General features: G+C 41.8%; 1 protein-coding gene and 1 pseudogene across 1 annotated transcript; one reads left to right on the top strand and one right to left on the bottom strand.

Annotated features, from left to right (window-relative positions):
• Positions 1 to 798: 798 nt before the first annotated feature.
• Positions 799 to 31419, top strand: C13H18orf63 (chromosome 13 C18orf63 homolog). The gene is made up of 13 exons (XM_087895891.1): positions 799 to 965; positions 2472 to 2550; positions 3911 to 3967; positions 7493 to 7604; positions 8110 to 8151; positions 9531 to 9607; positions 13155 to 13264; positions 21359 to 21455; positions 21563 to 21648; positions 23150 to 23333; positions 27295 to 28314; positions 29229 to 29302; positions 30528 to 31419. The coding sequence occupies exons 1-13, from the start codon at positions 832 to 834 to the stop codon at positions 30550 to 30552; spliced, it is 2097 nt and encodes a 698-aa protein (XP_087752017.1). The 5' UTR covers positions 799 to 831; the 3' UTR covers positions 30553 to 31419.
• Positions 26770 to 26866, bottom strand: LOC125390672 (U6 spliceosomal RNA; annotated as a pseudogene).
• Positions 31420 to 52612: the final 21193 nt, after the last annotated feature.

Below are 52612 nucleotides of genomic sequence, written 5' to 3' on the forward strand. Positions count from 1 at the left end.
TGGTGGCTTCTCTTTAAAGAGAAAAGGTATGTTTGTGTAAAGTCTGCCATTCTAGAGTCCAAGTCACCTCCCACTAGTGTACTTGACTTTTCCTAGCCGACTCTGCACTGAGATTCCAGTTTTCTGTAATGCATGACACACACTTCCAAGGTTACCAGTTACTAGTAATTTTAAAATGTGCCCCCAAGTACAAGTTTTGAATCCAAGTCATTTCTTGGAAATGAGATCTACTTAATGGTTATACAGTTACATGTTTTGGCTAACCTTTTCCATTTTTTTTAAAATTATGTGAGAGAAAAGATTTCATTTTTCTGAAAACAAAACCTTAAGGATAGCCAGGATCTGTAGAATGAAATTATTAAACACAATGTGGCAGGTATATAGCAAGAAAATGCTTAGGTATTTAATAAATTAGAGCTATTAGTACAGAAATTAGCCATTCAATTTGTGTTGTAGAACTGAAGATTTAGAATATTGGGAGAGGCAATGAAAGTTTTACAATCTATTCCATTAACAGGTATGTAACTCCATGAATATAGTAAACTAAAGTATTGAACTTATTATAACTGGATAATCATAGGTGAACATATTTTAATAAAACCTGTCTAAAGACAAGTGATTTAGAAGACCATGAAGCTGAAATGGTGATTTTTTTTTTTTGGCTAAAGTTTACGAATTTATTTTTATTTTCTTATTCTAACATGATGGCAAATAAAATCTGCTGAGTTAGCATTGAAACTTTACAGTTAAAACTGTTGATGTGTGTTTTTTTTTTTTACAGCTGTATGTTTGTGACGAAACTGCTTGCTGAAATACAGTCAACACGAAAATATGAATGAGTCCAGGCAGCCATCCCTGTTCTTTATCATACTTCCAGATTTACACAAAGTCTGTGCTGTCCAGATAAAATTGAGTAGCAGGATGGCAGAAGCAGAGATTAGGAGTACACAGATCAAGATGTGCAGGTAAAAGCATGTGCCTTCTCTCTGAGCTTTTAGACTTTACAAATCCCATTATAGCTATTTTAGGGGGATTTCCTTCAAAACATCTACTAAATATGTATCTCTATTTTGAAAGCAAAGAATCCAGGTATATTAGATTACATTTTAAAAGGGAGTTAAAATGCTTGAGGTAAATATCTCACTGTTAAGTTTTTATATTTGTGACCTCTTGTGAGCTTTAAAATTTTTGAATTTTCAGGGCTACAGAGATGGTTCAGTGGTTGAAAGCACTGGGTGCTCTTCCAGAGGACCAGGGTTCAATTCCCAGCACCCACAGGGAAGCTCACAACTTTCTGTGACTCCAGTTCCAGGGACTGACACTCTCACACAGACATGTGTGCAGGCAAAACACCAATGCACATAAAATAAAAAAATAAATTTTAATTCTTGATAAGACTTAGTTTTTGAAATAAATCAGACTCCCCCCAAATATACTAAGTAATGCATATTTGCTATATACTCTTTGCAAGGCACTTAAAGATACAAGAAGATTAACGTAATTTCTAAATTTCTTTGTCAAAATATGACAATGGAGAATATTTCTGCTGTGGGATAATGCTTTTGTACACTGTAAAAATTTGTCACTCATTTGGTTTAAAAAACGCTGATTGGCCAGTAGCTAGGCATGCAATATAGGCGGGGCAACCAAGCTAAGAGAATTCGGGGAAGAAGAAAGGTGGAGAGTGACTCACCAGCCAAATGCAGCAGAAGCAATGAGAATGCCTCAGTGAGAAAAGATTCCAAGCCACATGGCTAAACATAGATAAGAATTATGGGTTAATTTAAGTTGTAGCTAGTTAAAAATAAGCCTGAGCTAATAGGCCAAAGAGTTTATAATTAATATAAGTTTCTGTGTGTTTCTTTGGGGCTTAGCAGCTGTGGGGCCAGGGGCAGGAACTTCGTCTATATATTTCTCTAAGAATTATCTTGCAATTCCTGACCCAAGATAATCTTTAAGGAACAGCTCAACTGAAATCTGATTGTTAAGGACTCACTTGTATTTAGTGCCTTTAATTGTTTGAGGTACCCAAAGGACTCAAGACAAACTTTAAATAACTATCTCAGAGAAGAATAAGTCCTGTAAGATTGCTAGGAGAAAGCTGACTGTGATACTGAATTTACATAATCCCAGCAGTCTGGATGCTGAGGAGCAAGAATCTCAAATTAGAGGCATCCTGAACTAAATAGTAAGATGGTTGCAAAACAAAACGAAATCATAAGGACAGAAATGGGGAGGACAGTCTTGGAGTTTTACCCATCTTAAATCCCCAACTGCTTCAGGAAATCCATAGCCTTCATGTTTGGGTATAATTTAGTCATACTTAATACAAATTGTCTCTGACCTCTTTGAAAAATAACAAAATAGATAGAAAAGTGAAAGGCTAGACTAAGTTCCTAAATATTTCAGTATCATACAAGTGTAGACAGTAGATGAGTTCAGTTTGAAAATAATGTGTTCCTTCTCCACAGGCAGCTGCTACTGCTTCATGAAGATGTTCTTACAGCACCTGTGCCTGGAATATTAAACCAAATCTGGGTAGTGATGTCGGTTAGTATCGCTGATTCCTAGAAGCAATATTAATAAGCAATAATAATAAGCATTGTAGCAGAAATGAAAGATTGTTTATGGGGACTAACCACCCCATAGTTCAGTTTGAGTGAATGTCCCATTAACTTGATATGCCTGACATTTAAATCTATCTTGTGATTCTAAATTAATACTTAGCTTTATCTTAGATAAATGCTGAAATAAAGACCACTAATGAACAGAACATGTTATGGTACAATAGATAAGACAGCATGGGCTTCAATGCTTTTTATCAATATTTTAGTTATACTTAAATTTCTCATCTCCGTAAATCAACATTTTTATTTTCCTTTGACAATATCATATATTTATACCCTCTATTTCCATAACACCTTTTCCCCTCCAAATCTTTCCATATACAATCTCTTCCTCCTCCCAACTTCATATACTCTTTCTTAAAAAATAATCCGCGGACACTAGTTAGAGCAGGTATGCATGGCGGTAGAGCCATCCACTGCAGTGGTCACCCTGACAGGGATCACACCCTTTCCCCAACAGCCATCAGCTCTCGATAACTTTTCAGCTTGCTGTGGGAATTGGATGCCCCTCCCTCGTCCATGCGAGAATGTTGTTTGTCTTGATTTTGTGCAGGCCACCACAGCTGCTGGGAACTTGAGTGCCAGCTCTGGAAGAGACTATTTCACACCAGCCCTCCCTGGCCTCTGGCTCTCATGGTTGTTCTGTCCGCCCCTTCCTCCACGATGTCCCACTAGCCTGGGGAGCAGGGAGTATGATGCAGCTGTCCCGTTTCTGGCTGAGCAGCTCCTAACCGTTCATTCCCTGCACACAGACTAGCTGTGAGTCTCTGTAGTAATCACCATCTATACAGACGCTTCTCTGGAGGCTACTGAGAGCTGCATAACCTATTGGCATAGATGTATGTATTTAGATGTCAATTTGATACCATGCCCATTTAGCAAATAATGTCTGCTATTCTTTTAATACTTACGTTTCTTTCATTAGTAGGTTGAAGCCTTTTAAATTTATTTAGGTTCATTTTCCACATCCACATCTAAGTATGTCTTATATATGTGAAAGTTGTTAAAGACTTATATAAAATGTATCTGCCTTTTCTTTTATATGGCTTGGAGAGCATGTCAATACCAGGCAACTTCACCTTGGCAGTGAACCTGTCACAGATCCTATGTCAAGGAAAAAGTGGTTCTCATTGTGTCTTTCTTCAAATGGATATAGGATAGAAATATAAAATGATAGCCAAAACTTGTGCCCTTTGTTGTATTTTACTTAAAATATTTATGTATAACGGTGTTTTGTTAAAGATCTATGTTTAGTCCTTTTTACAAAGGACTTTCTGTTCCAGATACCGTTTTTCAAATCTGGGAGACTTCATGCCTATATTGAAAAATATGGAGCTAAGGTATGTGTTTAAAATAATAATATAGGTGTTCTATATTATTATAGAATAGTATATAGTCTGCTTCTTTCAGCAGTGTCCTGGTGTGTTTTCTGTTGCTGTGATAGACACCATAACTAAAGAGCAACTTAGGGAGAAAAGTATCCATTAGGCTTCTCCTTCCACATCACAGTACATCTCCACAGGCAGCCAGGGCAGGCATTCCAGACAGGAACGGAGTGGCAGGAACTGAAGAACAGACCATGACCATAGAGGAGCTCACCGGTCTGTGACATGGCTCACTTATCTGCGTTTTTATGTAACCAGGACCACCTGCCGAGAGGTGGCAGCACCCACACTGGGCTGCTCTCATCCCAACATCAATCATTAATTTACAAATGACCTGCAGATTTGCCTGGGGGCCAATCTGATGAAGGCATTTTCTCAGTTGGGGTTCCCTCTTTCCAGATGACCCCAGTTTGTGTAGAGTTGCCATGCCAACAATAAATAGATAGCCAAAACTTAGCCAGCAAACAAAATTTGGAGTATCTTTCTCATAAGTTGTTGTTAAACATGGGAAAAGACCTCAAGATTTTTTTCCCAAAAATTTATCTAAGGACACAAAAAGAGGGATTTACTCCATTTTGACATAGAAAAACAACAAAATTCCAAGAGATGGAATCATTGCCACAAGTATATAGCTAATATGTAAGAGAAACAAAATTGTAGACTGTATTCCGCTAAAGGTGAGCTTCTTTGAAGGCAGAAAGTGGGCGTGGGTGTTGGGGCAGTGCATCCTGGTTTCAGAGGGTTAAGCACATTGTGGTGGGAAGGCTTAGCTGAGGAAAGCAGTTCACCAACGTCACCTAGGCAGGGAGGGAGGGAGGGAGGGGGGGGGGAGAGAGAGAGAGAGAGAGAGAGAGAGAGGGGGGGGGGGTAGTCAGTCTGCACTCTTAGACTTTCTTCTCTTTCTCTTTTATTTCAACCTAGCCCCAGCTTCAGCCTGTGGGTTGGCACTGCACTGCCACGTTCAGAGTGGATTCTACCCCCAGTCCTCTCTGTAAACCCCCGACATATCCAGAAGTATGTTTTACTCTTCCCTTTGTCACTTCTCAAACAATCAATTTGACAATTAAGATTAACCATCATATTTATGGATCAGTTAAGATCTCTACCATCAGGAATTCTAAGAAATAAATATCACCTCCCTTAAAAAAAAAAAAAAAACTTTTCTGGAAGAAGTCGTGTCTGATTTTGTTATTTTTCCCTAGATGTTTCATGTTTAAACTCTCAAATTTGTTTTAATAAGTTTGCTTTGGTGTTCTCTTATTTTTCTTTGCTGTAAAATATGAAGTGATTTCTCCTTTTTGATTTTGTCTCTTTTTTTGGCTGGGGGGGGGGTGTTGAGACAAGCTTTGGTGCCTGTCCTGGAACTAGCTCTTGTAGACCAGGCTGGCCTCAAACTCACAGAGATCTGCCTGCGTCCGCCTCCTGAGTGCTGGGATTAAAGGCATGCGCCGCCACCGCCCAGCTTCCTTTCTGATTCCTAGCATTGGTTATATGTGTGATCTTTTTCCCATTTTTTTTTTCTTTTTCTTAATTCTCTGACCAGCTAGAGAGTTGACAATCACTGATAGGGTTAAGGAGGGTGTTAGGTGTCATTGATTTTCTCTGTTGTTTCGCTACTTTGTATTTCATCGATCCTACACACACACACCTTTGGTCTATAATTTCCTTCTACTTAATTTGGCTTTGTTTTGCCCTCCTTTTTCTAGCTTCCTAACATGATGACTGATGTCACTGAGTTAAGAACGTCATTCCTGTCAAATACAGATATTTGTGTATTATTTAAGATATTTATGCTTAGAGAGCATGTAGTGTTTTACATGCTCTCTAAGTAGTTCTGCCCTTTAACTTTTCAGTTACAAGTGCTTCCTAATGTCTGCTACAAATAGGCTGCATGGTTTCCAAATGGGGGTTCCCAGGGGTCTTTCTGCTATGCTTTCTTATTCAATTATTATTTGGAAAGATGTTTCGTAGAGCTTTAATTTTTTAAAAAGATTGAATTTTTTAGGGTCCAGAATATAAACTACTATAGATTTAATAAATGTTTCTTGTCCTCTTGACAACAATATGTATTCTGGTCTTATTATAGTATTCAGCATCTTATAGATGTTAACTGCATCTCATTGCTTGATAATGATAAATCTACCACATTCTTGCTTTTTGTTTGCTTGTGTCAATGATTAGGATCAGGGTATCAAAATCTCTACCTGTAATTGTGGATATCCCAGCAATTAATACTGCAAAATAATTTTTGGCTGTCTCATTTCTCTACTTGCGTTCTTGCAGAATACAGGGCAGATCTTTCTGGATTGTATTCAATGTTCATGTAGCAAACACACTTGGTTTTCCTTCTGACTTCAGCGGTTTCCTCCCGTGTGTGTGCTGGACCATACTCAGCAGAAAACCCGGGGACTCTGCTGTCCTGCCTGCAGTCTGTTCTCCGCGGTGTCCTCTCAAGGGCTTTCTAGCTTCTTTGTCTTCTGTGGACCCTCAGCTCCGTCTCTCCAGCTCACAGAGACTAACAGAGTCTCTCTAGATTGCCTCTTTTATGACCACAGTCTGGAAACCCCTCTTTATACAATAAACCGGGGACATGTTATCCTCTATAGAGGAAAAGCCCACAGATGGGCTCTATGATTTCCCAGGGTTCATCTTGTTGACTTTTCATCTATAGAGACTACCTCTTCCTTGTTCCATAATGTCCAGTATTTTTGAACCATTGTTTCAAATAACTTGACCAGTTTTTTTTTTTGAGACTTCAAATGGGAGAAATAAATCCAATTCCAGTTACTTGGGAGTCAACAATGAAAGCATTAATATTAAAGATTGACTCTGTATATATAGATAAATGCTTGGTTGCATGAGTTGTCATGAATTAGGTCAGTATGATAAGTAACCAGACTAGTTCAAGAGTAACAGGAATACTTTAATGGTTAAAGAGGGGAAACTTATACTATAACAGTGGGAGTTTTGAAATCTCATAGGTCCAGTGGGCACCGCGAAGAAGAAGAGAGCGTGCACCTGTGTCTCCCCGTTTTTCTACGTTTTCCACCTGGGCTCCAGGTGGCCACACCCTAACTAAATGTGATTGGTTGATAGAGTTTTCCCATCAATGAGTAATTTTGTACTTAGTCATTTCTAATGTTAAATAAACTACAGTGGAAAAAATAAACAAACCATAATATCATTCTTGCTTGAGTTCCTCTGTGTAGAGCAGGCGGCATGGTTGAAGATTGGGTACAGTTTAGACTTAAGCAGGAAATTTTGGCACATAACAAAGCTGCATTGGTGGCTTCGAAATAAGTATCTCTTAAATTCTTTAGCCTTATAACTAAGTAGTACTAACTACAGGAACAACTGTCTTTTTTTTTAAATCTAGAATTGCTTAGTTCATTGGAGGCTGATCTGAGACTGCAGACAGTATCTGAATTTATAGATACATAGCATTGCTCTTAATTTGCCCATATTCTCTCTTTGTCTCAGATGGAGACTCCACGAAGAGTAATTCCTGTAATTCTTCAGAGCTGCCTTTCATATTCACTCAGCGCGAGACTTGCTCCAGCCTGGAATAGAACAGGTCATCTCTTGGTACAAGGTGACTTCGCTTGCCAGTCACTGGACTGCTTCTATATGTACTTCTGGTTTTGATTTCAAGGTGGCTTCCTTTTATTGAAAAGTTCTTAGACAAGCCCGCAATAATACTTCTGTCATCTCCCTATGGCGATGACATGCAGAGCCCTGCTGGTGCTACTTTGAAGTGCTTTGATTAGTAGAATTCTTGATACTTAGGAATGAACTCGTTATGAAGATTTGATAAATAAACAGATTGTCATTTTTGTTGGGCCTAAAGGGCCATCTTGAATTTACTTCTAAAGTTTGATGGTTTCCTACTTTATAGCAAGAGATAAATTGTTGAAGAAAGTATTGGGTATCTTGATCCTTTTCAGGGAACAGGTATTTTTAGAGTGATTATATATTTTTCTAAAAGCTGTCGTTAGAAATTTGTTTTCTGATTTTCATAGCACTTCAGATGGTTATATTAGTCAGTAATGATTATTTCTGGATTATAATAATATGGTATTTTCTTTGAATTTTTTAAGGAAGAGATTTTCTTTCTCATGTGGGAAAGCAAAGTGCTGTTGGTAAGTAAAAATGCTCAAAACAATAGACAAAGCATTAAAATGACAAACAGTTGTTTAAAAACCAATGTTGAGTTGTTACAGTCTTGATGATTACCATATGCAAGGAGACAATAAGACATAATTATAATCAGAATTCACGTAGGAAGTTACTTCTCATTAAAAAACATATATTTACTTACTTGAGAAAAAATTCACTTAGTTGGGAGGAAAGTTATATTTTAATTCCTCTATTTAAGAAAATGATTGTGAAGATGTTTAATTCTGAAAGTATTTTAATATATTTTCCAAAATTATAGTATTAAAAATTGAATTAATTATGTCAAAACTTTTTATTAGAATCTTATTTTTCTCCTGAAAATAATCTAAAGGAACATCAATAATCTCAAAGACAGACTTTATTATAACATCCAATCTAATTGATTGCTCTGCATATTGCCTTGAAGGTAGGTAGGTTCGTAAATAGTCCTACTGAGGTAGCAGATGGATCAGCAGCTTCCAGTAGGCATTAGTAACCAGGCGTGGCAGGTTCTCCATCGTTTGGACCCAGTCTTCCAGTCCTCATCTATAGCCCCCAGCTACTGGAGCTGAGCAGACTGTCCTGCAGAACCGTGTTTCCTGCCTGGCACTACTTCTGTGATTTGGTTGACAGCGACAGTCGCTCTGACCTCACTCTGGATGAGTGAGTTGGTTCCCTAAATTTAGCTTTGCTAGCATGAGACCTTAGCTAGAGAGTTGAGACAACAACTTAGAAGAGCAAATTTCTTGGGCTTCTGTCAAAAGATTGTTTTTACTGTTGTGTAAATATAACATACTTAGGTAAAACTCAGACATTTTAAGTGCATACTTGCTAAAGTTTTACAAAGTCAGAGCAGCCTTGTAACTGGTCCTCTGCTCAAGAAATGGCGTCTTCAGCATCCCTGAAGCTCCCAGAGCCTCGTGGAGCTGTCTCCTCCCAAGGTCCCCACGACTGCCTCGTCAGCACAGCTTTATTTAGAGGAGAGAAAGGAGGGTCTCTAGGAAGAGGCTTCGGGGACGACTCTGAGGCCCGGAGCCTGGTATGAGACATCACTGGAATTAGTAATAGATGTCAGGTTTGCGGAAAGTACGTATTGAGTGTACTATAAGCTGTAGGAAGTCTTATCTCTCCTGCTGTCATCCTGTCGTAGGCCTCCTTCCCACATATATCCTGTTGTTTATCATCTTTGTCTTAGAAGTGTAATCTGTGGGCTGCCAAATCTATGGTTCATTATTTAAACTTTATTATATGTGTAAAAAATTCTTAATGTATAAGCTGGATAAAGTTATATATGCTACTAAAATGCTTCATTTGTTATGATAGAATACTAATTCTAGAAAATTCATAGTTAATTCTTTTTCAGTATTAGACATCAACGTAACAGAAACACAAGTTTGTTTAAGTATAGACGTCTATACTATCAGATTGCCACCGCCTGAGGTACAAAATATTTGATTTCTATAAGTTCCTATATCTAAATACACTTAGTGTGTGTATGTTATTATTACTGTTTGATTTTAATTTCTAACATGGAAGCTGATGGAAGGGTTTGTTACCAAAACAATTGCAATGTTTTCTCACGTATGCAGGATATACATATATGTACACAGACATACATACATGAAAGCAGAAGGTGAGTATTTGGAGAGAGAGGAGAGAAGTAGCAGGAGCGCAGGGTAGACAAGAGAGACCAGGGGCTGCTGTGAAGAGAGCACAGACACACACTTCAGTTAGAGTCTTAGAGAAGCCCGTTGTTTGGGGCTAGCATTTTAAAGGGCTCAGCCGCTTTTGTTGCTGTCATTTCTTTGTTCAGTTTTGGAATTCTGAAACAAGGTCTATTTTATAGCTCAGGCCGGCTAGCAGTTGGTATCTGCCCTGCTGGCCTTGAACTTGTAGCTATCTTTCTACCTCTGTCTCCTGAGTACTAGGACTGTAGGCTTCTAATTTGAATTAGACAACTTACCATCTAAAATCTATTCTTCTAAGGTAGAAATTCCAGTAGTTTTCTAAACTCTATCTTATTTGGATAACTTTTTAAGATAGTTTATCATTATTGTAAGAAATGGCATTTCAGCTCTTATTTTTTATTATAAAAAAATCCATACATATTTTTAAATAATATTTATTTCTTCAAATTTAGACTGTGTTAAATTATACTATTTTCCTAAAACTCATTGTCTTGGAGTTCCTATCGCTATGAAGAGTCACCATGACCACAGCAACTCTTATAATGAGAACATTTAATTGGGGTGGCTTGCTTATAGTATCAGAGGTTCAGTCCACTGTCATCATGATAGCGAGCATGGTGGTATTCAAGCAAACGTGCTGGAGTAGTAGTTGAGAGTCCTAAATCTTGCAGGAAACAGGAAATGATCTGAGAAAGTAGTTAGTATCCTGAGCATCAGAAACCTCAAAGCCCACCCCCACAGTGACACACTTTCTCCAAGGCCACACCCACTTCCACAAAAACACACCTCCTAATAGTGCTGCTACCTATGAGATTACAGAGCCAATGACATCCATGCTAAATTTATGTGTGTAAACTGACTCAAGGTGATACATTCAGATTATAACTACCTGAGGGATATGTTAAACTGTTGCCCTGAAATTTTAATTGTATGGAAAATAAGCAACTGAAAGCCAATTTGTGTTTATTTTACAGACAGCTATTTATTGGGTATTATTATGTACATGTGCAAAGTGTTTCCTTCGAAAGATTTTGTTGAGTCCAGAAGAAAAGCCAGCATAAAGATGAGAACACTTACAAAATACTCATTGTTTGCACACCTAAAACATTCAGAGTTGGCTTAGAGTCACATTAAAATTCTCAAATCTTCATTCAATAACAATGCCACTTTGAACATTCTACTTAGTTTCCCTTAATCTCAGATTTTTGTATAAATTTTATTGTTAGAACTAAGAATTGAGACTCAAGTATCAAAGGTAGTCAGACGGTCACAATTCAGAGTTTTTCTTTCCACACTGTTCGGTTTCATTGATTTGCAACTAATTGGAGTCACGAACTCTAGACCAACAGCTGTGGAGCCTGCATGGGACCAAACTAGGCCCTCTGCATGTGGGAGACAGTTGTGCAGCTTGGTCTATCTGAGGGGCCCCGTCAGTGGGACCAGGATCTGTTCCTGGTGCATGAGCTAGCTTTTTGGAGCCCATTCCCTATAGTGGGTTGCTATGCTCAGCCTTGAAGCACGGAGGAGGGGCTTGGTCCTGCCTCAACTTAATGCATCAGGCTTTGTTGGTTCCCCAGGGGAGGCCTTACCCTTTGGGAGGAGCAGATGGGGGAGAAGGGGGAAAGGAAAGGTGGGAGGGAGAACTGTGGCTGGAATGTAAAATGAATAAAAAAATTTTTAAAGTTACCTCTTGTCCTGCACAGGACATTTTACATCCTTATCAGTTCTGAGTTTTGTTGCTCTTACTATTTTTTTCTTCCTTCTTCTGGTGCTCAGGATAGAACCCGGGATCTTTCATAAGCCACACAAGTACTACAACACTACTGTACTTCCCTAACATTTTATCATCTCTTTCCATATTGACATTTTCTTATTTCATCTGTTCCCTGGTTTCCATTGCTCCCTTTCAAAAGTTCTTTGAGAGCTTCATATTTTGTATCACATGTTTAGATTAGATTCACCTCCCCCAAGTCTTCCTGTATCCACCTTCCCTCTTCACCCAACTTTTTGTCCTTCTTTAAAACCCTTTAAGACCAATGGGGGCTTTCCAGATATTCCTGGATGTGTGGTTTTCCACGAGAGTGTGGTCAACTGCAAGGAGATACACTCTTAACGAACACTGACCCTTACTTTCCCAGTAGTTAACAATTGCCAATGACTCCATGGGAAGGTGTGGAACTTTTAGTCGTCTTAAGGAATGGGATAAGAATTCAGAAAAGTGATATTAGATTAAATGGGTGTAGACTTAGAAAGACTTTGATTAGTAGGAGTTGAAATATCAAAATGTAAGTCGTGCTGTAAGCAACATCACTAGCGTACTAATGGCTTCTACAGAAATGCAGTGTTAGCTATGTTAGGGTCTGGAAAGAAGTAGGCAGTGAATGAAATGAGAGCATTGTTCCTCAGAGTTGCTTTGCTCTTTGTGGGGAGTGAGGCGTCGTGACACACATCTCTCTATCCTCAGTGCTCCTTACCGCTAATATTTTATTTTTACTTGAGGCCTCCCTGTGTCTTTCTAAATTTGAGAAATATCTTACAGGACTTCCCAGGGCAGCTGAACTATAAGATGTGAACATTTACTGTCTGTATAGAAGCTGGAATCCTCTCTGGGTAGGATATTTGAGCAAGAGGAAGAAAGCAGTCTAGGAAGTGGAGTAGGAATATCAAAGGAGAGTGTGACACTGGCTCTATCAGAAGGTGGTCTTTTAAAAGTGTGATACAGGGCTGGGAAGGTCCCCTAATCTGGTGACATGTAACACAGGGCTGAGAAGGTCCCCTAATCTGGGGAAGTGTAACACAGGGCTGGGAAGGTTCCCTAATCTTGTCTAGTGTTTGCTGGGTTGATCCACCAGATCCCACATTAACAATAGAAGGGCATTGTGGAACCTATTTGTAATGCCAGCATTGGAGTGACAGCAATAAGCAGACCCCAGACCTTGCTGGTCGGCCTAGTTGAGAGTTCCAGACCAGTGAGACTCTGTCTCAGAAAGCAAACAAAAAGGGTTATCTTCCCAGGGAATGACTACCAGAGTTGCCCCCACTCACACATGACCACATAAGCATAAAACAAAAGCTTGGACTTGGAAGATGAAAGGGAAAGGAAAGCCTAGCCTGCCTGAGAGGTGTCCTGTGCAGTGGAGAGACGGGTGTGTCACAGCACTGATCAGGGTGTGGTTCAAGAAGACGTGAGGCCCTGAAACCTCACATAACCACAGTCAGTGTGTATTGTTGTGATGCCTCCTTATATGGGGCAAAGTCCTGGAGGACTTACGTGCTGAAATCTTCTTTCATTTTAAAAGCTACAGGAGTTTGATATTTCTCAGCATGTTGTAGAGGATTTTCATACCAACCAGAATGCTGTCATTGAGAGACATTCCATTTTAAGCAACTGGTGCTACATTTTGCCAAGGTAAGATTTGAGTTTGTAATGTACAGCTGATGTAACAACTGTTTCTGCACCACCGTGACCACAGTATCTGGTAGAAGAAACTTAGGGAGGGGAGGTTTTTCTGGGCTGACAGCTTTAGAGAGTTCATAGCATCCCACTGTGGAAGTCACAGTGGGGCAGCAAAGTTTGTCATCAAAGGCCAAGGAGCAGCAGTTGGAGGATTCCAGTATGGCAGGCTTTATCTTTTCCCCTCTTCTATTCTGAGCCCCCTGGTTATGAGAAGGCTCCACCCACAGCTAGGAAAAACCTTCGCTTCCCCTCAGTTAATCCTTCCTGGAGTTTCTCCTCACAGAGACATCTAGAAGAGTTCCTTAGTTATCACCTCATCGCCTAGGTAATTCTAAATCCAGTAAGGTTGCTAATAAAGATTAACAATCACTAGTGGATTCAGAATATTATAATGCTCGATAAATTTGTTTCTTAACACTTTGTTCAAAACTATAAACTACTTTGAACTTTTAAAAAACATAATTATATTGCTAGAAAGTACTGGAGCGGGATAGGAGAGATGGCTTTGGTGGTAAAGGACACTTGCTGCTCTCGCAGAGGCCCTCGGTCAGTTCTCCACACCTGCATGGCAGCTTGCAACTGTTTGTAACTACTTTCAGAGGATCTGGCGTCTTCTGGCCTCTTGCCCAGGCACACATGTGGTGCACATACATTCATGTAGGCAAATTATATTCAAACAAAACAAAGCTGGAAAGCACTAGAACAGTTTGCCACAATAGCAGAAGCTGTAACTCTCCCTGCTTGAAGCACTACAATAATTTATTCCTCATTCACATTTTTGCTGGTTCTGCTTTTAATAAACAGTAAAATTACCTAATTTCCCAGTACCACAACAATTCTAATACCAAAATGTATGAATGTTTACCTAATACTGATTTATTATAATTTAATGTGAACTGGTTTTGTTTGTATTATCAGAAAAAAATGATTAATTTCTGTTACCAAAATGTTTTAACTGACTCAGGAAAATTAAGGAAGGGTTTACAGATGGTAAAGCATCCAAGGGAAGGGTGTGATTGTGGCTCAGTTCTTACCTGACTTTTCCTCCATCTAACAAGCACCAGGCACACTGCAGATGGTAACGTTTTTACTTCTATTTTGTGTGTATTTGTGGTTGGTGCATTGTTTGTAGCAGGTCGACTCAGTTTTTCCTAATCCGTTCAGTTATTAATATTTAATACAAGTAAATGCCATACATAATAAACTCACAGTAAGGTCATTTTTAATGGTGGAAGGTTGAAAGCTTTTCATTAAGATCAGAAACAAGACAAGAATTTCACTTTTACAATTTCTATTCAACACAATACTGGTCCTAGAAAGAGAAGAAAATGAAAAGCCTCGTAACTGGGAAGGAAGAAGGTTAACTCTACTGTTCATCAACAATTTAATGCTACAAACAGAAAACCTTAAGAATTCCATTGAAATAGAACTTTGAAGTGAATTCAAAGAGTTGCATGCTATAGAACCAACTTATAAAACCCATAGTATCTGGTACACACCTATAATTCCAGAACATAGGAGGTTGAGGTAGAAGGACCATGATCTCAAGACTAACCTTGATTACTTAGCAAGCCTGTGCCTCAAACCACCACTGTCAACAACAGGAAAATTCAGCAGCATTTCCATACTTCATTAGGGAATATATAAAGAAGAAATTAATAAAACAATCTCATTCAAAGTAGCTAACAAAAAGAAATTCTAGAATAAATCTAACAAAAAGGTGAAAGTTAAAATTTAAAAATACTTCTAAAAGACATTGAAGAAGACATAAATAATTGTAAAGAGAGTTCAGTCATAGATTAGAGGAATTAGAACCATTAAAATATACACAATCTAGTCTACAGATTTTATGTAATCTCTACCAAATTATGCTATTCTTCAAAAGTAGAAAAAAGTTTTAATTTCATATGGAAATAAAGACCCCAAGGAACTAGAGCAATTTTGGGGGCATCACACTCTGATTTCAAACTATCGTACAAAACTATAATAATTGAAACAATAGGCAGACATACAGACTGACAGAACAGAACAGCTTTCTGTAAATTAAGTATTTATCATTTAGTGCTATGAAAACTTCATTAAAAACTTCAGGAAAGCATCGTGGCTTTGATCTGGGGGTGAGTTTTTTGTATGGCCCAAAACATTGTACAACAAAAGTAGAAATGGATCAACAGAACTTTCAAACCAAAACTCTTCTGCATACCAAAGAAAATAGTCAAAAGACTGAGGATCACCAGGAAGTATGAGAAAATACTTCTAAACCATTTTTCTCTTAGAATATTTTGTGCTTCTATAATAGAATGTTTGGTCCTGGATAATTTATATGCAATACGAACTTATTTCTCTTATCGGTCTGAAAGCTAGGAAGTCTGAGACTAAAGCACCAGCACATTAACTTTCTGCTGAGTTCTTTGCTCTGTCATTCCAGAGTAAACAGGCAAAGAGAGGTCCAGAAAGACACACAAAAAGGCCAAGATTGCTATTTTATAAGGAACTAAAACCTGAGATAATTACATCATTGTACTCATTGTGAGCAGAACCTTACCAGCATAATTACCTCTTAAATGGCTACAATGTCAATTAAATTTAGGAGGGAGCAAACACTCCATTCACATCAGGGTAGACATACAAAAACTCGATTCAGCAGCAAGAAAATAACCTGATTTTCAAATTAACAAAGAAAGAGCCGTTTCTTCTTTCTCTTCTTCTTCTTGCAGACAGGGTCTCACTGTGCAGCCCAGGTTGTCCTAGAATTCATGATTAGACTTTGAACTCGCCGAGTTACCCTTTCCCTCTGCCTCTCGAGTGCTGGGTTTAAAAGCAGATGCCACTAAACCCAACTTACATGGACAAAAGAAGATATCCAGATAGCTAATAAACACATGGAAAATCATTCAATAACAATAGGGAAATCTAAATTGAAATCATAATGAGATATAACCTCATATCTGTTAGAATGGTATCATCAAAAAGAAAAATATCAATAGATGTAGAAAGGGCCTATATAATGTCACACCCACTAGCCAACATTCTAAATAGAGAAAAATTTGAAGCAACCTCATTAAAATCAGGAATGAGAGAGGAATGTTCTCTAGCTCCATTCCTTTTCAATAAATTGAAAGTTTATAAAGTTCTAACTAGAGTTTTAAGATGAGAGAAGGAAACTAAAAGGATACAAATATCCCTATTTGCAGATAGCTTGATATTATATATACGATAACTCAAATATTGCACCAGAAAATTAGAAATCATCACTTCAGCAAGTGGCCGAATATAAAATTAACTTGCAAAGCTCAACATCCTTTCCACCCATCAATAACAAACATACTGAGAACGTAATCCATGGAAACATGCCCATTTACTATATCTTCAGGAGAGAGAGAGAAAAAAAAAAGATGGAAAAATTCCCAGGAATAAACCTAACCAAGGAGGTGAAAGGTCTGTACAATGAAAAATTTAATTTCTTAAGAAATGAATGGAGGAAGTCTCTAGAAAATGGGAAGACCTCCCATGCTCATGGATTGCTAGAAATACTACTGTGAAACCGATCATCCTGCAAAAAAGCAGTTTATAGATTCAATGCATTCTCAGTTAAACTCTGTATGAGCGATAGAAAAAACCTCTAAACTTCATATGAAAGCACAAAAGGCATGAATAATGTCAGCAATCCTGTATCTAAAAAATAATAATGACCCATTATCACCATACAATATTTAAGTCACATTACACAGAAATAGTAATAAAACCAGCATGATACAAAAGTAGACTTGTAGATCAATGGAACAAGATAGAAGACACAGTCTCAAATGCACATTAGTACAGCTGCTTGATATTCGATCAAGATGTCAAAAATACACCCTGGAGGAAAGAGAGGATCTTCCACAAACAGTCCTGAGAAATTTTGATGCACACATGTAGAAGATTTATATTTATTATCATGCACAAAATTAACTCCAAATAGATCAGAAACTTCAGAGAGAAACCTGAAAGTCTGAAATTGCTAGAAGAAAACAGACTATCCCTACAGGATATAGGTATAGAAAAGACTTTCTAATAGAACTTCAATGGCCCAGGAATCAGCCCCAACAATGAGCAAATGGGCTCTTATAAAACTAAAAGCTTATGTGTAATAAAGGAAATAATAAGTGAAGAGGAGAGAATCTTTACCAGCTATACATCCAACAGAGAATTAACGCTTAGAATATTGCAAAAACCTTAAAACAATAAAAGAATAAAGAAAAACAATCCAATGGAAGAGGGCTATAAATCTGTAGTGGTTTGAATGAACATGTCTCTTATAGGCTCAGGCATTTGAATTCTTGGCCTCCAGTTGATAATGCTACTTGGGGATACTTGGGGAGATAGCACAGTGTTGCTGAAGAAAATATATTACTTTATACTTTCTTTTACATTATAATTTAAAATTTTTTTATCTTATATCACTAGAGGTGGACTTTGAGAGTCTAAACCTCACTGCATTTCAAGTTCACTATCTCTCCTTTGTGTTTGTGGTTGAAAATAGGATCTCTCAGCTTTCTGCTCCTGCTACTATGTCAGCCACAATGGTCCTGATATTTTATCACAGCAATGGAAAAGTGGCTAATACAAGATAATTAGCAGAAAGTTCTGCAAGAAAAACAAAAGTGGTTAAGACCACCATTAGCAAACAGGGAAGTGGAAATTTAATAACTTTAAGGTTTCATCTTGCCCCAGCCAGAATGGCTAAGAACAAATAAACAACTTGCAGTAAATGCTATCAAGGATATAAAGAGAGGAGAACCTTTACCCACTGTTGGTAGGATAATAGGATTGTGCAGCCACTATGGAAATCAGTGTAGAGAATGCACACACAGACTCACATTCACACAGACACACACACAGAGAGATCTACCATACAATCAAGCTACACCACTCTTTGGTATACACCCACAGGACTTGATACCCTACTACAGAGACTTGCTCAGCTGTGTCCAGGACTCTATTCACAAGAGCCAGAGAGTGGAAACAGCCTAGATGTCCATCAAGTCATTACTAGATAATGGAAATGTACACATCCACAGTGGAATTCTACTCAGTTATAAAGATGAAGCCATGAACTTTTCAGGTGAAGGAATGGAACTGAAAAATATACTGAGTGAGATAACCCAGACCCAGAAAGACAAATGCTCTCTCTTCTTTGTGGGCTCTCAGTCTAAATCTATAGGTTTGAGTGTATAACTTAGAGTAATCACGAAAGCCAGTGAGGGATGAAAAGTAGGGCTAGAGCAATGTCAGAACATAGGTGCTATGAAGGGGGAAGGGGAAACGGGATGGGGCATTAACTGGGTAGCAGTGAGGAAGCATAATCTATGTATGATATATATATGGAGAGTGAAAACATGTTTTGAAGCACTTGCCCCACAGAGCAGAATAAATCACCTCCCGGAAGACTTGGACTATTTTACAAAAACCCAAGTGTCAGGCAGGGGCTACTTTCTTGTTAGTCAAGAAGTCCGTTGTTCTTAGTTACCTAACAAACGTGAAGGTAAGACCCTCTTGCTGAAGACACTACAAACTTTGCTCCCAGGACCTGTAGAAACCAAGCTGAAACTTATCTGGGAGTCTCTTCCCTGAAGATAATTGTCATGTGTTAGAAGGTGCTGTGCCAGATGCCTCAGGAGAAAGATATCAATAGTCTTACCCAACTCTAAAGCCCGAGAGCCACAATAATAGCGGGACTCGCAAGATAGTGTAATAGTGACCCTTGTGTCCTGATGATAGTGCAATAGTGGCCCTTGTATCCTGATGATAGTGCAATAGTGGCCCTTGTATCCTGACGGCAGCCAAGCTGTGTCTAATAAGAACCGCTCACTTGGAAGTAACTCCTGCCTGCTAATGTAAATTTCCCCAAGAGTCTATAGCTGGGAAGGGCCCATACTGTTAAAGTAATACAGCTGCCAGTAAGTTTTCTTCTGCATGCTCATCCATCTGCTCCTCGATAAGCGCCATTCGCACATCTTACAAGAGAAGCTTCTTTTTGCAGCAGACAGTTAGAGCCACAGCCCATCAAAATGCAGAGAATAAATGACTGTGGCTTCCCCATCCCGCAGGGGAAATCTGAAATCCAACACCTACACCCATGGCTCAGGGAACATCTTGGAAGTTGGGGTGGAAAGATTGTTAGAGCCAGACAACTGAGATACCTGCTCTCTGACGGTTTCTTCTGGACAGGGGTGTTGCACCCATGAACTCTCAACAATGTAGTTGCCTGCATAAAACCTGTAAAGACCAAACCCATCAACACACCGATGTGGATTGGAAGAAAATGTCATAAGGTTCCACCCCCAGATGAAAAGCTGTAGGCAATGTCTGTTGAGGGACAAAGAACCAATTTTTGGTGTTTTGTTTTGTTTTTAAGGACAAGACCTCAGGCCTTAAAGGTCAGCTTATTTAATTTACATTTATGCAAATAAGTACAAAGTAATTAGACTCAGTAGGTCATATATTCATACATACATATGTAGTTGATTTTTTAAAAAATCTTTTACTCTTTGGGGACCTGTCACCCAGCTCCCAAAGAAATACACTGAGACCATTTTTGCTTTTGAATACCTGGTATTAGCTTGGCAGGCCTCTTTCTCTTTATTCTCTCTGCCCACCAGTCCCTTGCACCATTTCTTTCTCTTGCCTAGGTATCTGTCATTTAGCTATTTATTAGACCAATCAGGTGTTTTAGGCAGGCACAGTAACACAGCTTCACAGAGTTAAACAAGTGCAACATAAAAGAATGCAACACATCTTTGCATCATTAAACAAATGTTCCACAGCATAAATGAATGTAACACATCTTTAACTAATATTCTACAACACACACACATACATACATATACATATATATTTAACAAACAAATATAGAAGGTTCATGAATTAAAAGGAAGTGGTTGGGAGGATAGGGAAGTTGAGGGAAGGGCAAAGGCAGGGTGGAAAGGATAGAAATACAGTATAGTCATGTACAAAATCCTTAAATTAAAAGAAATGTAAGCATCCCATGTAATAGGGATATCAACATGCTGCTCACGAGAATGTAAATTAATACAAATACTATAGACAACAATATGGAAATTTCTTAAAATGCTAAATATGGAATTACCACATGATCATTAATCCTATATGTCCAAAGGAAATAAGTCATCAAATAAATAAAATCAGCATGTCAGAGGTATTTCTGCACTCACATCCATTGCAGCACCCTTCACTGTAGGTGAAACATGGATACAGCATAAGCATCTATCTGATAGAACAGATAAAGATGTGGTGTGTATACACATGGAACAACATTCAGCCTTAAAGGAGGGCAATCCTGTCATGTGCGACAATATGGATGATGAACCTGAAACATGTTATACTAAGCAAAATAAGATAGACAAATTCTATGTGATCTTATATGTTGCATCTAACAAGTTGAACTCATGAAAACAGTAAAATTGCAGTTACCAGGGGTAGGATGGCGCTTTGGACTACAGCAGAGAGATGTTGATAATCACAGTTACCAGGGGTAGGATGGGGCTTTGGACTACAGCAGAGAGAAGTTGATAATCACAGTTACCAGAGGTAGGATGGGGCTTTGGACTACAGCAGAGAGATGCTGGTCACTGATAAAGAATCTCAGACAGAAGAAATACATTACAAACAATCTGTGTATAACACACTTTAGTGAATATCAACAAATTGTTGTTCTTGAAAATTACTACAAATAGATGTATTTGCACCACAAAAATATGTACATATGTGAAGTAATGTATATATGAAGCTGATTAAGGCATTCCACAACCTATTTATAATTCAAAGCATATCAAATATATTTAAAATTTACGTGTCAAAACAAAAGACTTAAGGTAATGGGGTTTTCTCCTCAATGCAAGAGATTAGTTTGTCATTTATATGTGAATAGTGATATCACTCGCTAAGTCTTTTGGAATACTTTCTAAAGCACAGTTAACTTCTCAAACAACGTTTACCTATATTTAAGCAGTGACGTAACGTTGTATCAAATCTCCTTGTTCACAGTATGAAAATGGGGCAGATAATAAACGTTCTTCATACTCCACCACCTGACTGTCCCTTCCGTTCCTTCGACGATTTCCGGAGGCACTGGGATGACCTGGTAAGAAACACATGTGCATCTCATTAAGTGTTATTTGATCTCTGCTTGCCATGTAACACAAGGACAGACTCCTCCAGCAAGATTTATATCGTGTGCTTAATTTATAGTACGGCTATAAACTTCCGGAAGACCATGGAGACCTGAAAACATACTGTAGCATCTACTTCAGAATGGCCAAAGAAAGGACCTTCACGTATCCTTTGCATACTGATGATAGCAGATACTTTCTGTCTGCCTTGTGAACCAGGCTTGCTCATGCCCCATGCTGTCTTTATTTAAGGGACCCACGTTTCCTGCACAGCTGTTTTTAATTTAGCTTAGAAGATGATATTAATAAGAATTTTTGTGGATGTTTATTTTGGGTATTTTTATTTTGTTTTTGAGACAGGTTTCATATCACCCAGACTGGCTGGGAACTCACTGTGTATCCCAAGCTACTCTGGAATTTCTGATACTCCCATCTGTACTTTTCAAGTGCAACTATTACAGGCATACGCCACCACATCCAGGTTTTGCTGAGGATAGGATTAGGTCCAGTACTCACTGCAAGACTCTATATTACATCACTCTGCCAGCTGAGCTACATCTCCAACCTCTCATCTCCTAATCTTTAATAGATCTTAATTGCTTCTAATAGGAAACTACTTTAGTGACAGGAAGGAGATAAAGTCTTGTTATGTAACCCAGGCTATTCTTGAACGAGCCATCCTCCTGCCTCAGTTTTTTCAGTGCTGGATTTACCACCATTCCAGGCTTTAAAGACTAAATAATTTAAATTTAAATTTAGAGAAGAAAAGAAAATTCAGACTAGCAAAAAGTATGTACATGTATTTGCTAGTAGAACATTAAGAAACCAACCATAGGATTCTCCTTAGCCAAGAGCTCCCCCCAGTGTTGCTCAGGCAGTATTGAACGGGTTAAGTTAAAGGTCACTAAGACCTTCCTCTTTGGAAGATTTGTTTTTAGATTTGACTTGCACTTAACACACTGCATTGATTTAGGAAAATAGCTTTCTTAATATTACTTTAAAAATATACACAGAAACAGAACACAAGACCGTGGGTGGAGCTCTTAAATCTTAATTAGCGCGGCTTTTGCCATTCTGACAGTGGGGTTTAGGACTAGAAGAGCCAGTGTTCTGTGCTCTTTCCTAACCCAGGCAAAGCGCAATCGACACCAGCAGCAATTCCCTTCCTTTAAGTGCCAGCACTATCCCACGTGTATACAGGATTTCTCACTAGGAAAAGTGACTGTTTCCCTTGAAGGACTGGTTTTGAAGTCTGAATATAATTGGTAATGGGTTTCTTCTCCGTGCCAAGCTTTCCATTGCTTTGAAGATAAGAGCAGCTTAGTATCTACTAATTTTGCCCTTAGACTCTGTGCGGGTGATAGATGGCACTGTGATCTACTCTACTTCCAGTTCTACTTACAAAACAAGGACACGGTGATTCATCTTGTTGTCTCATATCACACACACACACACACACACACACACACACACACACAATTTTTAATAAAAATAAACTAAAATAGAAGAAAAGAAGGAATGCTTTTTAGCTTTGAAAACAGTAGAATATAACATAAAAATAGAATCTGTTTGTATCTTGTCAACATTGCCGCCTTTTTGAAGAAGGAAAGTGCTGTCTTGCAGACAGAAACCTTCGTGTTGCTCTTTAACCTTCCCCCTCGCTCAGGTACCCTCTCAGCTGCATCAGGAGTCAGCCCATCCAGTTCTTCCCGAGGGTGGATTTGGAAGGCGTGCTGAAAAGCTTTCTTTCAGACTTAAAATCTAAACTGCCTCATATATGTGGATTTCCCATAAAGATGACAAGCAAGCCTTGCTACTACACACAGGAGCTAAGCAGACCACAGACACAGGTAAAACTTTTATCTCATCCAGCATCTCTGAATTCTTTAGCAGATCACAAACTTTTCTTGGTACAGCATCTCACAAGTGCTATTTATTGTTACTGCTACTTAACTGTTTGCCCTACCGTTGTTATTATTGCATTTCATGACACACAATCATTCTTTCTGATGTGTTTCATCCATATCTGTATATATGTGGACTGGGTTACTGGAGATTAGAGAGAGAGAATGTTGTGAACTGCTCAGCTGGACAGTCTGACCAGGGAAAGCCTGTTCAGGAGAAGTAGGTGCCTGTTGCCCACTCGGCGGAGTCAGGAGAAGTCTTCTCTGAATCCTACAGCAGGAGAAAAGCCATCACTGGTGCCTGCCTGAGCAAGGCATTAACTTCAGGAGGAAACCAGCATGCCTGACTCCCCGTCATTTAAAGCCAATTTATTTTATTTCTCATAAGCTAGGGACTCGGCTTTAGCAAGACAGACAAGTGTGGTGCCACACACAGAACCAAATTTCAATAAATAACCCACATCTGAATAGTCATTCTCTTACTTTTCCATTTTCTTTTTAAACATTTTTAAATTTTCTGTCTCCCTCCCCTGACATTTTATAACACTGCCCATTACTGCTAGTTTAGGTAGAGTGTGCCTCTCTGGATTATATTATCTCCAGTTTCAGTAATCATGGTGTATGTGCTTGTGTGTGTGAGTGCATGTGCCTATGTGTGTTTGTATGTATGTGTGTATTTGTGTGTATGCATGTATGTGTGTGTGCGTGCTTGTGTGTGTGTGTGTGTGCATGCATGTGCATGTGTGTGTGTGTGTGTGGCTAAGCCTAAGCATACTGACCTCTTTTTGCCTCAACTTTCCTGGATGTTAATGGTTAACAGAATGAAAGACCCTGTCCTGATTTTCCGACACCCAAAGCATGGATGCAGCAGAAGGGCTTTCCCCTTCAGTAACATCCAACCACGAAGCCCAGATAAGTAGTAGGCTTATCAAATTCTTCTTCCTTATTACCTTAATACTGGGATGCTGTTGGGTATCTGTAAAATATTTAGTTTATTTAATTCTATATCATTATTCAAAGTTGTATACATTATGTGTCAGTTGGCTCATGGCTCCATAGAGCTGCAGCTGTTGACAGCTTAAGAATATTTAAGTTCTGTGAATTATTTATGATCTCATCTGTTGTTTGCACAGGCCCTTTTTGCTTTTTCTATACATTTTGAATATAAACCTAAAAGTTTCCTCCCTTTTGGCTATGTACAGTATTTTAAAGTTAAAACAATGAGTAAACAATGAATTGAGAGGCTAGGGAGCAAGCGGTCCCCTGGGCACGGCTCTCGCTGCATGTGTGCTTCAGACAAGGGCTGGAAAGCAGGTGTGAGCGTAGCTATCTCAGGCGCAGACACACACGTCCGCAGAACGCAAGTCATCTGTCCTTATCCGAATCCGCCTAGAGGTTTTGGTGTGTCTCAAGTAAGAGGTACATTAAAAAAAAAAAAAAACATACAGTTTGTGAAACCCAAGGATCTAAAAAGCAAGTGTTCTTTGCTTGTCTATAATTAGTTTCAACTTAGTTCTCAGATATGTTCCTTTCAAGGCAGTGGGAAAACACTCACTCTCCAGAGTGACTCCATCAGTTGTGACAAAGTGTCTCCTGGTATTTGATGGGATAATTTAAGAGTATTTGCAATGACAGCATCTGTGTGTTATGTAGCACGTGTAAGGCAAGGGCAGTGGTTTGTGGGGAATGTGTTGGTTGTCTAGTGCTCTCTGTGGGGAAGAGCAGACACCCTAATGTCGGGCTGCACTGGACCCAGACATCCAGTGAGTGAACAGTGAGACTTCTGCCTAACGGCGACTGAAGTCAAGGGAAGTGTTTGTAGCTGACTTTTTCAGTAAAGCTGGCACAGGCGTTGCTTCCCCTTCCTTCCAACTTCCCACAGTTGATATGTGCATCTAATTGACAGGGTGTAAATCAACACCCTAAATGTCAGTGAGAAAACGGCACATTGGACTTCATAGGTGCTTGTTCCTGAGGAAACAATGGGAAGACGCGAGGCTCCCATCGTGAGTGGGAGACGCCGTCCTCTTGCCCGGCTCTGACGGTAGTCGTAGTCTTTGCTCAGATGATGTCTTGACAAAGAGGCTATGCTATGCCTATCAGACAGATTTTAGTTTGTTGTTAGTTCCCTTATAAAGAGGAGACTCTGAAGAATGTCTGTATTACTCTTTTCATTCTCCAGAGGATAAGAATTGTGACCCCAAAGTGTATGTATTGAAGCCCCAATTTTTCTTAATTTTAAGCCACATTACTTTTATGTGCCCTGTTTTGCCCTAGATGACTGGATCAATCTTATCATTTTTTTGTGCCTACCTATAATTCTGATCTCCCTGAACTCTCCACTGGTCTCTTCCCAGCCTCATTCAAAAACTGAAACTCGGTAGGAGAAAGAAAAATCAATTGTTCTGGTTTGCATAGTATTCCTATAACTTTTATGGTTTTTGTTTCAAGCTGTGACATATTTTTAATCTGTAAGAGCAAGAAGATAAATCTGTGGTCTACATTTTATGCTATTGTCAAATTTTACTATATTACTTTACTTTCTGTTGGTAAATACCATGACCAAAAGCAACACAGGATTGGGGAGGCATTTGCTCCACCAACTAACACTCAATCATTGAGGAAACTGAGAGCAGGAATTCAAGCAGAAGCAGAGGCAGGCACCGTGCAGAAATGGTACTGACTGGCTTGCTCTCTGTGGCTTGCTGAGCCTACTTTCTTATAGAACCCAGGAACGCCTTTCTGAGAGTAGCGCTGTCCACGGTGGGCTAGGCCCTCCAACATCAACGATGAATCATGAAAATACCTCCACAGGGGTGCTCATATGCCAATCTGACAGACGTCATTCCTCAGTTGACACCCCCTTTTCCTGGTGACTCTAGTTTGTGACAAGTTGCGAAAATCTAACTAGTTTAGTTTTTCTTATACAGCAGTGAAAGCCCAGTATACCTTTATTTCAAAACAATAGAAACACTTTCCATCAACAATTGAATAGATAAGAAAAACATCATATATACGTACTATGCAATAGTGAATCACAAGAAAAGAAATCCTGATACGTGCTGCAACATACCTGAATCTTAAAAAAAATAGTATGTTAGGTGAAATAAGTATGCAAAGAAAATATTGTATGATCTCGTATGAAGTGTCTAGAATGGGAAAATCATAGAAAAAGAAAATAGAGCAGGTGTTGCCAGAATCCTGGAGCAAGGGGAAGTGTGAGTTATTATTTACAAAGGTCAAACTTTTGGATTTGTGTGGGCAGAAGAACCGGTAGGTGGCAGTTCTGTCCCCCAGGACAGTGGTAGGTGTGCTAGAGGCCTTTGAATTGTTCACCTAGGCTGAAGCAGTGGAACCGGCTCCTTTCTTTTTGTTTCTTTATTTAAATATGGGGCACTTCACAAATTTGCCTTCATCCTTGCTCAGGAGCCATACTAATCTCTGTCTCGTCCAGTTCTAGTCTGGGCTCACAAGTGAGCATGGAACGACTTGATTTTCTATGCAGACAGTTTTTAAAGATGAGGACACACTTGGATCTCTTGGCTGTGTCTAACTAGTCGGTTTGAGAAGGGCTCACCAAGTTACTGCCAGGCACCGAAACTGAGGGTGCTAACACAGGCAGGCTTAAGATATGCACCCTGCCCTGAAGTCAAAACCCCACTTAGAGGTCTCGAACAAATGCATGCACCCCTCCATTAGATCTTACAGTTGATTTACATAGTGCTGTAATGTGGGATGAGAAATCTACACATTTCACCAGAAGGCTCCTTTGTATTTTCCATTTCAATGGTTCTATGCATTTTAGTGTTACTTTGTGTTTGTATTCTGATACTTTGTATTTTCTTTCCTGTTTCACTTATATTATTAATATTACACTTTTACATTTTCCTAATCTCCATCCTTCCAGGAAAACAAAGTCAAACCCCCCAATCTGACGACGAAAAGCCACTTCAGAGCGGCTCTGACTCAAGCCTCTTTGCTGAAGCCCTCAGGGGCGCTACCTTTAGTCCCACAGCCAACAGCAGCCAACCACAAGGTGGAGCCTTTGGTCAGCCAGCAGCGCTCAGGCTTGTCCTCAGCAGGCCGCTTCCAGCCAGGGTCTCCGCAGGACAGAAAGCCCGCCAGGCCTCTCAGGGCGCCACCCCTACGTGTGGGGCAGTCAAAACCCAGCAGTGAAAATACACAGACTCAATGCGATAATCTTTGCTCACAAAGTAAGAGGGCCCCGGCGTTCATACCAGTTTTCAAAAGGAAATCTGAGCAAGTGAGCAAAGACATCTCAACACTTGGCAGCGTGAAAAGAAAACAGAGCGCGGTTACACAACCGACCCTACTGGCGCCGAAAACCAGCGTAACCCAGTGGGGCAAACCAAGCTTAGGTTCAGCTCCGAGAAAAAGACCAGAAAGTAACATTCAAATCCAGGCTAGGAATTTAAGTCAGAAGAACGTCAGACCTCTGCTAGGGAAAAGCTCTGAGTTGTGTGAGCCTGAGGGGAAACGTCCCTCTTCTGAGGTGGAGCGGGCTGCGCACCTCACTGAAGGTGGGCCACTGTCTACCAACACCATGACACAAATATCAGATAGTAGTTTAAGTGTGGTAAAAAGTGCTGGTGACAGCCACACTGGCAGAAAATGCAATTTAACAAGCAGATTTATAACACAAATTTTGGGGAAAAGCCATGAGTCACTAAGACTCAAAAGCCAGCCACACATTTTTGAATCAGACTTAGAAACGGGAGACTCCCAACTGCAACAGCAACAGTTAGCAGATCAAACTGAAGAAGCTGACGCAGCCGAACATGGCCTAATAGAGGGCAAAGCATCCCAGAAACACAGACGGAAACTAAGCCTTGAGTCTTCACAATCTTCTACAAAGCATCGTTCTAATGCCGCACATCAGAGGCAATCTGGTTCTTCTAGGAAACAGGTAAAAGTTTGTTTTTCTTTCAACCTGGAAAAAAAATCATGATAAGATGGCTACACTTTTAGAGTCTTAAATAAGAATGTAAATAATGTGCGCAAGTTGATGTAGAAATGTGGTAATTAAGAAAGCCAACCCTGCTCTACCTTAAAAAGGATTAAGAATGTTGTGCCCCTCTTAATCCCAGCACTTGGGAGGCAGAGTCAGGAGGATCTCTGTGCATTTGAAGCCAATCTGATCTACAGAGCGAGTTCCAGGACAGCCAGGGCTACACAGAGAAACCCTGTCTCGAAAAACAAAAAACAAACAAGCAACAGCAAATAGGACATCTAAGGACATTCATGGCTCACAGAACATTGTAGAACGGGAGCAGAAAGGTTGTAAGAGCTGGAGTATGGGGTGGGGTGGGGTGGGGTGGGGTGGGGTGGGGGATGCTATGAAACAGTGTCTCTGCACCCGTGAACTCACTGTGGCTATGGTTCCCTGCAAGAAGAAAGACCTGAAGGAGACTGGGCCCCCCACCCCCAACATTTCATGGGTTGGGGAAAGGGGATCATGAGTTCCCACTCACTCGGAGAGAATATGAGCTGCTTAGGGTTGCTTTGGTGGTGTAATCACCAACATGTTGACCATGCTCCAACAAATGACTTCCCACCATGCTCACACAAGTCACCAAAATTAAACTCAGTTGGTCAGAAATTTCAAGGCATCAGAGTAGGAGCAAGACTTGTTTTAAAGGGTTTTGGTGGAAAATGGAGGAGGGTTTGAGGAGGGCCTGGGAATGACAATGGCCAGAATTCACTATATACATGTATAAAATTGTCAAAGAATTTTAAAGAGAGAGATTAACTCTCCTAAGAATCAAAACTGTTTGTAATATGGTTAACTTATAACAAGATGCCACTCTTCAATTTATACAGGTACCTAACACAACAAAACCTAAGAAGTCCTTCAGAATTCCTGAGGCCGAGTACAGTGTGGAACCACCCACCAGGTAACCGCAGGGCGTGCCCTTGCTTACATTACTTGAATAGAGAGAACAGCACTTAGGTTAGCAAGGGAGTAGGAACAAGACCCCTATGGATAAGCGACTGTTTCCCCTGTGTGGACCCAAAGAAGAATGGCTTTGAGAAAGGACCCCTCGGGCTCCCTTCTCTTTAGTTCTGGGTCCCACAGACTAGGAAGCCAGCTGACTGAATATGCAAGTCTATGGCCCCACTAAAATATCCTTCTCCTTCGGCATGACTGAAATAGCAGCATTTAAGTGAAGTCCCAGAGCTAAGCATCACATTGAAATCCACTCACGAAGTGGGAAGATGCCAGCTATGCTGAAACTTGAGATTTAACTTTCATTCTGGGTCCTGGCACCAAATTCACAAAGCTGTACATCTGGCCACAACATTTTATTCCTTGTTGCCATCTGCTCTGTCCTGAGAACAAACACGACTGAAGCATCTACAAACATTCTTCACATAAAACCACTGGCGTGCGTTCAGATCCTTTAAGAACCAGCTAGACAGCTGCTTTTCTGTTCCAAATGCTAGTTCTTTCTAGAGCTAACAGAATCGTCAACCTGATTTGAATTAACTAAAAGGTGCCTAAGTCTATTCTTATATAAATTATGATGTGGTATTTTATGTAGTTCTAAACATCTTCATTTTAATACTCTCATGTGCCTGGGGAAAATATTGTGTATACCTTGGACATGGCTTTTTGCATTTTTAGAGATGAATCTATTCTAGGTCCCATGGTCTTAGAAATATAGTCACTTTCTCATTTTGAATTGCTTAATGCCTGACATGTTAACATGAAATCATTCTATTAGGAAGAGTATCATGATGAGAAAATTGTAGTTTCTGTAGTAATCAATGGACAATACTATCCCCCCGCTATAAAATTAATATATACTTATATAAAATTTTTTGAGTAATATGGAGTAGTTCAGTAAATAAGTTAAAAAAAAATGGTCGCTGGAGATATGACTTAGCAGTTAAGAACACTGACTCCTCTTCCAGAAGACCCAGGTTCAGTTCCCAGGACCAACATGGTGGTTCACAACAATATATAACTCCAGTTCCCGGGGATATAATGTCATCTCCTGGACTCTGTGGATAACAGGCTTGCACATGGCACACAGTCATATATGCAGGCAAAACACCCATACACATAAAATAATAAATTTCTGAAAAGTGAAACTCTACCTACAATTGCTCTTTCAGGGATGATCTCCCAGAGCACAGATGAAGTTTTCCAGACACGGCCTATGGGTGAGACGCAGGCTGTGTGTGCGGCCCTGGGGCTTCCTGCTTCACTCGGCTCTTTTCTTCTCAGTTTTTGCACAGTGTTTTATTGAGTGTGGAAATGCCATGGTTGACTAGCTCCCTATTGATGTTACTTAAGTTGTTTACAAACTTTCAGTATTGTAAGGCATGTAAATTGTTCTATACAGAATGCTGCAAGTTACTGAAGTTTCTTATATGGTACATTATTATTTTAAAGAAGGAGTTTCACTCTGTAGCCCCAGCTTGCCTGGAATTGCTATAAAGATCAGGCTGACCTCAAACTCACAGAGATCTCCCTGCATCTGCCTCCCCTGTACCACCTTATCCAATGTAGTGTTGGCTCCGGGGATTTCACAAGGATGGAAGGAGAAACCACCAAGTCTTTTAAACCAGGAGCAAACTTTATTCCAGGAAAAGAAAAAGGGAAAATCTCTGCGGGGCACAAAAACGTATCAGCTATAGCAGTGACCATAGCCAGACTGGGATTCTGAGACTGTGGCCACGGGCAGTTTCCAAACTCCACTTTTTATAGCAAGAAGCAAGCATTAGGCATGAAGAAAAGAATTTTTATAATCCCGAGGTAAAACTCAGATACAAAGTGCTTTTTTCTTTTACAGTTTCCATTAGCAAGGTTTTTCAGTCAAACTAGTGTTTGTATTTAGCCTGTTGTTTCTCTCTGGCACTTTCTGATGGTGTTTACCAAAGCTCTGCGCTCCCCCTGATACTGCCAGTTTTGCTTAGCAGGAAGGGTATGGGACAATGCACAACCAAGAAGTCAGGCACACCCCATCATTTAAAAGTTAACTCAGCTCACATCAGTTGCTGGTCATGAGTGGCTAGGGTGGGGTGGGGTGGGGTATCTCAAAGCTCACCCTCCGTTAGCGGAGGGACGGACTTGCCCTGAAGGCTGAGTCTGGTCTTTAGCAAACTCCTGTAGGCTGTGGCTCAGGCTCAGGGATATATAGGTGATGGAGCCAGTGTCCAGAATCCCCTGCTTGTCCTCCACGAACAACCCTCTAACACCGAAAGGAACAGGAGCAAGAAGTACAAATAGTGCGTCTCACAAATGAGAATTCCTCCCTTTCACAACTTTAAGACTTTAAGTGGATTTGATAGCATACCAAAGATATTTTTAAAGTCAAAATTCTTCACTGAATGTCCTACTTCAATAATCCTTCATCATATAAAAGACACAGCAGGAAATCAAGTGTAAGCTGACCTATGATTGTTTACATATGGTTTGCTGTTGCTACCAATTCATCAAAACACTGGAGTTAGACAAAAGCAAGTCCTAACCTCCTTCCCATGTGACCGTGGCTCCCGCTCCCAGAGTTATGGCTCACAATTAGTTTGCTCTGTGCCTTACTGTGAACACTTCTATTTCCACAACTATCTCTAGCTCCTAGTTTATCATCTTTATAGGAAGAAAGTACATTTAATTCAAAGCCCATTTTAACTCCTTTCTCATGAAGCCCATGTTGTGGAAAGTCAGCAGACCACAGTAAACACCAGAGCATTGTTTTGCTTATGTAGAAATGTATTTCATTGAGAGTGATGTACTGAAATATACACATGTGGTCAGCACAGTCATCCACACATGATCATTCTTGGACCAGCCTTCCCAGGTGCTTCCTGGAGCTGCTCCATCATCACACCTTAGGCTAGGAAGACATCATATTACTCAACTCAGCAAACTAGTCAGATAATGAGTCTACGCAGAAGCAATGTATAGCGCTTCCCAGTTCTTCACGGAATCTTTATAATCCCTCTTCCTCCACTCTACTCATCTGGACTACTTAGAACTGACAACGTACTATTCCTTTCTGTTTTCTTAGACGGGGCATCACGTAGCCCAGGCTGGCCTTGAACTCACTGTGTAGATGGGATGGCTTTGAACTGCTGGTCTTCCCACCTCTGCTTCCAGGCTGCTGGGTTATAGCTTGCTCCGCTTACACCATGCTGGAGACTGAATCCGGGGTTTGTGCACGTGAGGCAAGCTCTTTACCAACTGAGTCACACCCCAAACACTAGTGCTTCATTTTAGATGAGTGTTCACATACGTATAGGGTTTGCTGTGCTAACATGAATCTCTATGAGTCTGTTTTCTTTATAGTACATTTCTGTCTTACAATTATTCTAATGAAACACACACACACCAAAAATTTGTGCTCAGATTACCAGAGAAATCAATGAGGATCTTGGTTCATACTAAAGATTTTAGTTCTGAGGGCTGGAGATGACTCAGCAGTTAAGAACACTTGCTCCTCTTGTCAGGGATGCACGTTTATTTCCCAGCACCATAGAGCTGCTCACAACCACCTGTACTCAGGTTCCAAGGGGATCTGACGTCTTCTTCAGCCTCCCAGGCACCAGTCACACACATGATACATACATACATACATACAGGCAAAACACTCAAAACACAAAATAAATGTTTTTAAAAGACTTCAATTTCTGAGAGCCAAAATAATTGCAGTCAATTGGGAGGGAAAAAAATCTTTTTTTTTTTATAGGGTCTTGATGCTTTGTTTGCAGTATGGACCCTTTCCAAAAATCCTTATTTTTCAGTTCTGCATTACAGGGCCATTGCAGGTCTAAACAGTAAGCGGTTTTATGTTTGCCTATATCCAGAGATTTAGAAATCAACCACCAACTTATGGAAATAGGCGAAACTCAATGCCAAGAATCACATTTATAGTTATGTAAAAATGTTTCTCATATATATTAGCTGCTTGCTATGATTGTATTCGGTTTTATGTTTTTATCGTATATTATAATTATTTTTACTTTATTTGTGTCTGTTACTCACTGTCACAAATAAGAGAAAAACTTTGAGCTTCTCACTGAATGGCTTTTATTTTTCTAGTTTACCAACCAGTTTTTACTCTGTTTTCAAGTTGCATGTGATCTACTTTTATTCTGGACATGCTAGGATATGACTATTTGGTGATAATTATAAATAATCAATAAAAAGATTTAAAGATGCATGACCTCATGTGTTTATGTTTAGAATGCTCATGTTATATATTATTTCAGAAGACAAACAGTTAAGGCATTTCAAATGCATTTACTTTTCAGATGTCAGGGTGACCATACAGAGATGGGCCGGCTTAGTGACCCTGCAAATTCCTTCCTACTGTAGTTCATTTCCTAAGCCAGCTTAGGTCCTTAGTATGTCATAGAGTTTTACTCTCAAAAGATCTTCATTTCATCTTAAAAAGTTACTCATTAGCTGGGCTCTTGGGAGGCAGAAGCAGGTGGATCTCTGAGTTTGAGGCCAGCATGGTCTACAGAGTTCCAGGATAGCCAGGACTACACAGTGAAAGTCTGTCTCAGAAGAGAAAAGGGATATTCATTAAAGTATTTGCTATGTATCAAGCACTTCTGAAGCTTAAAAGAAGGTGGTGGCGTTGGTTTACAGCAGGGAAAGAAAGATGAGGTTCTTAGGCACAAAAAACAGCCTGTGGTTCAAGGAGCACCAAGGAGTCTAGAGTGGCTGAAGTTAAAGAAGCCAGAGGGGAGATGGAGTTGACCACATTGGGTTCCATGCACCCGGGAGAGCATTTGCTTTATTCCACAGGGTGGCCCAATCTGACAGGCTACTGCAGCTGCTGTAGCACGGATAGATTAGGGCTCAGGGAATAGGAGAGAAGGTGAGAGACCAGCTCAGAATCCTGGCAGTTGATAAATGTTAGGACCACCATGGGTGCAAGTAAGGAAGTTATAAAATGGTCCTGGTGTCTTGTGAAGGGTAGAACCTGAAGGGTAGGAGTTCAGGGCTATCTCCAATCGTGCCTGTGGCTTGATAGCTTGGAAGGATGAGATCCTAGCTTACAGTGCTGAGCCGAGACTTACCAGAGAAACACCAACAGAAACACCAGATACTCGGTCTCCTTCTTCAGGGAATCCAGAGTTTCTCAGAGTGACACATTTTCCTGGCCCCCTCTGGTCTCAAGACCCACACAGTTGTCCAGTGGTGAGAGCAGAAGCACTGGATGCAGAAGAGCCCTCTGTGTGTGCTGGGGACTAATGGCATGCCTTCTCAGACAATTCTATGAAAGCTCAGCAAAACTGTGCAGGTTGTAATAAATGATTATGACCTATATTTTTATAATATGTATTCATTATAATATATAAGTATAATAATTAATAAATGCATATTATTATAATATATAAGTATATATTATAATAAATAAATATAAGTATATTATATATAAGGACTTTTATATGTTATAAAGTAGAGAAATCCCTGTAACTTGCAAAGCAATAATTCTGCCTGCCTCTTTCCTTCTAAGAACCAGCTTTTGTACTTTGTAAACCAAAATAACCTATACTTAATATGGGATTGTAGAAATGAAAGAGAGGAAAGTGTTTTAGTCATATTTTTTCTCTGACCAGATTTACCACATTTCATTATTTTGCTGCCTCCCATAGCTTTGCAGTCCCTAAGGAAATGAGATGAAACCGAGAAGAGCAACAGAAAGTAGGATACTCGATACCCCAGGATGCAAGCACCCAATCCGGTCACACGATGATTAAATTTAGCTCTTGTTAACCTGATTTCAAGTGCAGCTCCGTTCTGAGGGATGATGAGAAACAGAATGTTTGTTCCACATCATCAGAAAATATTTTCATCAGAACATACGAATTTGGCTTCCCCTGCCTGACAGAACATCAGCATGGTACAGGAAGGATCTCCTTTCAGAGACCACTGAATAGTCCGTCTGCTGGGTCAGCTCAGTGAGGTGTATGAAGCCAAGGAGAACATTAACTAGCATGCCTTGCTGCTCTTCTCTCCACACATGCACACAGGCAGGCTCACCATCTCTACCTGTCCTGCCTGGGAAGGCAGCATGGCCACCTGATGCTGGGACCCATGACATTCTTGATGGGCAGCCTCATCCTTGGAGGCCTTAAAGTGCAGAGAAGCTGCTTATGTCCAGAGAGGGCACCTTGAGATATTCAAAGATGGTTCTCTAGCAAGGCTGTGTAATTCCCAAGGGATGAGAATCAGGGAATAATAAAGGGGGATTTACAAATCAAATTGTTTTACTGGTTTTGATTAATTAGTAACTTTGCTGGGTGTATGGAGATGGTCCAGGGGACTTTTCAACATCTCTCTAAGCTGCCTGGTGTGTACGATGTGCCAATGTTAGAGTAGAAAGTGGCCTTCCTCCACAGAAATCCAGCTCGCATAATTTACAAGGAGGGAACTAAGGTGTGGGCTTACATGGAAACTATGAAGATAGGTAATATTTCTCCAGAGCTTCATTTTGCTCCCTCCGGGCCTCCCAACAGCCCCTCTCTTGAGACCATGGGAAGAGCAAGGTATGGATGCCTAAGATTTCCACTGTGGTCCAGCGGGTGGAGGGTGGCATCGTACATAGGGACAGCAACTGACATCTCCACTTGGTGAATGGAGTGGGGAATGTCAGATCCTGACGCATTTGTTACTGTGTGGCCCAAATCCAAGTTACCTACAACTCACGGAAGAAGTATTGGGCTCGCAGAACACCTTGCTCAGAACCTTCACCTTCAATAATTTCACCCCACTCCGCTGCGCCCTCAGGAGGCTCCCTGGCAAGGAGCTGGTAACCCCTGCCCTGCGCAGCCAACAGTAGATGCAGCACTTAGAAACGCTCCCTGAGCAAGCCCGATGACCCGCGTTTGATCACTGAAACCCACTGTGGAAAGACAACCAACTTCTGCAAGCGGTTCTCTCCTCTCCACTCGGGCGCTGTGGGGTGTCTGAAAGCTCACGGACTGAAAAACACGTGGGCCCAGTTTCTTCCTTCCTTACCCCACCCCCATCTGACTGCACCTTCCTTTTGTCTTTATTTTCACGTCCCATTTGTCAATAGTTCCTCCATTTCCTTTTTGAGTCATCTTTTCCAGAAGAGAGAAGCTGTTTAGTATGTGTCCCCCCCAAACCCAGAGATCTCTTTTTAGGGTCGCCCAGGGGGTCCTATGCACCATCTCCACAGGAATAAGTAATAAAATCACAACAGTGCTGTGAAGGGCCGCATCCACATTCTCCATTACAAGATGGCGCTGGCATCTGGTTTCACCGCCAGGTGAACGCACATGTGCTCAGTAACTTTTCACTGCTGTCCCCGCCTACTCCCGAGGCTTCACCTGGGCTAATGGGCAGCGGGCCAATCCAAGGGTGACACGTCCGAAGCAAGGACTGTTTCCTATATAAAGGTTAGGTTCCCTCATTTAGGGGTCCCCGGCCATGTTAGCTGATGCTCTCTCTCTCAGGACACATTAAAGCTTTTCTGCAGAAGAATCCTAGTGTCCCGCGTGGTTCTTGCTGGCGAGACGATAGCGTGGGACACAGTGCAGTCCAAATCAGCCCATCTTTAGGGAAGAAAAGTGGTCTAGAACTTACAGACACACCATCTGAGAAACGCAGCTCTGGCTGCAGTAACTGTAACCCGCTGCTACTGAGCAAAGACACTTAGGCCTTAAAGCTGGGGTGCTGAGAAAACTCCTTCCCCACGAGTGTGGTGCATCTAAAGAAAGATGCACATGTCTCGAGTTCAAACCTAAACTCCTACCCTTTCAAAGAAAAATATTAGCCACAAATCAAAGCTTTTCCTCGCTGAAGACTTAGGTATAAAAATCTTGGCATCTGATATCACCCTGGGTCACAGTTCTTTGCTCTTGTTTGATAACGAAGGGGGGAAAAATCACATGTTGATCTGGGAACATGAGCTAGATGGTGTGTAATCCACTTTGTTCTCTTTAAGTAGTTAAAAATAAGTACCTAATGAGTAGTTAAAAACAACCCTGGAGTTCCGGGGTCCTCATGGCCGTAGGAGGCTATCTGAGCCCCAGGGCCCTCTACCTTCTGCCCTTCTCTAATTATGCCGATGTCTGGAAAGGGGGCCTTCAAGTCAGTGCTCAGCACGTCAGAATGGCAAGTCCGGGTTTCACCACATCTGTTTCGCAACACCATTTAATCATGTTGTGTAACAGGCGGCTTCAGCCATGCTGGGAGCAGGACAAAGCAGCGGCTTTGTGGAGAAATCCTAAAGTCTGTCTGGACACGACATGACATGGTGACTGTGATTATCTGCCAGGCAAACTTTCAGCACAGATGGGGAAGGAGACTTGGGGGCCGCCCATTGGAAGGAACGAGGCAGTTAATAGCTGCTGATTCATTCAGAGAAGTGGCTACTGATAGGTTGCTCATGACCCAGTAAATGGCCACACACCAGTGAGCATATGGACAGCAGTAATTGTACTCAGTGAGTTATTAATAACAGTAAAATAGACATGAAGTTATGAGGAAGACGGGCTGAGACGGCAGTAGGGGGAGCTGGAGGGAGGTAAAGGTATAATATACAATAATATAATCAATACACATTGAATAAATATATGAAACTTTGAAAGAATAAAAGTATGTATTTTAATTTTTTTGAAAAAAAATCTGAAGTCTGTAGCTTAAATTCCTTTAATACTTAAAATCCCAAATTTTAAGCAATTTGGTAATATTTTAAAGGAAGAAACACAGTAATTTCTGTCACCCAGACGTCACAGTTTGAAAGGAGGTGGAATGGATTAGAGCAGCTGTTGAGCAAGGGTAGCAGTCCTTAGGTAGCAGTTTGCAGCAGTGTTAACCTAAGTCAGCTTGGAAGCCATCTCATTCTCTTTTGAAGTGCATTTCTTCTTTGGGTACTAAAGCCATGTCTCTATCACTTTGTTGGAGAAGCCCGCTTTTCGGTTCCCAGATGCTTAGCCCCGAAATAACAACTCAGAAACTATATTAATTAAATCACTGCTTGGCCCATTAGCTCTAGCTTCTTATTGGCTAATTCTTACATCTTAATTTAAGCCATTTCTAGTAATCTGTGTATTGCCACAAGGCTGTGGCTTGCTGGGTATAAAATTCCAGTGTCTGTATCTGTTGCGGCTTCTGCTCGACTCTGCCTCCTTTCTCCCAGCATTCAGTTTAGTTTTCCCCACCTAGCTCTGTTCCCTTATAGTTCTGCTATAGGCCCAAAGCAGTTCCTTTATTAACCAATGATATTCACAGCATACAGAGGGCAATCCCACATCACCACTTAGCTGGGAAATCCTAACCGCTTGAATCCACTTGTCTGAAATATCACATTTACATCTCTTGTCAACATCTTGGAAAGTTCTGTGGTAGTGATTACCCTTGTTTTCTGTTTCTTCACCCAGCTACATCTTTACATCCACAATCATTTAACCACAGCCTGATGAGAAGAAATGTCATTCCACTCTTAATAACTCTAATGAATATAGGAACCTCCACAAGCATAATGCAGCCAATGCAGCAATGACATTTCACCTGCTCTCCACATTTTTCCTCCATGTGAACTTTTAGCACAGTTGTGGTGCAGCCAGCCACCAGGTTTGCCCTGGTACAGCCAAAATCCCATGAGTCTTTCATACAAGTTTTCTAAAATCAGGTCACGTATAAATGCCCCTGCTTACCAGGCACATGGTTCAGAGTTCTTACTTTTCAACAGCATCATGCTTTGGAAGTTTCTGCTGGCCTTCTATTACAGACTCCCTCATCTTCTCAAGGTGGACTTAGGAGACTTTGAAGCTGGTGGATAGTTTTATCAAAAATGATTGCATGGCAAGAAATCCACAAAAGAATATATTTGAAAAAACCAATGGGAGGGGAGTGGAGAAGAGATGGGACCAGCAAGGCATCTGTTGAGGCAATGAAGAGCCTCAGAGTAAAATGTGAGCTGTAATGAAATCCAGAGACCCTGGGTAAGGGACACCATGGGTTGCATCTTCTGTCCAGTGCCCCCTAATAGTTTCAGGCTTCAGGTTTGCACTTACAGCCTCTATAGCTTAGAGTTACCAAAAGATAAGGGTTGTTCTACAGGACCCAGGGAAGAAGACTCGTGTGTGGTACGATGAAGAGCAAGGGGGCACTGCCACCAGCCCTTAGATGGCAGAGGAAGAGCAAGGGGGCACTGCCACCAGCCCTTAGATGGCAGAGGAAGAGCAAGGGGGCACTGCCACCAGCACTTAGATGGCAGAGGAAGAGCAAGGGGGCACTGCCACCAGCACTTAGATGACAGAGCTGCCTTCTGGATCTCTCTAGATTATTAGGGAAGACTTTTCAGTGAGCTGGAGATGTGAGAGAACTCCTGAGAAATGGACAGAGAAGATTTTAAAAATGACATTTGCAAACTGAAGATGTATAGTGTCCCAGGTATTTTGGCGGGAAGGGGGAAACCAACTTGGTTAGAACAGAGGAATGAGGCAAACGGCTGGAGCTAAGATATCAGGCTGTGCTGAGACAAGCAATAGAATGGAGCCCGGCTGGGGCTTCGCCTTTCATAGCAAATGATGGAGGGAGCATGTACAGTCTGGGCCTCTGTTCCCAAGCTAATGACGTTGTTTCACACATCTGCCGCCCTTTCCTCCAGATGAAAGGAAAACAGACATCATCATGCTTAAAATAAGAGAGGGGAAGGAAAGAAAAGAACAGCAGATGTTTCCCAGCAATGGGACCCAACAGCAGGTCACCAGATACCTCCAGTCTCCATCCTGAATCATTCAACAAGCGTCAGCAAGAACCACTGTGCCCAGAGTACTGTGAAGGTTTGCTTATTATAGAATCATAATAATTCAGGTAAGAATGAGCCCAAAATATATGTAAACCACAGAGCCCTAAACAGAGACCTTCTTGAAATCTGGGCAAAAACAAAACAAAACAATAACAAATAAAAAAAATACTGTGAGATTTGAATGAGCTACAAGTCTGCTGTTTCCTCCCTGCGATTAGAAGCACTACTACTTGCCTAAAGCCGTGGTCAGGTTGAAACCTTTTTCCAGCTGTGTGCAGATGTGTCCAGCTGTGTCAGGATGTCTACTGCTGTCATCTTTCAGGTCATCCAACCCTAGAAACAGTGGCACTGTTGGTGTTCAGGAAGACATTGTAGGTAATTCTGCTCACTGCTAAAATCTCCCCCCAGAACCTCTGCGTTCCCCTTCGTCTGCCGTGATGACTGTCTGGCTGAGGAGCATCACCCTGACTGAGACTCAGTTTCCCTTGGCCAAAGGAGTAAATGTGAGTTTGGAGCTACTTAGACAGGGGACTGGTTATTTACACCTTGTGAAAAAAAAAAGCCATGGAAAAACAGTCTCCTGAAGAGCTTTAATACAAACAGAGTGGAACTCTCAGTTTACTAGACCAGAAACAAAGAAATGCTGCTTTCAGGTTCTGCTCAGGACAAGGTTTGGGCACCTGAGAGTCCAGTAATAGCAAAACACCCCAAGTCTTTCTTTCATAGTGGGAACTCAGAGATTAAAATGGTAGCATGTCTTTCACTTCAGGAACCCAGGCCGGTGGCAGAACGGTGGAATGCTAGCTTGTTGCTGTATAGACACGCACACACACACATTGCACACCACATACATACACACACATCACACACACACCCTGGGATAGGGAATCAGAGACTTTGGCACCTGGCTGACCCTGGCTGAGATTCTGATATGTGGCACTGACTTGCACATAACTGAGCTGAAGTTTTGTCCTACCCACAGTCCCCTGGGCCTTGCACCCCATTTCCAGGGTGGTCTAGCATACTCGTTGGCTCTCCAGGACCTCTCTTTAGGGCTAGGAGTTTATGGCCACACTCCTTGTCCATCTTGACTGTCCTTTTACAATGTACCCACCGTCTTTGCTCACGGTTCTGCTTCAGGGCAGCAGGCATGAACCTCATGTGTTACACAGACATCCAGTGGGGAAGGATGTTCCTGCAGACACTGGGGACTTCCTAGGGGACCCATCAGTCTGCAGTCATCTGACTTCAGGGAAACAGCAGAGCATCTCTTCCTCACCAATGGGAAGCAAGGAGTGTGACCCCAGACTCTGAAAATGTCATGCTGTCTTCCCTCGGTCATCCCTGGTAGAAGGGGGCCCACCAGCTGCACGAAGGGTCTCTCAGAGAGTCCCCAGGCGTGGAGCTGACCCTAAAGCTGTGGTTTCCAGGGTTGGGGTGCAGTTATTACCACCCCCATTCTTGTCCTCAAGGCAATCAGTATTAGCAACTTTTTATGAATCCTTGTGCTTGCCCACATGTACTTTTATGAGTAAATGTAACTCTATCGAGTTATATGAGAGAGACCTACCCATATGGTACACTGCCCTTCCCTCTTCCTATGGCTCCACTGCTGTGCTGACTAATTTTATGTCAACTGGAGACCAGCTAGGGTCATCCGAGACGGGAGAGCCTTATGCTACCCAACAGGAACAATATAACTTGCAGGTTATGGGTTCTGCTTGCAATTAAGACAGTTAAGAGTAAGCTTCTGTTTGTCCTTTGTCAAGTCCTTGCATGTTAAAGTTTCTATTTCTAATTAAGAATAAATTCCTGTTTCTTGGATCTGAGGTTAACTGCTTGTGACCCCATTCAAATGATCTATATCCTTACCCTCGTTCCTTCCCTTTTATATCATCTTTCTAACAATGTAGAACAGCCGACTCTCTCACCCCTTTATCTCTCCCGTGAAAGGGACTTCAAGGGGCCAGCAGGGCCTGCTCTTGCAAATCCCAATTACGGTGAAACAACCTGCTGGCCAGCAACACAACTTGCTTTAATTAGACAATTGTGAACTTGGTCTTTTCTCCTTGAGACTGTCCGTTGAGAAAGTGCCTTCATAAGATGGGGTTGTAGGCAAACCTAGAGGGCATTTTCTTAATTAGTCATTGATGAGGGAGGGCCCAGCCCATTGAGGGAGGTACCATCCCTGGGATGGTGAGCTTGGGTTCTACAGGAAAGACTGAGCAAGCCATGGGGAGCAAGCCAGTAAGCAGCTCCCCTCCATGGCCTCTGCATCAGCTCCTGGCTCCAGGTTCCTTCTCTGAGTTCCTGTCATAACTTCCTTCAATTTATGTACAGTGATATGGAAGTGTAAGCCAAATAAACTCTTTTTTCCCCAAGCTTCTTTGGGTCATGGTGTTTTATGACAGCGAAAGCAACGCTAAGACGATTGCATCTGATAAGCTCTGGCTGCCACTGTCTCCACCCTGGTGAGCACACAGTGGTGTGAACTTTGTCTGTGGACGGCTAGTGTGCACAACTCTTTCTGTCAGCAGAGCTCAAACCTGCTCCGTGTGATGACTGGGATTCCTGGAGGAATGAGTGACAAAGGACTGTCAGGAGTATTGATGCGGCAGGTAAAACGCAAAGGAATTCCCGACCACGTTGGCTGCATCAGAATCCCTAGAAGGGCACATTAACCATTCCTGCACTGGGACCCCATCCCAGCTAGTTCCTTCCACCCTCCAGGAGTGGACTCAGGCCTCTATGTGGACTTGAAAACTCAATGGGAGACCCCGAGGAATGGCCAAGGTTTGTAACCTCAAAGACTGCCAACAGGAGCAGAAAATTCAAACTAGGGGTGGGCACTGGCCTCCACTCACTGTAGAGAGTAAGACAAATCACACTAGCCACTAGGTCATCTCCCAGGAGGCTCTGCACCCTCTCCAGTTTCTCTGCATGGTCACATTCCTCAGACTGCACCTCTCCAAAGAAAGCAACCCTGAGTCAGGACACCAGAACATATCTTCAACCCATCTCTCAGCTCTTGTCAGGGACAGATCCGTCTGCTGCCCCTTAAGTGTAAGTTAATCCTTGAGAGGGAGATCTATTGGTTCTATATCACACACACACACACACACACACACACACACACACACACACACACACACATACACACTGGGCTCCATATTCTGGTCTACAACTCTAGAAGAAGACTTCAGCTTTACAAGAGACCAGGCTGGATCTAGGCACCCAAGGCCCCACAAACATCAGCAGAGACACTCTACTGGAACTGAAGACTTGCCTGTCACCAGAATCCTTGGCCCTTAGGCCAGAAGGCAAGAGAAAAAACAGAAAACAAAGGAACAAAACACTCATCCAACAAAGACAAGTGCAAGAATTAGCACCTAAACCTATAATCATCCCAAATACTGACTTGTCAATGGAGACTCTGAAAGCCAGAAGGATCTGGACAGACATTTTTACACACACTAAGAGACCACAGTGGGCAGCCCAGACTACTATACCCAGCAAAACTTTCAATCACCAAGACAGAGAAAACAAGATATTCCATGACAAAACCAAATTTAAACAATACCTATCCACAAATCCAGCCCTTCAGAAAGTAATAACAAGAAAACTATAACCCAAAGAAATTAGCTATACCCAAGAAAACAAAGGCAATAATAGATCATCTCACACCAGCAAAACCCAGGGGAACATACACACTACTACCTTCAGGGAAAAAAAAACAACAGGAATTAACAACCAGAGGCCATTAATATCCCTTATTATCAATGTATTTAATTTGCTAATAAAAAGACACAGGCTAACAAAATGAATATGAAAACAGAATCCATCCTTCTGCTGCATGCAAGAAATACACCTCAACCTCAAAGACAGACATTACCTCAGAGAAAAGGTTGGAAAAAATTTTTCCAATCAAATGGATATAAGAAGCAAACTGGTTAACTATCCTAACACCAAAAAAATATAATAAATTTCAAACAAGATTAATCAAAAGAGATAGAGAAGGACATTTCATATCCGTCAAATAAAAAAAAATCTATCAAGATGAAGTCTCAATTCTGAAAATCTATGCCTCAAATACAAGGGCACCCACATTTGTTTAAAAAAATATGAAAACTTAAATCACACATCAAACCCCACACATTAATAGTGGGAGACTTCAACATCTCACTCTTAGCAATGGACAGGTCTGCCAGACAGAAACTAAACAGATAAATAAGATGTTATTTCTTATTTATGGGCATAACTAAAAGATGTTATGACTCAAATGAATCTAACAGACTTCTACAGAACATTTCACCCAAACACAAAGTACTATATCTTCTTCTCAGCACTGCATGGAACATTCTCTAAAATTGACCACAGATTCAGTCACAAAGCAAATCTCAACAGATACAAAAAACAATTGTAAGATCTTCTGTATCTTATCAAATCACCATGCTTAAAGTTAGAATACAACAACACAAACTACAGAAAGCCTATAAACTCATGGAAACTGGACAACTCTCAAGTGAATTACCAATGGGTCAAGGAAGACATAAAAAGACAAATTAAAGACTTCCTAGAATTTAATGAAAATTAATCCACAACATACACAAACTTATGGGACACAATGAAAGCAGTGCTAAGAGGAAAGTTCACAGCACTAAGTACCTGGATAAAGAATTTGGAGAAATCTCACACTTGCAACTTAGCATAACTGAACGTTCTAGAACAAAAAGAAGCAAATATACCCAAGAGGAGTAGATGACAGGAAATAAACTGAGAACTGAAATTAATAAAATAGAAACAAAGAGAACAACATAAAGGATCAATGAAACAAAGAGCTGGTTCTTTAAAAAAATTAACAAGATAGACAAAATCTTATTCAAACTAACTAAAATCAGAAATGAAAAGGGGGACGTAACAACAGACACTAAGGAAATCCAGAGACTCATTGGGTCTTACTTCAAAAATTAGTACTCTGCAAAATTGGAAAATCTAGAAGAAATGGATAGATTTTCTTATACCAGATAAACAATTTAAATAGACCTATAACTCCCAAGGAAATAGAAGCAGTCATATAAAAGTCTCCCGTTTAAAAAAAAAAAGCCCTGGGCCAGATAGCTTCTGCACAAAATATCACCAGACTTTCAAAGGGGAGCTAATTCCAATATTCCTCAAATTATTCCACATAATAGAAACAGAAGGAACATTGCCAAATTCTTTTTATGTGATCACAGTTACTCTGATACCTAAACCACACAAAGAAAGAAAGAGAACTACAGAACAATTTCTCTCATAAATATTGATGCAAAAATACCCAATGAAATACTTGCAAACCAAATTCAAGAACACATCATAAAGATTGTCCACCATGATCAAGTAGGCTTCATCTCAGAGATGCAGGGATGGTTCAACATGCAAGAATCCGTCAACGTAATCCACTGTATAAACAAACTGAAAGAAAAGAACCACATGACCATCTCATTAGATGCTGAAAAAACATTTGACAAAATCTAACACCCCTTCATGATAAAAGTCTTAGAGAAGTCAGGGTTACAAGGAACATACCTGAACATAATGAAAGCAATAAGCAGTAAGCTGACAGTCAACATCAAGTTAGTTGGATAGAAACTCAAAGCAATTCCACTAAAATCATGATCAAGACAAGGCTGCCCATGCTCTCCATATCTATTCAATATATTACTTGAAGTTCTAGATAGAGCAATAAGACAAAAAAAAAAGAGATCAAGGGAATACAAATTGGAAAGAAGAAGTCAATGTATCATTATTCACAGAAGACATGATAGTATACTTTAGCAATCCCAAAAATACTACCAGGGAACTCCTATAACTGACAAACATCTTTAGCGAAGTAGCTGAATACAAGATAAACTAAAAAAAAAAAAAATCGGTAGATAAACTAAAAAAAAAAAAAGAAAGGTGGGCTGAGAAAGACATTAGGGAAACATCACCCTTCACAAAGAATATAAAATGTCTTGGGGTAACTCTAACCATCAAGCGGAAGGCCTGTATGGGAAAAACTTCAAATCTTTGAAGAAAGAAATTGGTATCAGAAGATAGAAAGATGCCCCATGCTCATGGATGAGTAGGATTAACATAGTAAAAAAATAAAAAAGCTATCTTACTGAAAGCAGTCTACAGATTCAGTGCAATCCCAATCCAAATTCCAACACAATTCTTTACAGACCTTGAAAGAACAATACTCAATTTCACATGGAAAAAACCAGGACAATCCTGTACAATAAAGGAACCTCCAGAAGCATCACCATCCCTGACTTCAAACTCTACTACAGAGCTATAGTCATAAAAACAGCATGCTATTGACCTAAAAATAGACAGAGGGATCATTGGAATCAAATCAAAGACCCTGACATAAATCCACACACCTGTGCACACCTGGTTTTTGACAGAGAATCCGAAATTATACAATGGAAAAAAGAAAGCATCTTCAACAAATGGTACTGGCACAACTGGATGTCAGCATGGAGAAGGATGTAAATAGATCCATATCTATCACCCTGTACAAAACTCAGGTCCAAGTGAGTCAAAGACCTGAGAGAAAGAAATGCTGGTGCTCGGCTCACTTTCTCTTTTACTCATTCCAGGTGCCCAGTCCATGGCGCTGCCCACAGTGGGACAGTAGGACCCGTATCCACACCTCACAGTAGGACCCGTATCCGCACCTCACAGTAGGACCCGTATCCACACCTCACAGTAGGACCCGTATCCGCACCTCACAGTAGGACCCGTATCCACACCTCACAGTAGGACCCGTATCCACACCTCACAGTAGGACCCGTATCCACACCTCACAGTAGGACCCGTATCCACACCTCACAGTAGGACCCGTATCCACACCTCACAGTAGGACCCGTATCCACACCTCACAGTAGGACACGTATCCACACCTCACAGTAGGACCCGTATCCACACCTCACAGCAGGACCCGTATCCACATCTCACAGCAGGACCCGTATCCACACCTCACAGCAGGACCCGTATCCACACCTCACAGCAGGACCCGTATCCACACCTCACAGCAGGACCAGTATCCACACCTCACAGCAGGACCCGTATCCGCACCTCACAGCAGGACACGTATCCGCACCTCACAGTAGGACACGTATCCGCACCTCACAGCAGGACCCGTATCCACACCTCACAGTAGGACACGTATCCGCACCTCACAGCAGGACACGTATCCACACCTCACAGTAGGACACGTATCCGCACCTCACAGCAGGACCCGTATCCACACCTCACAGTAGGACACGTATCCACACCTCACAGCAGGACCCGTATCCACACCTCACAGCAGGACACGTATCCACACCTCACAGTAGGACCCGTATCCACACCTCACAGTAGGACACGTATCCACACCTCACAGCAGGACCCGTATCCACACCTCACAGTAGGACACGTATCCGCACCTCACAGCAGGACACATATCCACACCTCAATGACCCTAATCTAGAAACTCTCTCACCAGCAGAGCCAGAGGTTTTGTCTTCTAGGTGATTCCAGGCCCTGTCATACTAACAACACATACAGCAGGTGCTCTGGGTCACGGATGCTCTTTGGCGTCACTCTTCCTTTGGGTGGGCAGAAGCTAGAGGGCTGTTCATACTTACTACAGGCCAAAGGTGAAGCACGATAGTTAAAAGGCTGCTATGTCAGATACAGAGGTTGTGATGAATGAGTATTGAGGACGCTAAACATAGCACAACATCATTTTGGCTTTCTGTCTGCAGCCCTCCCATTCCCCACAATCATGTAAGTTCTGAACACTCGATCAGTCTGCAGGATTTCAACTCAGCATGGCTTTTAAAGGGGAACTATGGTTGGCAGCTTCCTCTTCTTCCCTCTGGTTCTGCCCTTGGCACCAGCATCCATCCCTTTAGGCTGCGTGGTGAAAATCCCGACAACCTCCTGGGGTCCCGAACTTCCCACTGTCTTCAGACCAGGTGCTGGACGGACGCTGACCCACGGATGCAGCTAGCTTCCCTGAGCGGAAACAGATCTATGGTCCTGCACTTGGGACCACCAGGTTTCACTTAGCCAGAAGTAGTTTCATGTCCCCACATTGGATGATCGATGGAGGGCACAATTCCTCACTTTGAGTATATGTCCTGAGCTTTCTCATATGACAAGCACCCTCAAGCACCCAGGTTCATGCCAGACCTCCGCCCCTAACTCTGTGTACAATCCTGTGGATGCACCTGGCCTGTCGCTAGAGAAAGAAGCTAGTAATGAACAGCGAAAGTCGAAAGTCGGGGAGGTAAAGTGCACTGCTCATGTGCACAGCAGAAAAACAAGTCCTGAAGGCTGACATGACCACTTGGAGATAAGCTGAGACCTTACCGTCCAGCCTATGCCAGGAAGAAGTCTTGCGACCAACCCGGGCCGTGTCAGACATAGACTGAGAAAGTAAAAAGACTGAGCCCAGCCCTGAGAAAACAAAGAAACGCTCTTCCAGACCAGAGCTAGCTCGGTAGTCTCCACTTCTCACACTCAGAAAGCATGTGTCCGGAGCCAGACCTCTGGGCACGTTCTCAAGAAATCCTACTACTCACATCTATTAACAGCTCCCTGGAGAGCGTGGTCAGTACTTCGGATCCCACTTCATATATTATGGTCTCATGTTTCCCAACTTGAAATACCACAGTGAACTTATCGGCATTACAGGGCAACCCTCGGTACTCATCAACGCCAGATTTAATCTGCTCTCTCCCTGGCACCTGCAGAAATTGGGAGCCAGGAGGAAAGGAGGCCTAGCCAGTGTGTGTGACTTGGGCAGCCTGTTCCTACCTAAGCACTTTGAAATGCTTTTAAGGTATTTTATTGTTCAGCACCCTCGCCTGTGAAAAGGCAGCTGTGGCCTGGGAAACTTAAGGTAGGCCACTTCCAAATTTGTGTCACGTCACATGCATAACTGTTCAAGGTCACAGGGTCATGCTGTGTCTGTGACAAGTGCCAAGATGTGCTTGCTGCAGCCTGTCACCCTCCCACGAGAAAGAAGCTGCTTTCCCCTGGAGCCTGATTGCCGTCACCTGTGATGTTTACACCGGGGAGCCCCGTGTCCTCGCACGTCTGTGTCTCATCATATCACACGCCTGTGATAGCTGTTAAAGGCCATGTTCTCTGGAGCAAGGCAATCTGTGCGGTCAGACTAGCTGATGGAGTAAGAGCTGCTGAAGGAGTCCCGTGCCGAGAAGGACTAGGCGAGTATATAAAGTGCTTCTCAGCTCCCCTGTTTTGGAAAAGAGAAGGGCCAGCCTCACAGGGAGAGCATTGCTGCCTGCACTGATTGATGAAGTTCATGGATGGACACACAGGAGTTAGAGTGGGGCGGGAAGTGAGATCCGGATGGAGTCATAGACTCCACAATGGGCCCTTCTTGGCAATAAATTCTGATGGGTCATTTCCAAAGGTGCCTTGAGGAAGCTTAGATCCAACTACACATGAAGAGAAAGAACCAGGCCTCTGCGAATGGCTGCTGGTCTAGCTCATAGCCCCACCCATTCAAACTCAAAACACACACACACACACACACACACACACACAAACAGGTTTGTAGAGAATTACAAGCAGCCAGATTTGCCTGCAGGATCAAGGGTCTTTAAAATAAACAGGATGTAAACTGGAGAGATGAGGCCTTATACATGGATGGCTCTTATTGAAAATGGCAAACTTGACAGAGAAAGGCAAGCTCTAGATCACCTGTAAGATTGTCCCCTCCTGATTATTAAAAAAGGGAAGAGAACCCATGTACTGGAGTTTATAAATTGTTCTCTGCACTCAGTCAATGCGCTTGCCGTTCTTAGGCTGACACTCAACTTTGTAAGGTCATAAACTGTCCTGAGGTCATGACTCTCTCTGGTGCTCTTATTATGAAATGATATTTTTTATTGTGCAGTAAGGGTTATTGTTTTTCATGACCCAAAGCTACCTTATGCCACCAGGACATGGTTCTCGAGTCTGTGCTGCTTCAGGGCTGCTCTTAACCCCAGACATCCCAGGCCGTCTAACTTCCCAGGAATGGCTGATAGAAGGCTGGCCCATGAAGCACCACTGGGCTGGAGTCTTTCCTAGGTAGGGGACTCCCAGGAAGAGAGCTGTAGTCACACACTGGATGGGAATGATGGCCTGTGTGTGACCCTCCCAGCCACCTCCTTATCTTCTGTTACTGAGAGCTCAGTCATCCTTGACAGCTGTAACAAACAACCACAGGCTGGGCCTCAAAGAATAACCACTTATTGTGAGAGTTTTACAAGCAGGAAGTGGATTGGGTTCCAACCAGGGCTCTAGAAGCCTGCAGCGGCTACCTCCTTGCTATATTTACACATGGTAGAGAAAACACTAGAAAGCATCCTGCGACCTTTCTCATAAGAGCACTAATCCCTTCCAGGGAACCTCCATCCTTTTATCTAGTCACCCACAAAACACAGAATGCCACCACTTGGGGAAATGATTTCAATATATGAATTTTACAGAGGCAAAGACTTCAGTTCATAACAACAAAGCAGCTGAACAAGATCACGCGAGGGAGACAGGAAAAGAAAGCACACACGGGCTCCTGCTGTAAATACCCAGTGTGCTTTCTTTTCCTGTCTCCAGTCTAGAACATATTCGCTAAATAACCAACGTGTCCTTCTACACCCAGAGCATGTGTGAGCATTGCTGCTGGTCAAGAGAAGAGCAGAAAACCAAGAACCCTGTCTATGGGCTGGAGGGAGGCTCGGTGGCTAAGTGTGCTTGGTGCTCCTGTAAAGGACTGGTGTTCAGTTCCCAGCGCCATGTCTGGTAGCTCACAACTGCCTGCAACTCTGGCTCTAGAGGATCAGACACCCTCTTCTGCTTCTCAGGCACCTGCACACAAATAGCACACCCCCCCCCACACACACACTAAATATCAAAAACAACCACAACTCAGTCCAACATTGAGGCTGTTGTTCTGTGGGTCAGGTGCTTGCTTCTTTTCCACAAAGCCCTGGCTTCGCCTCAAACACCACACAAGCTCATCCTGGTGGCAGAGTCTGTAAGCCCAACACTTGAGAGGTAGAGGGAGAAAGGTCAGGAGTTGAGGGGCATCCTCAGCTCCATGATGAGTTTATTCCGTGCTGTGCAGCATGAGGGAGAGCAGTGCCAAACAGATACAGACTTGATCTAAAGCCTTGGCGTGTTTCTGTCCTTAAAATGCACGTGTCCTGCACTGCCCCCTTTGCCTCAGGACTTGCCCCGTCTCTCTCTGCCCCACAGCAACACTTAGGGATGGATGGAGAAAGGCTGCCCCCCCCACTTCCTGGAGTTCTCATCTCTTTGCTCCAGCAGGTTCTTATGCAAACAAAGAGTATTTTTTAAAAAGGTATACAGAGACGAGTATCTGCCAGTCAGTGGGAGGAGAGAGGGTGGGGCAGAGGGTGTGTGTCTGCCTAGTGGCCAGGCAGGGGGTGGAGGGAAGTCCGGGAAGCATGCAGTGGCGATGGCTGCCGAGCCTTGTCAGCACACTGAATTACATACCCTACAGCAATGTGACGGGTAAATTTTATGCTATGTATGTTTTACTGCAATAAAAACTGCTAATTAGTGAGCCCAGCGCCAGCATTGCTGTCACTTAGGAGGCAAGTCTTCTCGTCAAGGACCTGCCTTGCACTGCAGGTGGATTCCCTTGGCTTGAGAGAGGACACGCTCGTCCCTGGAGGCCCCGTCACTGTTCGTGCTGTTGTTCCTATCAGGCTGCTGTTATTTTATCTGTTGTCATGACGACTGCACCGTCGTTACTGCTGTTATTACTATTATTATCACCGTTACTATTCCCATCAGTACCACCAGCATCGGTATGACTATTACCAACCGTCTTAGATTTCTGCTTCTCTGATAAACACCATGACCTAAAGCAACTTGAAAAGAAAAGGGTTTATTTCAGCTCACAATGATGTATAGTCCATCGTAAAGAGAAGCCGGGGCAGGAACTCAAGGCAGGAACTGTAGCAGAGGCCGTGGGAAAGCACTGCCTACTGGCTAATCCCATGGCTTGCTCAGCCTGTTTCCTTGTGCCACTGGGGCCACCTGCCCAGTGGGGTGGCCCCTCCTATATCAGTTTTTCACCGAGAAAACGCTACACATGCCTGCAGGCCAGTCTGACAGAGGCAATCCCTCAACTGAGTTTCCATCTGCCCAGATGACTCTGGCCTGTGTCAAGGTGGCAAAAGATCAGCCGGGACGTTATTCTTATGGTTGTTAATATCTCGCTTACTGCTGCATTATGGTTACTATTACTATTTTGTTAGTATTACTGCTTTATTATTGTCACTATCGCTATTATTACTACTATGGATTTTGTGTTTATGTAGCCAAGTGGCATATTGATGGATACAAAGCTATTGCTGCACCCTAGAACTCATCTGCAGATTCAAGAAGCCTGGGTGCAAAATGTTG

The sequence above is a fragment of the Myodes glareolus genome, chromosome 13 (assembly GCF_982192425.1).
Source record: "Myodes glareolus chromosome 13, mMyoGla1.1, whole genome shotgun sequence".
Taxonomy (NCBI): domain Eukaryota; kingdom Metazoa; phylum Chordata; class Mammalia; order Rodentia; family Cricetidae; genus Myodes; species Myodes glareolus.

Coding starts and splice junctions, on each gene's coding strand:
- C13H18orf63 (XM_087895891.1), top strand. CDS start 832: ATGAATGAGTCCAGGCAGCCATCCCTGTTCTTTATCATACTTCCAGAT. Junction 13,265..21,358: donor TGGTGCTACATTTTGCCAAG/GTAAGATTTGAG, acceptor CCTTGTTCACAG/TATGAAAATGGGGCAGATAA. Junction 23,334..27,294: donor TAAGCAGACCACAGACACAG/GTAAAACTTTTA, acceptor CCATCCTTCCAG/GAAAACAAAGTCAAACCCCC.